Here is a 72,089-nt window from a genome sequence, read left to right as displayed (position 1 = left end):
ATTTAGTAGCAATGGTCAACAAACCTGGTCAGGGTGAGACCAATAGGATCTTATGGAATAACTATGTAAATATTTACATTTGTAGTTAATAGAAAGTTCTGACTATATATATATATATATATATATATATATATATATATATATATATATATATATATAAAGTTTAAAGAAAAAAAGATGTCAAAAAAGCAAAGGGGCGAATCCGAAAACAAAAGGATGGCAACCTTTTGATCTCTACATCTAAGAAAGGGAAGAAGAGGAAACCATGGAGAACCCTACAAACCAAGGAGAAGGACATGCAATGGCTTAGAATGAAAACACATCCCACACGTAGAGGGGAACCAAATTAGAAGAGATCCAAGCACCAGAATAAGAAAAAAAGGAGGCATACAATGAAGACGGAACGAGGGTATAAAGAGATCACATGTTTCTTAGAGATCATAATCAAACAAAGAAACCCCACCATAGACATTAGGAAATGAATTGGAAATGTTTTCATTTAACCCCAACTCATAGGGTTAGCAGAAGGTCGAGAAAAACAAAGGAAAAATAGAGAAGTTAACTAATTATTACCGCACTTAACTTCAACATTTAAATGTAATTTTTACATTCTTCCCTTTATATTTCTCATAAGTCGAGAGGCTTATATTACCAAATACTTTCAGCATCTACAAAATGTAATTTTGTCCTCGATTTTTTTCTTGTAAACATTTTTTCTTAAATTTACTGTACTTTAGGATTTTTTTTTTTTTTTTTAATTATAATTTGCTTTAAAACTACTTTAAAATTTAAATTTTTAATGATTAAAAAAAAATTAAATGTTTTTTTTAATCATTTATTTATTTTAATTAAAAATTTCAGGTTTTGATTTATAGTTTTTTTAAATTTCTTTTTCTTCATTTTTTTCATAATTTTATGTACAATAATGATAGCAATGATTTTATATACCATATTTAAAAAAATATTTCTATTTTAGTGTCCCATTGAAAATAGGTTAAATAATCTTATGCTAAGATTTCAAATGAGCTATAATTTAAACCTTAAAAAACTAAAATGCTCTTGGTAGAGCCGCTATTGATTTGTAGGGTTTTTCATAGCTATGATATTTGATATTTAATTTCATGGTTGAAAAATATTGAAATTATAAGATTTTTTTGTAATTGTAATATTTAGTTTTAATTACATAGTTGAGAAGTGTCAGAGTTTTTAGGTTTTTGTTACTCATGATATTCTATCTTTTAATGTCATGATTGAAAATTATAGTAATTTTAAGGTTTTCCATAATCATGATTTTAATTTTTAATGTCGTGGTTGAAAAATGTTTGAATTTCACTCTCAAAATATGGTGATATAACATTCATGTTTTTTTTCTTTGTCTAGGTGTTTTTTTTTCATATTTTTTGCACAAAAATAGAGGTGTTTTGGGTTAGAGTTTTTGTTAAGCTGGTAAATTTGTTTATTATAGAAAATATGCAAATAAAAAGAAATTGTACTCTCTTTGGAGTTACCTGAGACCTAGACCTATAAGGATACTCTATAAATTCCCACTCCAAGATGTTCTACCCAACTATGGGACAAATAAAATGACATAGAATGGGACCTCTTCTCCTAGTGGCTTGGTATTTAACATTTCTCTATAGCCAACTAGTTTAGGTTTCTAATTGTGTCAACCCTCAATTAGAGTTACAATTTTTGGACCCTCTACAATACTCTTGAGAATCCACATTTTGCCCCATATGCATAAGTAATGGGGGATGACATTTTAGATTTTAATCATGTCAACATTAATTCTTGCAATTTTTCTTAATACAAATAGAAAATATACAATGGACAAACACATTAAAACATATATTTTACCTTAGTAACCTAAATTAGGAAAACTAGAAATATTTTTAATTATATCTCTTCTTTAGAGTGTTACAACAATATGTATATCCCACAATATTCATAAATTATCAATCCAATCCATTTCCCCTATATTAGAATACAACTATAGTTCCTTAATTGAAATTACAAAACCATGGGAAAAAACACCATGTGTTATTAAACCACAAAACATAATCGTGTGCAAAAAATATCCAAAAATTGATGCTAAAAGGCCACCCAAATTCTTTTTCAGGGGTGTTGCTACACCCCTATGACCCCACCACTATCTTTGATGCAATGTACAATTCATGGATGTAGACATGCAAATAATAAATCACATACCCAACAAATATGGCATCCTTTCATACCATGTTGCTCAATATAACTTGTAGGAGGAATAAATTTTGTACAGAGGTTCTATGTGATGCAATTCTTGTGTTGTTACATAGATTTCTAAGTCTAGATCAATATCAAAGGGTATTGGAAAAAATGAGAAACTTTGAACCCCAACAAATGCCATTTGATTCCTCGAACTGGCTTTGGAAGGTGTTAAACCCTATTTTTCCAAACTACGAAAATACTTCATATCATGACCATTGTCAATTGAGATACCCCCTCCGACATAAAAATATTAAAAAATTAAAGAAAAAAATAATTTTAAAAATTATAAAATAAAATAAATGCATGGGGCAATGTTAAGCATCTCTTAGACTATGTGGAAAATGCAAGCTAACCACATGGGCATAGGGGGTGATGCCCAACATCATTAGCATGATATTTGGTAAGTTTTTTTTTCCTTTTTTTTTTTCTTTCGTTTTTTTTTCTTTCATTTTTTTAATTTTATATATATATATATATATATATATATATATATATATATATATATATATAGATGATTTTTTAAGGTTATGTGTTCATTTTTTCCTAAAATTTATTGTTTTTCCATTTTTCTTTTCATATATTTATTTTTAAATTTTATTATTATTATTATTATTATTATTATTATATATATATATATATATATATATATATATATATATATCCAATTTTAAGGTCACGATCAAGTGAGACACCAAATTGGCATATGATACCCTATTGTTTGTAGGGCAACTGATCCACCTCCGCACAACGATTTGACTACTAAGTCTACAAAGGCATACATACTCTACCCCTCTAGTTTTGAACTTGACATGACTTGTTGAAAAATTTACTATATTTTTTTTTTAATCACTTTAAAATTTTAGTTTTTAATAATTAAAAAAAAAAATGTAAAAGGTGTTTTTTTAATCTTTAATGTTATTTTATTTTTAATTAAAAATTTCATGTTTTGAATTAAAAATTGTTAATGTTTTGTTTTGTTTTTTATTTTTGTGATTTTGTGTACGCTAATGATAATGATGATTTTATAGGTCATAGTTTAAAGAAATTATTGCAATTTTAATGTCCCATTGAAAAGAGAATTCGTCTTATACTAAGATTTCAAATGAGCTATAATTTAAACTTTAATTTTTTATTTTTTTTTCCCTCAGTAGAACCACTTTGTGACTCAAGCATTGATTTTTATGATTTTTCATAGTTATGATATTTTGTTTTTAATGCCATGGTTGAAAAAAGTTGAAAATTTAAGCTTTTTTCATAATTGTAATATTTAGTTTTATTTCTGTAGATGAAAATTGTCAGCATTTTTAGGTTTTATCTACTCATGATATTCTATCTTTTAATGCTATGGTTGAAAATTATTGGAATTTTAAGGTTTTCCATAATCATTATTTTGATTTTTAATTACATGGATGAAAAATATTTAAGTTGGTAAATTTATTTATTGTAGAAACTATGCAAATACAAAGAAATAAGTATTGTCTTTGGAGTTACTTGAAACCTATGGCCTATATGGCTACTAGAAAATCCTATCCCCCTCTACTCTACTCTATAGATTCTCACTCCAAGATGCTCTACTCAATTACGAAATAAATACAATGACATAGAATGGAATATCTTATCCTCCTAGTGGCATGGTATTTATTATTTATCTATAGCTATCTAGGGTAGTTTTCTAACTTTTTCAACCCTCAATTAGAGTTACAATTTGTGGACCTTCTAGAGTACTCTGAGAATCCACTTTTTTTCCCATATGCATAAGTAATTGGGGATTACATTTTAGGTTTTAATCATCTACAAGTAAATGTTGCAAAAATAATTTTAATAAAAAAAAGAAAACATGCAATGGAATACACGCATTAACACATATTTCAGATTGGAAACCAAATCTAGGAAAAATAAAAAGATTTTTTTGTATATTTCTTCTTACAGGGTTATAACAATATGTACATCCCACAACATCCATAAATCGTAAATCCATTTACCTTAGATGAAAATATAACCATAGTTCCTTAATCGAAATTACAAAACATGGGAAAAACACCATGCGCTAAAAAACCACTAGAAGAAAAAATCGTGTGCAAAAAATATCCAAAACTTGATGCCAAAAAACCACCCTAATTTCTTTTCGGTGGCGTTTCTACACCACCTATGACCCCCCCCCACTATGCCTGATGCAATGTACAATTCATGGAGGTAGACATGCAAAGAATACAATACATACCCAACAAACATGGCATCCTCTCATATCATGTTGCTCAATATAATAGGTCAACTTGTGGGAGGAATAACTTGTGTACACAGGCTCTAATTGATGCAATTCTTGTTTTGTTACAAATATCTCTAAGTATAGATCAATATCAAAGGGTATTGACAAAAATGAGAAACTTTTAACCCCAAAAAGTGCCATTTGATTCCTCAAAATGGCTTTGGAAGGTTTGAAACCCCAATAAAGTAAGAAATAAAAAAATGCGTGGGGTGATGTTAAACATCTCTTAAACTATGTGGGAGTTGCAAGCTAGACACATGGGCGTAGGAGGTGATGCAATGGAACAAACACATTAACACATATTTTACCTTGGAAATCTAAAATCAGAAAAATATAAATATTTTTTTGTATATTTCTTCTTTACAGTGTTACAAGAATATGTATATCCCACAAAAACCATAAATCATCAATCCATTTACCCTAAATGAGAATACAATTGTAGTTCCTTAATTGAAATTATAAAACCATTGGAAAAAACACCATGTGCTAGAAAACCACTAAAAGAAAAAGTCATGTGCAAAAAATAGCCAAAAATTGATGCCAAAAAACCACCCAAATTTATTTTCAAGGGCGTTGCTACACCACCTATGAACTCCCCACTACGCCTAACGCAATGTACAATTCATGGAGGTAGACAAGAAAATAATACAACAGATGCCCAACAAACATGACATCCTCTCATACCATGTTACTCATTATAATAGGTCAACTTATGGGAGGAATAACTTTTGTACACAGGCTTTATGTGATGCAATTGTTGTGTTGTTACAAATATCTCTAAGTCTAGATCAATATCAAAGGGTATTGAAAAAATGAGTAACTTTTAACACCAAAATATGCCACTTGGTTCCTCAAAATGACTTTAGAAGGTTTGAAACCCCAATTTGTCAAACTAGGACCTACTGCTTAAATAACCGTACAATTTCTCTAAAAGCATTGAAATAGATGATCATAGAAGGTAAGTAAATACTAGCCTTGGAACCAAGGTCCAAATCATATCTCTTAGTTGGTGGACTACCTCCTTCTATTTGAGCTCAATTTGGGCTAAATTCTCTAAACTCCTAGTGTTTGATACCATTGATAATGTTCATTGTGAATATTAATTGCTCGATTATGAAGCATGTTGTACAATGCAACAAATGTGTCAATATTTTCTCTCTATTATACAAATAGATTCATTATGTTTACTTGTTAATTGATGCATATATGCTCATTCTCAATAAATATATAGGATACTAAAAGAAGTGTTTTTCTAATGGATTGAATGAATTCCTCATGTCTTCTCAAAACTCTTTGAAACTCATGCACAACCCTATTTTGCATGTTGATAAAACTGCATGGTGAATCTTTCAAAGAAAGGCTAAACTAACACAAGAATTTTCATTCAAAAAAACATAGAGAAAGATACGAAAGCTTTTATAAACCCAAAAGTTGAATCCTTGAATATCAACAATGAAATCACTATGTCTAGAAAACATCGTTGTTGGTTCAGAGACCAGAGTAGGGATTTAAATACTATCCTTGGAAAAAAAGTCCAAACATGTCCCCTCTTTGATAATTTTCTACCATTCTTCACTATAGTTCCAAGCCTTAATAGTCAACTACTTTTCATCAATTGTTTTGGAGAGATTGAACCAGAGAAGGAGTAACTAGCAAAATATGAAAACCAATACAAGCCAAACAATCACACTGAGATTTCTAAATAGAGGCCAATATTTTCTTAATGCTTCGCCTCTAGACTCAAACACTATTAACTTGTAGAATTTCCAAATTGAAACACAAAGAACAACATATAGTTTCCATACTTTTAACCATACCCACTCTTCCCTGGAATTCCATAAAGAGAATGAACCAAAGAGGAAGGAAATGCATAAAATACCAATACCCTATCTCTAAAAATATTATAAAAATATTATATATATATATATATATATATATATATATAGGTTAAATATTATAAATATATATATAGGTTAGGATTTCTCTGATATCCTATCGTCAAACTTTATCATGGTTAAACAAACTTTATCATGATTAAGCATTCCAATTCAAAAATAGAAAAAGACAAACTATCAAATACTAAATATATCATTCACCAAATAGCTAAACACATATAAACTAGTAAACTTTACACTCATAAATAAATCTTAACCAAATTATTATCTTACAAAACCCATATCAGACACTAGTGAAACATTTAATTATTATAAAAATAATAAAAAAAAAATATTCACATACTACATGAAGTATAATCTATTTATGATCCACCCATCCTAGTACATTATGGTACATTATAAAATTTTAACTCATGTTCTAATAAATGAAATTGAATTACTTACTTAGCGTCCATAAACCAAATTCAACCAAATTATTATGTGAAAAAAAACTCATACTTTTGTGATACCAATCAACCAAATTATTATGTGAAAAAAAACTCATACTTTTGTGATACCAAACACTAGTGAAGCATTCATTTATTACAGACAAAACAAACATTCATATATTACATGAAGTATAATCTATTTTAGATTCACCCATCTTGAATTACTTACTTAGCATTCATAAATAAAATTTAACCAAATTATTAACAAAACTCATACTTTTGATATACCAAACACTACGGAAACATTCATTTATTAAAAAAAATATTCATATATTACATGAAGTTTGATCTATTTTAAATTCACCCATCCCAATACACCACATTGTAAAATATAGTATGGTAAATTGTAAAACTTTCACTCATGTTCTAATAAATAAGATTGAATTATTTACTTAGCCAAAGAACTTGTAGAATAAGTAGGATTGATCACCCCAATTTTTAAACAAGGTACACAATTTATAGTTTGTTTAGTCGTTAATAAGTTTCTTGTTTGAGTTTCTTTGAATGTGATGATAAGATATTATCATGGAATTTTTTATTTCCTTCTTAATCCAAGCTTATATGAATATAATTTTCAGTTTAAAATATATAAATATATTATTTAATTATTTTTAATAAATTAATAAAAAAAATATATTATCATTTTATTGTATTTTATATTTTTATTTTGTATATTTTAAAATATTTTTATTTTATTAGTATAATTATATTAAAAATATTAATGTAGTTGATATAGGCCAAGATTTCATAAATATAATAAAAAATTGTTGCAACATGAAACATGTTTTATTAATGCACACATTTACTCGATTAACCATGTATAACAAGATTGTGGGTCAATTTTAACTTAAGGAAAAATTTAAATTACACATCTTATTGTAAAACATCTTATTGTAAAATGAACAATTTTGCTAAATAAAATTTGCATATATAAATGAATGCTATAAATAATAATGAGAGACTTATCATGGAGGAACTTATTAGAATTGGAATAATCTCAAATCCTTAGGAAATTGGTGGGTAGGGAACCTTCTGGCATGAATCTAATTTTTTAAATTATTAATAAACCATTTTGCTAAAAAAAAATTCTTATATATTGATGAATATTATAAATAATAATGAGGGACTTATCATGGAATAACTTATTAGAATTGGAATAATTTCAAATCCCTAGGAAATTGGTGGGCGGAGCCATGAATCTAATTTTTTAAATTTATTGAAAGTCAATGCAACCCAACAATATCTGTAATACACTATAGTTGTTGATAAGCATTAAGACTAAGCATACACTAACCATATTCCCTAGAGAATCAATCTAGACACTCGATTAATTTTTATTCTTTTTAAATTTATTATAAGTCCTAAGGCTAAACATATACCAAGCATATTCCATTGAGAATCAATCTAAACCCTAAATTAAAAAAATAAAAATAAAAAATCAATAAATCCTATCCACCTTAAATTGAAATTAAAAACCTTCAATAATAAAAAAAATTTTAAAAAAAATTATTTATTTCCACCCTCACTCATTCTGCGAAGGTGATTTCGTCCTTGTTTACAACCAATCCCATGATCAACTTGGTCGAGGAAAGTTTCAGTCCATGTGGCACAACCCCTATGTCGTCAAGCATTGCTTAGGAAAGGGGGCATACCTTTTAGCTGATCCTGATGGTAAACTCCATCAATAAATTGAATGGTAAACTCCATTAAGCCCGCTGAAGAGTCTCACCCTCACCAACTCCATAGATTGAGGATTGACTCGCTGATCAGAGAGATTGATAAAGAGTGTCTCTCTGGCTTTCTTATCTCCCAGAGCATACGAGCCTCTAAGCGCAAGCAGGCGAGACCAAAGGGAGAGTCATTTCTGACGAAACCTGATCTTAGGAGGGTTAGGAGCACTGACCACTGCTCTTCCTTGGTATTGCGATTCGGCCTGCCTTCCTGACTTCGGCCTGCCTGAAAGAAGTGGCTTGCTAAGGTATGTCGGTAGCTGGGTTTCTTCTTTCGCCACCTTCTGGTTCAGGACCTTCGGCAGAAATACGTGGATTGCTTATCTTATCTTGTTGGCTTGCCTAACCAGTGAAGTTGGTCAGTCTAGGGTCTTCATCTAGTCTAGGCGCTAGTCGATAAATACAGCCATCAGACTAGATTCATGCGGTAGCGAGGAGACTTGCCTTCCTTCTTTGTAGTGTAGGGGAGGGTATCAGGGCAAGCTATGAGCAGGGAATTGCACTTTTGGCATTGTCACGAGATATGGAGGTAGGTGGGGTGAATGGGGAATCAAAAGAGAGAGAAGGTAGATGATGGGTGGAAGCTCCAAAAAAAAAATTAAAAAAAAATTATTTATTTTTCAAATATAATTTTAAAAGTAAATTATTAAAATTTATTAATAACTTTAAAAGAAAATAGTAATTACATACTTTCTACATTAATAATATAAATATTATTCATATTAAACAAAATACAGAAATTACTCATATTATTATAATACACTGTAAGTGGAACCCTGGGATTAAATCGTATATTTTGAACATCTTACTCCACATTCGACTCGTAAACCTGGTGGGGCAACGTAGACGGTGCTTGTTGCGGAAGATATTAAATTTCCTTTTCCTTACCTTAAGTCTTCAAATCCGATCTTGACGGCCGTTGAAGCGTCCAATTTTCATCACTGGAGTCCACATCCTTTCCCATACGTAAGAATCTCCGGAATCCGCGGAAGTTTAGTGTTGCAGTAAGAAAAAATCCGCGGAAGTTTAGTGTTGCAGTAAGAAAAAACCCAATAAAACATGTTGACTTTATATTCTTTACCAGCTGTGTAGGAAGCTTCGAGATCCCCAGCTAAGTGACGACCTATTATTGTGTTTTCCAAAAAACAACGAACACATTGAACAAATACAAAGACTTAGTGCTTTCCAACGCTTTATTTTCAAAAAAAAATATCCTGCTGGTCATTGTATGCCAGCCAAATGCCAATTTGCTCAAGAGCAATTTAGAATAAAATAACAATAAATGAACAAATAAACCATAACCTAGTTACCTACTCTATTTATTTATTTTTTAAATCCCTTTCACTCAGGCCGAAACAAAAATGTCAATGATACTAGCTACGCCATTTATTTATTTTTTAAATTCCTTTCCCTCACGCCAAAACGAGAAATGCCAACGATTTGCAACGACAGTCTTGAGTGTTCGCATGATGGCATCAATAATGAATGATACCTGCTTATTGACTTAATTTTCCAATCTCAGCTGCCCCAAAATGATAAAATTTGCAATCATAATTTTAATTTCTGCTTGTCTTTTTCTTTGCGCTATATGACAAAACGCACAGATTGCCAAAATGCGACGATATTCTATCTAACAAATCAACGATACCCGCTGATTGACTCTTTTTTATTATTTTTAAAACTAATAATAAAAATTGCAGAGAAATGCCAAAAAATGCCAAAAATTGCCGCGAAATGCCAAAAATTGCAGCGAAAGTCTTCGTGTGCGCTTGCTTGTGGAAAATCACACGCTTTCACATGGGTGTAAGAGGCTTCGACATCATGCTCACGCAAGTGGGGTGCTGACGTGGCCACAGTATGACGTTTCTCGGGAACGTCATTATCATCTCTTTTTATTTTGAAGTTGGTATAACCTGTGGCCGAATCTTCGACAAAACTACATTTAATTAAATTATATTATTAGCACTGGACACCTTCTTCAAACCATTTCCAAAAACAAAGTTACGTTGCGTGTTATTATTTTACACATTGACGAGAAGAGATTATGTTGCGTGTTAATCTGGATTTGAATCCGTGGGAGACCTACATAATGGCGAGCCATAATGAAATGAAGAGTAGGTTCAAGTTTCAGTGAAGTGTGATGATGTTGGGTTCATCGTTATCTTCGCTTTCCAAAGAAATATAAGACTCGGTCCATGGATTCTATTTAAGTGTATTATAATATTAGCATAATCATGCGTTGATATACCTGCTGGCTATATAATAAAATATATTAAATTTTAATATAAATATTAAACTCTAATAAATAAAACATTAATATTATTATATAAAAATGTTATGTGATTTATAGTTTAGATTAATGTAAACAACCATTTTGATATTTTAAATATATAATTTTATATTTATATTTTTTAGATTCATAACTCACTATGACAAGAGGGAGATTAATATTGAACTCACAGATATTTGTGGGGATTGGTCATTTAAGCAATCTGATTTTAGTTGATTTTAGTTGATGCTCAAGATAATGATTCAGTATATATGTAAATGGTGTGATAGCTATTAATTATTTAGGTAAATAAGTGGCATTGAAGCTCCTCAATCGTCCAAGGGTATGAAATCACACACCTAGTAATTAAAGGAGAGTATTTGATTCTAATCCACTTAACACGTGGTGAAATAAATAATATTTAATATATTCATATTATTAATATAAGTAATATATAATTAAAAAATAAAAAACTTGAAATATTTTATTTTAAATTAATAATAAATTTTAATAATTTAATTTTAAAATTATATTTAAAATAAATTATTTTTCTTATAAAATAAAAATATTTAAAATATAAAATACAATAAAATTATAATACATTAATTTATTAAAAATATTATAATTAATATAATTCATTTATATTATTATAATTTATTAAAAATATTATAATCAATATGATTCATTTATATAATCTAAAGTTAAAATTATATTATATCAACTTTATTAAGAATGAAGTTAAATATTTCACGACAATATCTTATTGTCACATTCAAAAAACTTTAAACAAGAAACTTATCAATAGGATAAACAAGTTGCGAAGTATGCACCTTGTTTAAAAATTGGGGTTATGAAATTTTTTTGTTAAATAATTTAATTTCAATTATGAGAGCATGACTTCAAAGTTTATAATGTATTATAATTGCTAAGTGTAAGTGTATGGGATGAGATTTTAAATTATAATTTTTTTATAATATGTGAATGGTTGATTGGATGTTGTTGTTTTTTTTAAATGTTTGGTATCGGTCTTGTTAGATAGTAGTTTGGTTAAGGTTTATATATGGACATAAATTTGACTAGTTTATATGTGTGTTTTATTATTGGATGAGTAATGTATTTGGTATTGGGTAGTTCGTCAACCTCTATTTTTAGAATTGGAATGTTTATACTCTAATAATGACCAAGTATGGAGATAGAGTATCAGATATATCTTAGTCTTTTTCTTTCATATTATTGCTCTCTATTCATTGGGGTTTGTCTCAATATTGGTACTTTATACGTTTCTTTCCTCTTTGGGTCATTCTCTCCATCGACTTCTTTGTGTTTCAACTTTTCAATTATATAAGTTGATAATGTTTGTCTCTAGAGGCCAAATATTAAGAAAATCTTCGCCACTATTTAGAAATATCAGTGTGATTGCTGACTGGTTTTGGTATTTTGTTAGCTACTCCTCTTGGTTCAATCACTCCAAAAAAAATTAATGACAATTCGGTGACTTTAAAGGCTTGGAACTATAGTGAAAATTAGTAGAAATTATCACAGAGAAGACATGTTTGGACCTTGGTTCCAAGGCTAGTATTTACTCCCCTTCTTTGGTCTCTGAATCAAGAGACGCTATAGAGTGTGAGTTGAAAGTATATTGAGAAAGTGATATAGAGAATGAGTGTGAGGATGCTTGAGAAATGTTGAGTTTCAAAGTAAATGAAGTTGAGTAAGTTCTAATAGAAGCTGAGAGAGCTTATTGAATCAAAGGCGATTTCCTTAGACATAGTGCTAATATCATATTTCTGAGTTGTAGAGGTAGGCCAAAGTTCTAAGTTGGAAAATCCCATGAAAGATAGAACTCCTGGTTATAGCAGGTGGGTGTTTGCACCTATTAGAAGTTGGTGCCTCTAGGCAAGCTGGTAATTTTTTATTTGAGGGGGTTGGGGCCTCTTGTGAGTAGGTGCTCACAAATAATTAATGTAATCGGAGTTCGTCTTTTTGATTCACATCATCATATAAAACAATATTTGGTGGTTGTTATCACTCATAATTTTTCCTTGGTTGTGGAAGGAAACTCACTTAGGAAGCCTTCAGGCCACTTTGAGATTGAAATTTGGCCCTTTAATTCAGAGAGGGATTTATCCTTAAACTGCTACTCAAGGTCACTTTAGCAGCATGTCATTAAGCTTATTGGCCAAATTTTAGTGGTAGTACATGGAATTGCATTGTCAAATAAAAAAGAAGGATCATTGGGCATGGAGTCTTTGACAGAAAAAAATGATAGCCACATGGTACATAAACAACTCTAACAAACACTAGATAGGCTATGACTTCTTAGAAAAACTATCATCAATACATGGAGGAATATCATAGAAAATAAACCTTCATAATAAAGTACTATTACTTTTTTATATTAAAAAGAATCTTATTAGTCTTTGTGGGTCCTACCTACTCCTAATATTGAGATGGGTAAAGGATTATAATGAATGATGGAGGTCGGTCAGACGACTAATAAGTTAACATCTGCCCTATGATATTGAATTAGGAGCTAGCCCTCTTATAATTACTTACATTTAATCCTTACAATGACTTACAATTCCTGGCATTTAGTCCTTAGAAGAATTAACTATGTCCCCGTTTAGGGGGATTGAAAAAACTTTGAAATAAACAGGTTCTTCCCACAACACCTGTGCAGTCATCCTCACACTTTGGTCTCTTGATGAGAGTTGAGACCTATTGGAAAACCCTAGCTTGAAGAGGGAAGTGCACAACCTCAATATAACCAAGGAAGAAGATAGAAAAGAACAATCAAAATGAAGAGCTCGAGGGCCATCTTAGTTTCTTGTTCCACACCTACTTATAAAAGCAAGCTTTTGACCTTGCTCTACTCACCCTTAATTACTTTGGGGGTCGGAGGAGGAGCAAAATCCCTTTAAAGACCAGCGGAAGGGCGAGGAGCGAAGCACATGCGGTGTTGGCAATAATAGGGGGCCTTTCCAAAATAGAAAAGTCATCCTTACAGATCTTGGTTTTGAGGCAGCCAAGCAAAAAGTTGACTTTAAGAAAGCTTTGGAGGGCCTACAAAAATCTATTACTACAGTAAGAAATAGTGCAAGTAGCAATGCCATTAGCTATAGAGTAAGGCTCCTTCTTGCCATATGAGCATAAGTTCCAGAACACACACTGATTGTGTATGTAACCCCTTGTTGGAAATTTTATAGGCTTTTTTACTTTCTTAGCCCATAGAAAGTAAGTTCCATCTTAAGCTGCTCCATGGTATATAACCTTTAGATACTCTCTTAGTCCACGCATGTATCTTTCTTATGACTGACTTTATTGAGTAAAGTAGCCCAACCAATTAGCTAAGCGAGTTAGACCATTATTAACTAAACCAAGCAGTTGATTAAGTGGAAAACACAAATACGCATTTGAATAACTTGAATATGAGCACTCACTAAGAATTCTAATCCATTTCACTTTATCCAAACACTAAAGACTTACTGGTCAAGATGTGTAGCTAAATGAGAAATTAAACACAATAAGATGAACAAACAGGGAATCAATCACACATAAATCTTCGAAACTGCATATGTAACACTACAAAGAGCCAATATATTAATATCAAGGTCCACACAAAGTTCTCCTTTATCACAAAATTTCCATCTTTTGTCTTTCACCACACTAAGACTATGAGATCACAAACTTCACGAGCGCTGCAAAATCTGAGTACTAACACTATGGTCAAGTGAACACTTTCTCTCACATTTAATTTGTAAGTGTTTTTTCTTTTTAATCGTTAAATCAACGCTAACAAATTATCTATCAGTGCGCCCAAAGATGTTTAAAACTTAGAATACCAAATTACATTAAGTTGCCCATGGAACTTGAATTGTGATAACAACCAACTCCAACGGGGATGTTGTCACCTTGAGAGGTAGAAAGAACCCTTGAAGACTAGATGCCTAGTCTATTGAGTTTCTCCCAAACTCTAACACCAACAACCTGTACGTGTTCTTTACTGAAATTAAACCGTAACTATAAACTGAAACTAAAATTGTACATGCTGCAAACTGAAATTTGAAACTACTAAAAATTGAAACTCAAAGCTGTTAAAAAACATGCTTAGAGTGTTGAGCTTATTGGCACTCAAACCTACCCTAAACTGCTGAAAGAATGTTGGATCAAATAATACAAAAATGTCAATAAAACTAGTCAAGTAACTGCGCAAATAATGTAACTCCTTCATTATGCTTAAACATAGTCAAAACTACAGAATTTGATGACAATGAAAAGTGATTGTATACTTCCTCTTTATAATGAAAGCACCGCTGAAAACAAAATTTGAAGAAACCTTCCATATAGACAACTACGGGATCATAAAAGTCATGTTCTGTTTGATGAATCTCAATGTATTTTGTGACTAGAATATTGTGCTTAGACTGTTCATATGTGCTCTCTTTATCACAGATCCACTGCTCCAGTTGAAAATGATAAAACTCATGTTCAAAAGCAAAACTTTCTTCAATGATGACAACCGAAGTAAACACTACCTCATCTTGCTTTCACTAAAAAAGGTTTTGAAAAGGATGACTTTGATATTGGAAATCCTGGGACTTTATTTGAATCTCTAAGGCTTCGAGATCTTTTTCAAGTTTCTTAGCAAATGCTTCTAAGAAATTAATTTTATCCTCGAAACTACATTTGCATGACTTTAAATAAATAGGTAAGAATTTCGAGAAATCTTCGTCAATTTGATTATCATCAAACATATCCCAATATTCTTTAAAATCTTCTATAGAAATAGGGTCTGCCACATACCGTGTCTTTATGATTGATAAGACAACTAGAGTGGTACTTTAAGTTCTGAATCCTTTGAATATCAAAGTCGCCATGAATACTTTGATCACTAGATCTTGAAGTTTTCCTTGGTTGTGGAAGAAAACTCATTGATAACTAAATGATTTACAATTGAATGTATAACTACATAAGATAAAAAAGAGAAAATGTAAATTACTGATTCACCCTCTCTCTTAGTAATTTCTAGTTCCCAAATATATTGTCAACACCCAAACAACCTCTACACATAGCTTAGTACATCCATATTTATATCCATGAATAGACACTTACGTCAGTTTGTCTCAATTGGTTTAACCAATAACTTAGTACATCCATATTTATATCCATGAATAGAAACTTACATCAATTTGTCTCAATTGATTTGACCAAATTAACTTGGTCAGATGACTCAGTAGAAGAGTCGACTTACAACACATTCTTTAATGAGTCGAATTACCAATAACATTCTTACTTTACACAACCTTAGGTACCTTCTTCTACATTTTCAAACAAGTCTTTTAATAGAGGTGCATTAGTAATAGCACTAGGTGAAGGTTAAATGAAAATTGAAATATTTAGAGTGAAACCGTTGGAAGAAGAAGTGTTGTCCTCTAATATTCTTTTTAAAGGTTAAATGAAAATTGAAATATGATGATCACTTAGAGTGGAACAATTGGAAGAAAAAGTGTTTTCCTCTAGTATTCTTTTTAGCGGGTTTCAAGATATAGGTGCAATGTAATCATTCATGAGTTTGTGTCAACATTATAATTTACGAAAAGGTATCGCTCTTCTTTATCTAAATTGGGGGAGGTTTTAACTATTTGGCTTTTTACATTCCTAAAATGCAAGGTAAGAATTGTTCGACCTTTCATATTTACTAAAATGCATGCCAATATCATATAAATGCTCGTGGAGGTGAACCCTGTATGTATCATGTTGTACCTCTGAGATAGTAGTAGGTCAGCTACCAATGCGAGAGCATCTAAAATAGTTGTTTTGGGGTTTTTGGTTTTAGTTTTGGAAGACCAATGAATGAAGACAGATGTAGAATTGAAATACTTAATCCTTTGGGTTATATTAATACTTCAACTAAGGGCTGCTATAAAGCTTTACACAGTGATATAGATAAAAAATAGTGGTGAGAAGAAAACAACAAATAATATGATTATCACAGTTTCCAGACTGTAAAACAGAATAATCATAAGTAAGAAAACCTTTTAAACTATGTTCCAAAGGTTCAAAGCAGTATACTTAAGCTTACACAAGATGTTGATGATTTATTGATTAGAGGGGATTAGCTAAACAGACAGTTCATTAATCCATTCTCTTAATAGATGATCACTTCAGGAGCTTATAGGAATAAATTGAGACACAATTCTTCCTACCTAGATATCTTTATAAATCATAAGCATATGAAGAAAAACATAATGATTGATAACTGGAAAAATTTATAGAATAACACAAACTGTGTAAAACCATATTCAGAATCCTCTGCTTTGTATTAAGCTTCCAGAAAGACTGAGTACATCAAGTGTGTAGAAAAGCTTCCTTCAAAGGTGGCTTCCAGGTTCAAAGTAGAATTAGCGATCAAGACTTAACAAGCAATGAACAATAAATCTTGAACTTCGAACCCTTAACATCTCGAGATGAGAGTTTTTTTATACAATAATGAGTTTAAGGAAATATCCTAAAACTGATTAAGATTTATTCTAGGAAATGAAAGATCTTCATACAAGAAGATAGGGGCAGCTATTGAACTGCTTCTTACTGTCCTTCTTATTCAGGTTGTGCTGGCTTTGTTTGTCTGATGTTTTGCCCTTTAAGCTGCTAAATTTTTTGAATCCTTTGCGCTGGTTGATTCCTTCATTTTGATCTTTTATCTGAAACTCTTTAAACTCTGTGAATATCCTTTAACCCTGCAAAGTAACCTTTATTGTTTCTTTTTACTTTTTACTGTGCATTTCAGGTTTTTACTGTGTTTTTCAACAGTAAATCCTTTTAGATTTTATGTCACATGGTAAAGTAATCTGATATAATATTTGTATCTGTCTTCCAACTGTACATAGGATTTTTCTTTTGTAAGCCTAGAACAAGAGTCTTTACCTGCAAAACACAAAAACTGTTAAGAAAAACATAGGTGATAGAAGGTCTTCAATGGCTTTATAGAGGTTGAAGGGATATTGGAAGGAGTCCAGAGCGTATCGGAAGGTAAAATGATGGTTTTATGATCGCAGAGGCTTATGGCGGCTTCGTTGTGTAAAACAGACCAAACATAGAAAAATGGTGTTTTCTGCTTTCAAACGAAAAAACAATTCATTTTTTGAATTATGGCGCAATATGAACAGTGACTATTTTATCGTTATGCGGGAGTCAGTTTTGGTTTTCATCGCACCACTTATAAGGCGTGGGCGGTTTTAGGATGGGGTCACCCGAAATAACTTGAGCCTAACATGTAGCAATGGAGGACGGTGGAATACTATTTTCCAGGTGGGTAATGCTCGTATAGAGAGCAAACCTGAAATTGCCAAGGGCCGTTGGATTTCAATGGTTGTGATCGGATGGTGGAGGAGTGAAAGCGCAGTACGGAGGGGCCAAACGATTAAATATGGCGGTATGGGCTTAATTATGAGTTAAAAACTGAGATTTAGTGGTTAAAATGGAGGTTTAGTTATTTCTTTGTTTAAATCATAAAAACGATTTAACAAAGGAATCCTTCGCAAAACACGATAATGCGAACTTGAAAATTTATGAATTCGGGCAGATAAATGTCGTCGGGTCTGGGTTCATCGCATATTGCAATCGGGGCTAAGCAAAGGAAGATCCATCACAAAGGAATGTGATAGGGGCCAGACGCGATGCGGAAATATATCATGGTTAATACTGCGTCGGGTCCGGGTTCCCGTCGCAATCGGAGATCGCAAATGGCAGAGGGTAATGCTTTAGCGGGACTTGCGATGAGGGGCAGATGCGATATGGATATGAATTATAATGTATGTTGCGTCGGGTCCGTCGCAATCGGAGATCGCAACGGCGGAGGGTAATGCTCGGACAGAGACTTGCGATGAGGCAGATGCGATATGAATATGGATTATAATATATATTTGGTCGGGTTCGGGCCCATCGTTGATCGCATATCGCAATCAGAGAAAGTGGATGCACGTTGAAAGGTTGCGATCTGCCAATATTGCGATGCGATATGAAAATACATAGTTTTATTATAAAACTAAGGTTTTGGGTTATTTTATAAAGGAGTTAATAATATATGGGAAAAGGACCTTTTTAGGGGTTTAATACTATAGTTAGTGTTAATATGGAAATATAGGTGGAAAAGGGGAATATGCGTGAAAATGGGAAATATAGGCGGAAAAGGGAAATAGTACTAAGTATTATGCTTTTACGAGTTATTTGCTTTTCATATGTGCATCAATACTTAGGGAAAACATATTTTTGTGGGTTTTTTGGGTAAAAAGGGATTTTACATGGTAATTTCACTTTTCCTAGGCAAAAAGGGTTTTGACCTTAGGAAAAGGGGTTTTTATGGAAAATGAATGAATATAGATTATATGAAAGTGGAAAGGGGAAATTAGTGAATATATGGATGAATGGAGATGAATGGGAAGTTAATTAATTGATCTTGTAGACCTTCATTTTCTTTGTGTAATTGCCTCATAGACATAGAAACACGATAAATGTATATTTTGTCCAATCAATAATCAAACCTCTGCAATCTTTCTCTACTTACCATTTTCTTATCCTATTATTTTTTCTTCACTTAATAGGTGCATTTAAGCTAGCAAACCCTTTTCTTTTATTTTTATTTTACAAAAACAAACTATCGAAATCTATCCTTATAACCTCCAAGAGCTCAGATTAAACTGATGAGCACCTTATTATTTTCTACCTAACTATTGATCTGCCAAGATTAAACATTTTGGCCAAATCTTTATTCTCTAACTATAACATCAAATTTAAAGCATGAAGTAATCAAGATTAAACAGTTTGACTGTCATGGGTTGTGGCGTTTAAAACAAGCTACACACAACCATTATTTTACAGGAAAAATAGTAGTGGCATTTAGACTTGTTCATTTTCAAAGTTTATTTGTTTTTTTCCTTCTAATCTAACATTTTCTTTTTGTCTTTATTTTTTAGGACATCTAACCTTAACATTTTCTTTGATATAAACATCATCATCAAATTTTTTTATTTTTTTATTTATTATTTTTATTCAATATTGTTATGTCCATATCCTAACTTCACATTTTTCCAACATATTTTAATGTATTTTTTGACTAATTTATTCTATCTTATCAAAACCTAAAAATGTTACAACATATCCCATAAATTTCTTAAGCAATAAAATAAGATATTTTTGTCTCATGGGTAAGGTGAACCTTGTCTGTATCCCATAAATTTCTTAACCAATAAGATAAGTTTTTTTTTTTTTCCCGCGGATAAATTGAAATTCTGAGGGTTCTGTTCTCTGTAATTTTTTATTTTCTATACATGTAGACTAGCCTCATCAATAGTAATTGTTTCCGAAAGTTGGATGAAAATTGAAAATGGTTCATTGATAAAAGAGTGTATTTTTTTTAATAGCTAGAGGTTGGGTCAAAATTCATAATTGGTTATCATGGAGCAATAGGAGGTAGTGGTACTCTTCTTCAGAACTAGGAAGAAGAAAAGGTAGGTATTTATAGAGGATTTGGAACATTGGATAACAGACAGTAGACTGCGTGAAACGGAGAAGAATGAAGGACGTGGAGCTGGAGAATTGCATCGCTGGATAAAAATGCAAAAAGGCGTCCATTGCAGTAACAACCATTTATGTCCCTATAAATGCACCGCCTGGTGCATTATCATATCATAAGAAACTTTAAGATTAGCGACATAGTAGATTTTGAAACCTTGCCCGGAGAAAAAACCTCAGTTATTTTAAATTTTGGATAAGCGAAAATAATTCGTTCCATGGAATAAAGTTGACCACAGTAATATAAAAAACGTGCATCTAGTCGAGCTGAATACATTCAGGGATTAATACATGTCTTGACTGTCCAATAAGAAATCGCCACTTTAACGCAGTCACGTCTCGACTTACATCAACAGAATAATAAAAATAAAGTTCTTAACATTAATAAAAGCCAGAAATATCTAACAGGGGTCAAATAGCAATAGGTGGTGGAGAGTCTGATTATTATATATAGTGTTTGGAGCTGAAAAGCTTTGACACTTTCATCTTCAGAAGAGGGAGACGCTTTCATCTTCATTTTTATAAAAATCATCTAGTAATCTACTCAGCTCTTCTTGTGATCTACGCAGCCCTTTTCGTAATCCATGCAAATCTTTCTGGTTCACAGACTTGAAAAACCTGTCATCGGGAAATTTTCATCAGCAATTGTAGTTTTACATGTCTTCTCAATAATAAGTACTGAGAAAAAATAATTTACCGTCATTTCTTGATATTAGGTCATCAATTGTAGTTTTACATGTCTTCTCAATAATAAGCACTGAGAAAAAATAATTTACCGTCATTTCTTGATATTAGGTCATTAACTTCACCATATAATTGGTGGTTGGGCTACCATATTGCATTTGTATAGGACAGAACAAGGAAATTTCGACATCTATTTGGTATACTCACATGGCAAATTCGGAAGGGTCGATTTGAGCACAGCACATGATGGAGCTATTCACTATCCACTTTGTTGCTTTTCTCATCTTTTCATACGTCGTCCCTTCACACAAAATAGGTAGTTCATTAAGCTGCTTAATGCTTTGGGCCACTCTATTCATTTCTTCCAACAGGAAGAGGCATTCATTTCGGTTGGCAGAAACACTGTCAAATCTCTCCAAGATCTCTGAAACCACAAGAAGACCTATAGCAGCCAAGTGTTCCTCCCGCGAAATTCCCTCTAGGAGACTCTGAATGACCATCTCCAAAATATCTTCTTCCCGATGTATAGAAATGATATCGTTCTGAGTACCCACAAAATAACGCAAGGAAGAAATTAGATCAACTATTTCACATAGAACATTGTCGTGATCCTAGAATGTCATTTTATTAGTGATTGTAATACTCACAACCACAGTTCTCCCTTCGGAGAGGAATTTCTTTAACCTGAAGCCTATAGAATTCGGCCAGTAGTGTCGAGCCGCCTTCGCTCTTGGTGATTTTTTCTCCTCCTAAAACAAATATGAAAAAAAGATTCTGTTAATATAAAATAATATAACAAAAAATCATCATGCTAATATAAAACAAAGATATTTCAGAGATTTCAAGACAGGAATCCACCTCGTTGAATTCCAAAAACTGATGTAGTTGCACCAGTTCCAAAAGTTCAGATGTGTAATCACTAAGGCTATTGAGATCCACATCTACATTTTCTTCGTGAACCACAACAGATGTTTGCATATTGTTAGTAGAAACTAAAGTGCTGGAATCATGATGTGTCTGTTCTCTTTCTTCTTTGGAAACTTTGATCAATCGCTTTATCAATAGCTTTGCTCTAACTCCCCTGTCATCTCTGAATATCCACTCCATAATTTCCCCTCTGCAAGCTGCAACCATTTTTCCATCGTCGCCCATGAAGGTCATCCATCCGTTCCCATTGCCTTCGTCCATAAATTGAAAAAGATGCAACAGTCTTTTCATTTCACATAATTGGCTGTCACTGTTGTCCAGTCCCTCAATCTCTTCTTTCAAATAGAGAAGACGCATCCAAAATCTCATGGCTTCATGTTCTGAAAGATTTAGCAAAGACATCCCCTCCATACCAGCTTGTAGCACCTCTGGTTTTTCCAAGGAATAATAGTCCTTGTAGATGGTGTTCGTGATCTTTAGCATTTTCCTGATTTTATGGCCATGTCTTGGAATGTAAATCATGTGAATGCTATCCCTCAGCTCTATCAGTGCATTCCTGATGGAATATGTAAGTTCCCTATTCCCGTTATATAAACATATAATTTTTCCCTCGTGCATCTTATTTTTCACCTTTTCAAGTGGACATAAAGCAAAACTAGAAGTGAGAATCACTTGCAAGATATCTAAGCAATATTTAATCTACATTGTCACTCATATATATACATTTTTTTTCACCTTTCCAAACTCAATCATAAAAGCGAAGGCGTCGTTTAATCTATATTTTCATATTATAATATATAACAACGAATAAACAAAGAAAAATTACTCACCTCACCAAAAACATTTTCCAAATGGTTGAAAAGCAACTCTAAATTGGATATCCTTTTTAATTGATCCCATTCTGCTTTTCTTAAGTTTTCAAATACTTTCTCTGTAAAAGGATAAGCTTTTAGCCCCCTCATGTTAAATATAAAGCGCATAAATGGCTTGCAAGTTGAAATCCTTCCATTAGGTTCTATTATCCAAATTATACTTGGATGCCAAATGTCATCTTTATCATCCTTTTTCCATCCACATTGTTCGACTAGAAAGTACTGTGCTGCTCTGGTCATTGTCAATGGGTTTGTGAGGACTAACCAAGGAACCTGTCTTGAAGACAAATCAAATCCATCCAATGCGTTCAGTCTTGCACTTGGCTGCACAGTTGGGAGTGGAAGTGATATAATTTCAAGACCATGTATGTTCTCTGCATGATACATTTCAGCCAAAGACCAGAGGCCAATATCATCACATAAGTCTGCACACCCCATTTCTAATAGAATCGTTTTTCCTTCTAATTTGTCAACTCTAAAAGGTTGAAGGTTTTCAGTTGTATCCTACATTTGCGAAGTCAACAAAACAAACTGCAACAGTTAGTAATTTGAAATTACATAATCAGATCTTACACTTATATATCTAAATCTATATTAATTAAAAATGATTAACAAAACTTCAGAACTTAATACCTGGTTTGATACATAACTCCTTTGAAAGATGGTTTCCTCTTCTCTTGTTCCAAACAATTCTCTTAACAATTCTATGTTACTCTTTTGAGGTGTTTCTAACAGTTCTTTCAGCTTGAAATATTTGTGACACCTACCCAATACAAATTTCTCCACATCACAGTTGGACAAGACTTTCCAACAAGGGCGGCATGTTTCACCTTTCCCGTCTTCCACCATCTCCATCTGAAAATAGATGGGCTCCTCTGCATTATATTTTTCTAACCATACTTTTTGAACATTTATATCTAGTGTTTCTAACCAAGATTCCCGAACATCTACATCCAATGTTAATAACAATTTAACAAGCATCAATCCAAATTCCCGGATTTCACGACTATAGCCCAAAATTCTGTCCTTGACCTTCTTGGGAAACTTATTAAAATGTTTACCAATATAAATCATTTCAAAACTTAAATCTCTTTTAATGTCATCAATAGTCTCCTCCATTAATGGACAAAGGAAATCGTCATCTGGATCGCTATTAAATATGACAAGTGAGACCGCGCTTAAAGGAAGATTAGATATTCTGAATGGCTTTCCACGCTTATCAATGAGAAGGTTATCCAATTCTGACAGCAGCTTCTGGAATATATTCGCCTTCTCCTCCTTAGACAAATCCTGAAGACATATCTATAGTCATTGGTAAAGGAAAATAATATGGCCTATACTTATTGTGGAAGTCAGCATAATGCATGAAATAACATAAATAAACGGTTAGTATGCTAACAGAGTTACGATAATGCATCAAATAAAATTTAATTGTTCGATCTGATAAATATGGAGAGATGGACGTCATATGTTCACCTGTCCTGTATACACTGCAACGGACCATGACTGATTTCCTTGTCTTTGAAGTTCTTCCCGTCTCCGCACCAACATGCTACTTTCTTGGATGTTTAGAATCTGTAGTTTTTCCATCATTACCAGGTTGTCTAGCGATTTCCCCTCCAGCATGTGACAATAACATAGATATAGATGTTGCAATGAAGGGAGGCAATGGAAATGTTCGGGAAGCTTTTGCAACCCTTCACACCCACTTAAGTATAGATTTTGTAATGAGGTGAGGCGATGGAAATCTGGAGGAAGCTCCTCTAACATCTTACACCCGCTCAAGTCTAGAATTTTTAGTGATGAGAGACAATGAAAGCCATGAGATAATTGTTGAAGTGTGCTGCAATTTGATAAATTTAGCTTTACCAAATGCTTCAGTTGACAGAAACCTTCTGGAAGCTTCTCTAAACTGCTGCATTCACTGAGGTTCAACTCTTCCATATATGTTAATTTGCCAAATAGAGACGGAAGTTCTGTCAATGTTGAGCACCCTGACATATCCATTGAGAAGGCCAACGACTTCAACCGCCCAATGCTTTCTGGAATACTTCTTATGTTAGCACACTTGTTGAAAGACAGGTTAACAAGTGATGCCAAGTATCCAATACCATGAGGGAGTTTTGATAGCTTTTCGCAAGAGGATAAATCCAATGATACCAATGACGAAAGCTTTTCAAAATTGCTAGGAAGCTCTTCCAGATTTGTGCAGCCTTGCAGATTGAGTTCTTGCAAAGAATTTAACGATCCAAAACTGCTAGGAAGCTCTTTCAGATTTGTGCAGTCTTGCAGACAGAGTTTTTGCAAAGAATTTAACAATCCAAAACTGCTAGGAAGCTCTTTTAGATTTGTGCAACCTTGCAAATTGAGTTCTTGCAAAGAATCTAATAATTCAAAATCTTTAGGCAGGTGAATTAAATTTGAACAATGATTTACTCTCAATATTCTTAACTTAAGGCTTGAAATAGAGAGGGGCAGTTCTTCTATAGATTCACAACATGAAAGAGTTAATTCTTGCAAGCCATTCAGTTGATCACCTAGTTCTTTAGACAGCCTTTTCAACTTTGCAAATCTCGTCAATGTCAATATTCGCAACCTGTTAAGCTGCTCCAAATCCCTCGAATAGATTTCACAGGCATGGGAAAGCCTTCCATCAAACTCCACGTATCTAAGATCGGATGGCATCTGCAAATTATGCTATGTATAAGTGATAATAATAAAACACCACATTTTATCGTGATTGAAAGGGTGGAAAATAGAAGGCGCAGACTTGCCTCAGACAGTTTCAGATCCTTGGGTTGATAGCTCAAATATTTCAAGTCTGTGACCTCCTTCACATCAAACGGAAGACAAGGAACTGCTCCTTGGAAAAAAATCAATTTTTCCAATGGTCGTTTACATGTCCCTTTCACTTGTATTAAATTTCCAAGGTGAAGGATTCTCAACGACTTACACATTAAGTCTAATTTTTCTGAAGATATAGACAATCGATCCTTATTTCCGCTCAACCAAAGGCCCTTTATGTTTTGAATGTCCTGCATTAAACATAATTGAGTAAATATAGAGGTATAGACATTATATGAAACAAAATGTATCTTTTTTTTTTTTTAAATTCATATATTTGGTACCTACCTTGTCTGCTTTGCGATTTAGGAACTTCTTAATTTCATATGCACTGGTGAATTTGAGCCTAGTTTCCTTCGCCTTGTGGCGACCAAGTCCCAAAATGACATCGTGCACACTTACAAGGCCATTTGTGTCTTTCTTTACAAGTGCACATTTTTCTAGAGTATCCAGTTCAGACATTCCCACAATATCTTCCACAATTTCCCAATTCTTTCCTTTGAAAAATAAGCAAATATCAAGAAATGGATCTTTGCATTCTTCACGAAGATTGTCATAAGCAAAAACATAGCGCTGTATATTCTCCAACTGTTTACCCTTCAATTTTATATTTTCTTCTTTCACTATTTGAAAAGCTTTCATCTGGTTATCTGCCACTACTATGAATGCCGCCACTACTTTTAAAAGTTTTGGAATACCACCGCAGAAGTTTACTATCTCATCCAACTCGCTTTCATTCAATGGACTGGAATCTCTTTGTCTCTTTTTGTCATCCCTCTTGTCCATTTCTTTCTTTAAAAGAGTCATGGCTTCAGTACGGGGAAGGTGTTTCATAGAATAGACTTCCCTCCTTTTAACTGTGCACGGGTTACAGTCATTTTGATCACGTGTAGTAAGAAGGAACCTGACCTTCATTGCTTTATTGATGTCCTCTGGCAAAAGCTGGCTGAGCTCCCTTTCCCCCAAAACGTTATCAATATAGATGAAAGCTTTCACTTTCTGTAACATTTTACCCAGCTCTAGCTGCCCATCCTTGTAATTTCTAATTTCTTTAATGTCCTTAAGGTCTTCCTTTGGCGTCAAGTCCCTCAATATCTTGTTTTGTAATGTTGTTATGTTTCCAGGGGTATTTATATCGTCGAAGAGTTCAACCTTTGAGCACTGACATCCTTTAATATCAAGTGACGAATAAACAGCATTTGCAAGAGTAGTCTTACCGATTCCTCCCAAACCGTGCAATATAACTGCAACAGCATTCTCATTACTGGTCCATTCCAAAAGATCAATAACTTCTCTGACTGGCTCTTCAATTCTAACTGTTTCAATTATAATAGACATCACATCTATAGTTAGATAAATTAATGATACGATAACAGGATTAATAAAGGCTTCAGAGGAGACATAAATTAACTAATTCGACAACATATTCACCTGCATCTTGAGGATAAAGATCGGATAGAGTTGCCTTCTTAGGCCGTGTGCCATCGTATATTTCTATGTCTAATTGCAGATGCATTTGATTGTACGTCACCCTTAACTCTTCTGCAAGGTCAACCAGCTTTGTGTTGTTTATCTCCGTGGAGAAGAAACTGCAATTAAACAATGGACTTCCATTAAAGCAACTGTATGTTATACTAGACATGGCACTGAACAAAAGGTCCGGGCTTAGTATAGGCATATAAACCAGCACAATCTTATTTAATAATGTAGTTGATATATATTTATTTATGGGTGTTATTTTTATATGTCTATGGGGTTGGGTTATCCAAGTAGAAAATATTATTAATTATATTAGCTAATGGGGTTGTGCTATTTAAGATAGTGGAGTGGATTTATTGAACATGTTGATAAAAGTTGATCAAGATTGACGAGATTAACCATGATTTAACTTACATTAACTTACATTAATGTTAATGTTGTATCAATGCTAAAAAATGGTTACGGTTGACATGATTGACTATTATTAACCCTATTCCACCCTAGAGAATTTGATTGATTATTATGATTAACTATAGACTATTATTGACCCTATTCCACCCTAGAGAATTTGATTGATTATTATGATTAACTACAGTCCGTTGCAGTCTTATTGAGGATTGTGGAATATATTCAAATATGTTTAAACATGATTAGCAATAATTAATCATAGTTAACCATAACTTTTGGTAGTTAACCATAATTTAATATGATGGATCATAATTAAGTACAGATACCTTGATTCACTCGGCTGTGTGTGGTAATAAACATGGGCCTGTGTGTGGGTACTAAACATGGGCGATGCATTCCTTCAGGATCGACTGAACAAAAGACTGGCGTTTATTATATGCACATATTAATAAACAAACAAGATTAGAGTGCGGATAACTAACCTGTGAAAATATGAACAACTCATTTGAGAACAGCACTTCATGGACCCTTCCACTATCATTTCTGTTGCTTTTCTAATTTCATCGCGCATTCCTTCCGACTGAGGATGTTCTTTTATCCGCTGAACACATTTGGCCAAAAATACCATTTGCTTCAAAAGACGGAGACACTCGTCTCGGTTCTTAGAAACTTCTTCAAATCTTTCAAGGATATTTGCCACCACCAGCAGCCCTGTAGCAGCCATGTGTGCTGACCCCATGCCATGGAGGACATTTCGAACAATTGCCTTGACGTCGCCGGGAGCAATAGCTTTCTGCATACCATAAAATAAAAGAAAAAAAGGAAGAAATTAAATTTAGCCGAAGACTTGAATTTCAATTATTGATTTAGAAGATTTAGCAGCAGACCTGAATTTCAAATATCAGAAAACAATTGATTAATGGTTATAAAATTATGGAGAAGGCTTAATACGCACAAAGAAATCCGCTGTCTCGGATAGAAAATTCTTTAGCTTAAGTAAGCGTTTTGAATCAATGGGAAAATATTGCTTAGCTCTGTTCGGCTTCTGCTTTTTGACCTAAAACAAAAAGGAAATGAAAAATCGTTCTGTTAGAATCCTGTAAGTACAATATACTATATAATCCACACTTATGATTGATATGAAAGAATCTAGCCATCCACCTCGACGAGTCGCAAAAGCTCACTTATGTGATTGATAAGTTCATGAAAATCGTAATTGGCCATATTTTCTCCCTCAACTGCATCCAGATCATTAACTATGTTGTTAGTAGCATCATTCACTGTTTGAACGACATTAACTATGTTGTTAGTAGCATCATTCACTGTTTGAGGGACTCTAACAGCATCGCATCCTGGGTCATCTTGATTTATAATAGCAGGAATGGAAGAAGAGGAAGAGGGCTCTTCTTCAGCAGCATCAGAAGTGGAAATCAGAAAACGGTTTTCGGGGATTTGGTTGCGATCCTTTGTAATAAGACTTTCTGCAGTAACTCTTTGGGTATCACCGCCAGGAAAAGGAGACAACGCAGGCTTCCTTTTCTCTTCGGCATTACCAGGAACATTGGCAGAAGAAGACCCGATAACATTGGGAGATGCTCGATGTAATCCTTCTGTGCTGGGGGCATCGGTATCACCATCGTCCGTAGCGGGGATAGACTTTGAGCAAAAACAGGTGCTGTTTTTGAAAAAACATGAAATGCACGAGGAAAAGCAGCTCGAAGAGCTGGGCTTCTTTCTCATTGTTGAAGGCTGGGATCTCTGTGAGAAAGGAAATAGAAAACTTGAGATTGTCAACTGTAGCCAAAAGATTGGAAAAAACACTCCAGTACTCGCGAATCACTCACTGTCACAACTAGCTGCGTGATAAACTTGGTATCAGACGTCGAAAACTATCACAACTACATAGAGCCATAAACTTCATGAACTTGACATCGGACATGGGAAAATATTATATAGGGAGCAGCCATAAAATTTATTGCTTTAAGTTTGTAACAGCTTTCAACATCACGTTCAAGGAGTGATCTGCGAAATAAAATAGGGAAGCGTTTAGCCAGCGGATGTAATGAATATTAAAAATGGAGTTGTTTCGTGTGATTTTTTTGGAGTTTTTGGTGGATTTTTAGTTTGGTAAAACAAATTGTTTAATTTTTTTATTTTATATATAGATTTCATTTATCAAATTTGTGATTTCAATAAATCTATGTGTGATTATAATGAATTTCTATATAATTTTAAATAAATTATATCGAAAAATAAACATCAACTTTATTAATAAATACAATGAAAACTTTACACATCAATATAAATATCATAAAAACTTTTCCATCAATATAAATAACTAGTAATTTTTAAAAATAAACTTTTCCATCAATATAAATAACTAGTAATAATAATTTTTAAAAATAATAATAAATAAATAGATAATGAATTTTTTGACTAATAATATATACTTAGTGTTAAAGAGTATATAGTATAGAAACTAAAAACAACCTTGAATCGTTTGTATAAACAACCTTGAATCGCATTTTATATATATAGAACCAATATACCAGTGCATATTATATTAAATGCGCATGGGTAACACAAAATTCCTATGAGTCAGTACTATAAGGGTTTTTGCCAAATTCTGTTTAAATATATTAAAATTTATTATTTTAGATAGGGATGGTTTGGAATTTAAAATTTATCTAAATTGTCATGTAAAAATTTGATGGACTTTATTTGTTGTTATATTTTTTAATTTATTTTTAATTCTTAACTTAAAATATTTCTAAATGGTTATATGGATTTTTTTATAATGATAAGAGATAAGTTTGAAGATAATTATTTTTATGAAAATAAAGTATAATAAATTATTAGTCGAATCTCATAACATTAAAATATTGTTATGAAATATATGTCAATAACGTAGAACTAAATAATGTTATTATTAAAATCTTTCTCTATATTATTTTTCCTTATAAGAATCTAGGTGTTGTAACCATGTAGATCATCTAACTGGATTTATGTTTAGACAAGTTATTAGAATTTATGATAAAAAAATTTAATTTCTTAAATGTCATGTTTCAAATATTTTTTACCTATTAAAATACTTTAAAATGGACAAAGGACTTCTCTACAACATCAAATTTCAACCCTGTATAGACATATTACAAAAAATTATTTGTATACATAAATTTTTATTTACTTTATTGAAAAAATAGTAAATATAGATTCTATAAAATTATATTATTTAAATTATAATTTTAATATATAAAATAATTTAAATTTTTTTTTTAATATTTTCGAAGAGATAACTTTTTATTGGTTTATTAGCCAAACCTAAATTGAAGACGTTAAGGAAAATTGACTTTGTCATTTCCATTAGAAAAGTACTTTTAGTATAAAGAACTTAAACAGTTAAAACTAGAAAACTTATACAGACATATTATTATTAAATATTTAGATATATTTTTTTTGTTTTTATTTATTTTTTTGAAAAATTAAAAATACAAATTTTGATTAAAAAAAATAAATAAATTTTATTTTTGATATATAAATTAATTTAAACTAAAAATGAATATTGGATAATTAAAATTTGGAATTTCACTTTGTAAATTAATCCATCACCAAACTTCCAAAAAAAATTGAACATTGAGAAAAATTAAAAGTATATAATATACGCGCTTATTGCTCTTTCACATGCTAGAGGTTGCGTCATCCATGTTACCGCGCCTCATGGCGCATTTCCCATGGTCAACGTAAATATATTAAAATGGTATTCTCTAAGGAGATGACCATTTTATGGGACGGTGATTTTTTATTTTTTTTATGAGAACATTTTCAACAAATTTTACTGTAAGAGTGCTTCAATTTTTTTATATGATGAGGATAGGTTCAGCATTATAAACTTCCTAAAATAGCTGTAACCAGATTTTCAAAAAAAATCTTTTCAATTTTTCAGTAGTTCCATTATTTTTGAGGCGAAAAGGTGGCTTATTGCGTAGAGGTTGCATCATCCGTATTACGGCCTCCCACCCCTTGCACGGTTTAACGTAAATATATTAAAATTAATCATTTTGGATATTTTATTTTCACCACCAACCCACGATATTAAATTTAGAGAACAGGCGCGCTTATTGCTCTCTAACGTAGTAGAGGTCGCATCATCCGTGTTGGTGTCAGCACGCTCTTACCGATATTTCAACGTTAATTTTAAATATATTAAAAATAATCATGTTGGATTTATTATTTTCACGTGCTTCAAAATATAGAACATTGACGGTTGACGGGCACAGTGCCCACGGTATATTAAGAATACAGAACATACAAAGCTTATTGCGTTCCCACATGGTAGAGGTTGCATTATGCGTGTTAGCGCGCCCTCTGACGGATTGTCGAAGGTCAAGGGAGATATATTAGAACTTAATCATCCTATATATATTAAAATTTAATCATTTTGTACTATATTATTTTTACCTGCCCAAGATGCCCGGAATGATGGGCAAACATTGTACACCCCGCTGTATGTGATAATAAAAAATGAATGTAGATGGTAGCGGTTGCATCATCCGAGACAGCGCATAACATGATACATATTCTCTGGTCAATGTAAATATAAAACTAATCATATTGGACATAATATTTGTTATTTCCTACGATGTTTGGCACGATGAACTGTCTAGGTTAGTGGAGTCTAACAAATATAGGTTTTAACTTTTTCGTGTGAAGAAGGGACAATAAAAATTAAAATTAAATATTCATAATATATAAATGAATATTAGTGTTTTGAAAAAGAAATATATTCAAATATTCAAAATTATATGATTAATTAAAAAATTATTTATATTAGATTATAATTAGATTACAATGAGATTATGTTTTTTGGGTTTGAAATATGTTTTAAAAATTTTATTTGGTTAAGAGTTATTTTTTTCAAATAGGTTAATAATTTAAGCTTTAGATGTATTTGGCTTTAATGAAAAACTATCCCATTAAAAACACCAAAGTGACATAGTTTTCCTTAAATAATAATACAAATAATCCCTCTAAGACAATTATGATCAGCCCTCTCTTAGTCAAGTTATATGGTAGTATTTTGGAAAAGAAGTTAAGCATATGGCTTGAAAGTGAAGGTAAGCGGGCTAAAGGCCAAGCAGGTTTCAGAAGGCATCACTCAACAACAGACCACCTCGTTACACTTAGGATCATTGCAGAGGAATGTCGTAATGATAAATCCAATTTATTTTGTTGCTTTGTGGACTTTAGAAAGGTTTTCGATATGGTTCCTAGATACAACCTTTGGAATAGATTAGAAGAGCTAAAGGTTCCTCTCGAGTTGAGAGTTGTAGCTATAAGGTTATACGAGAATGTAATTGCCAAGCTAAAGAGCAATAAGGGGTGGTCGAAAGATATTAAGTGTAACATCGGAGTTAAACAAGGTTGCCCCCTCTCCCTACCCTATTTGGCATTTACATCGATAAGCTCGAAGGCTATTTAGAGGAAGCAAGATGTGATGGCATGATCTTAGCTAGGATAGCGTCATCCTTCTTCTCTATGCTGACGATATTGTTCTTTTGGCAAGGTGCCCATCTGATCTTGATAAGCAACTCAGACTTCTTAAGGATTTCTGCTCGACCATGGGTATGACTGTCATCCTTCTTCTCTATGCTCATGATATTGTTCTTTTGGCAAGGTGCCCATCTGACCTTGATAAGCAACTCAGGCTTCTTAAGGATTTCTGCTCTACCATGGGTATGACTGTTAACACTGACAAAACAAAAGTTATGATTATCAAATCCAAGAAGGACACTTACGCTAATTTTATGTATGACAATAATATCTTGGAGGAAGTGTATTCTTACAAGTACCTAGGAATTGATATTCATCACAAGCTCAACTAGAACCATAGTGTTGAGAAAAGGATTAATGGGGGGTGGAAAGCTTATTTTGGTCTTGAAAATAATTGTAAAATAGAAAACCTCATAATGTGGGATAAAAAGAAGTTCCTCTTTGAAACTTTAGTCACTCATGTTATCTTATATGGCTGTGAGGTTTGGGGTTGCAGCATGTCCAGATAATCATGGAGAAAGATTGAGCAAATCCAGAAGCGTTTTATAACTTATAACCTAAAAATTAAAAGTAATACACCCTATCCTATTCTCCTTATAGAAGCAGGTATTTCCCCTATTGAGAGCTTAGCTATGATTAGGTTTCTGTTGTACAAGCACAAACTCAATAACATAGATGATCATAGACTTCCTAAGCTAGCTTTAAATTCCAACCAAAACCACCTAAGGTTCAATCGGGGGTGGCATAAAGACACAAGGACCTGGTTAAACTATTGGGAGATCAACGAGAATGATGCATTGCAAAACATAAATAACATTAAAGATATTGTTACTTCTAAGTTCAAAGAAAAAATGTGGTGTGAGAAAGATTTAGCGGCTAAAAGAAAATTAAGTTACTATAAGAAGGTCATCAACCCCACCCTAGAAGATCAAAAGTGTCTCTCTATTTTAACTAGCTCAAAGAAGAAAATTAATATAGCAAAGATTAGAACGAATTCTCATGAGCTATATAGTGAAACAGGTCGTTGGGCAGTTACTAAAACACCATGGATGGAAAGGATCTACCATATATGTGAGAATAGGAACATCGGGGATGAAAACCACTTCCTCTTAGAGTGCCCCGCGTACAACCACATTAGATCTCAATTTCACAATCTTTGTTACAATACTGACCTTCCTAGCCTTTTACAATGTCAAAATTATATTGAGCTCGGGAGGCTTCTCTCCAAGCTTTTTGAGCATAGGAATAAAATCTTAAATCAAAACAAATAATTTGTTTCTGTTGGAAACCTAATCCTCAATGGGTTAGTGTGGAAGCCGAATGGACAAAAGGAGTCCAAGAGACCTTGGGATGTGAAACCCAACGGTCACAACATGTACTATAAATGTAAATCATTTGTTAATAAAAATTGTATTGTCATGTTTTATCATTCATATTTCTCTTGCTGCCCATGTGTGTTTAACATGGTATCAGAGTAGGCGTATTCCTGCCCTGCATAATTAATCTGAGCCATTTGTTTTATGGCCTTTATGTGCAGATCATTTTTGCCATCAATTCTGCATTTTAAGAATATTTTCTCATGAATATTTTCTCAGCTAAATTTTAGCTGCAACCTGTTATTTCTCCAGCGCCATTTTTGGCTTTCCTCTACTTTGTAACTCCCGATTCTGCCTATGTTCTACCTTGCATACAAAAATCTGCTCTCCATTCAAAAGAGTTGTCCATATAATACACTGGCCATTTAAAAGCGCTGCCCATATAAACGTTGTGGTGTCAGTTGCCTGACATTTTCTCTCAAGCCCACCTGTACGCTTGACTGCTACGCTACTCGATACCTGCGTTCAACCATTGACTGCACCCGTTCATTATTGTCCTCCCTGCGCTCATTGTTGGCATGTTTTTGGGTGTAACGTCTATCTGTTTTACAGAAGAAGAGCGTTTGGTGTCAGACCGTTTGATGAACGCCCAGATCCCACTGTTTTGATGAACGCCCAGCTCCCACGTAGCTCCCACGTATTATTTGCATTATACCGCTTGGTATTTCCTACCCATACCACCATATATTCATTGCTCAGTGACTGTTCCAAACCAAGTTTCGTTTGTCCCTTTGTCGTCTCTTCAATCTCTGACGCTGCTACTAACTAAATCTGTTGATTAAATCGTCCACTAAATCTGGAGCAAAGAGTTTGGGACTCTCCGCAGCTTTATTGGCCGTATTTGTGAGCCCGGTCTTGGTATCAGAGGGAACCCTAACGTGCGAACAAACGAGAGAATTGCTGGATATGCAACCCCATCCTGAAGGAGGGTTTTTCAAAGAGACATCGAGAGACACCTCTGTGGCCCTTTCTAAATCTATTCTTCCGCCTCAGTACAAAGTCGATAGACCCATAAGCACTGCGATTTTATTTTTGCTACCATCTGGAGCCGCAGATCCCTGCATTTTCCTGAAAATGTCATCAATAATTTTTGCAACTTCCTCCATATCAACAATATGATTTTTCAGACCGCCTCCATTACATTTGTACCCTTGCTGATCAGGAGGAGAAAGCAATGCCATTATCCTTTCTATAAGAACCTGTTTCTTCCCGTGCCTTGCTAATCTGACGTGACTGAAGACATCCTTTAGCTCTACCATCTGGAAGTGTGTCCCATTTGCATCGTATTCCTTGCGCCGAAACGTGGCATTTCTACCTGGGAGAGCCTCTCACGGTCTTGGTATCAGTTGAAAGCCATTCCAGTATGCGCATTGAATGGTGAACTGCAGGCTTTGAACAATGGTCGAAAATGTGCATGTTTTCTGTTCGTTGTTTTAGTTTTCCAAACTGGTCGTTCTCGCAGCTGGCAGAACAGAAAATCCAAATTGCATCGAATCAGATTCTGCAATAAAGGCAAGGACTATTGTGTTATCTTTAAGCGGAGTTCATGTTTGTTTTCCTCATTTTGTAGATTCTTTAATTTTATTCGGCATCAAGCACGGGATTACTGAATACACAATACAAATTAACTCCTCTATGGACATTATGTACTCGTGCCAATTCCAAATAATTTGAAGAGAATCCATTCATGTTGTTTCTGCACTTCGCAAGTTGTTTTTAGAAAATTGAGCCGTTTGTAGCATGAGTTTGGCCAAAATAACTTCCATGAGAAGGTTCTTACTCCAAGGGAACTGTGGGGAGCAATTTTCAATGCTCGTAAAAATGGCAGTGAGAAAATGAACTATTTCTTGAGCTTATGCTGACCGGGCAGGTAAATCTCAGCCCCTGCCTTTTATTCTGATGACAGTAACCATAATATTATATCAGCAATATTGTTGTCTCCGAATTGCTGCAGCGGCGTGCCCATTGTGATATCGTATAATAAGACATGAGAGAAATATTGAGTTCAGAGGTCGAATATCAACTTATTAAAGATGCCATTGTTCGCTGAAGTCTCCAAGGACGAGTTCTTTGATGAAAATAAAGAGTTTTCCCTTTCTAATATTGCTGACTGAGTTTATCTCTTGGAGGGGCGAATTAATATTGTCTAGCTAGCCAAAATATCTCCAGTTGGTGTGCGCCTGGACTTATAAAAGCAACATTTTTTAGCTCATGAAGGGTTTTTCTGAAATGATCGAAGTGTGACATCAGTTCTGGGCGTGTTTTCCTTATACCAAAGGCATATATATCCTCTATTTAATAGTTTGTGTTCCTCTCTTCATCCCTGGACTGATATATATTATATTTGTCTGATTTATATGGCTGAATAGATTCGTGTGGCCTCAACCTTGAGAGCTAAGTCATTATCTGTGTACCAAGGTAGCGTATTTCTGTAATATAGCGCTGGGGATTATTATTTGCAGTTGTTGCTGCCCCAGTTGTGGCATTGAATTTAAAACTCATTATGGTTTTTGTGTTCAGTATTGAAGTTCCCATAGAGTATTAAAGTATATAGAAGTTATCCTCTTATTCCAAAAGTTGTATGATTTTACCATTCAGCCAAAACTTGGTGCAAATCGAAATAGGAGCAACTTCTAATATCTTTGAAAAAAAAGGTTAAAATAAGTGTATTTAACAGAGTTTGATTTGTTGATAAAATGGGAAGACTTTATGGAGTATTAGAGTTACTGAATACACTAATACATTCTAGTGTCGAAAACATAGTCAACATCAACAAAGACACTCTCTGTGACATTCAGAGCTGCCTGCGTAATGCACAGGAAAAGATCGATTTTTTGCAGCTTGAATCACAACTACAGCAAGAAGAGCTACATCAAAATAGACATCATTATGAACCTGTTTTTGTTCAAAACATTGAGACAACCACCCATCAGCAGCAAGTCAATAATGTTACAGTTCATTCAAATAAAGCAGCAGTTGTACATGCAGATGCAGAAACTCAGTCTGCACTTCCCAAGCCCATCATCAGACCTTGGGAACAGCTTGTCCACAACAAGCATAGAACTGGTCTTGGATATGGCAAGGACTTGTCCTTTCATATTCCAAGCTACTCAAAGCCCATTCAATTTCAGAGTGTTGGATTCCTTCATGATAGTTCACATCTACCTGTTCCAGCTTCTGCCCCTCTTCCACAGCAACAATAACAACAACAGATTATGAAATGCCAACATTGTGACTGATTTGGCCATTTGAAAGGTCATTGTTTTGTTCTTCATCCATGTAAGCATTGTCATAAAACCACCCATTCTTCATACAAATGCGTCAGAAACAAACGTCCTGCAAGAACAAAGATTCATCTTGGATGGATCACTTCTTGGCAATGGGCATCAACAACCAAGAAGATATTCCAAACACATGTCAGAACTTGTTCCAGAGTATTGAACAATCTTGCAGTTGAGTTTTCTCCATCATCTCACCTTGTATCTAACAGGGGGGAAATGATGGTCATCTACAAGCTTCAAAGCCACATCAAGCGAGCCTGAGCCACAACCTGCCACACCAGTTTCAGAGTTGTAGCCAAAGACAAAGATGCCCCTGAGCATGCCTTCAGTTGGCAATCTGGGACACTTCCTCTAGTAGAAGACTTCAGCTTCTTGCTAATTTCAGAAGAATTCCAGGAGCAAAATTGAGAACACTTCCTCTAGCAGAAGACTCCAGCTTCTTGCCAGTTTTGGAAGAGTTCCAGAAATTGCATTAAGCATTCTAGAGTTGTTGGTCATCCTTAAACCATCACAGGTTGAGACTTCCCTTTTCAGGTTGAAGTTCTCCCTTTTATGCGGGGTGATACCTCCCTTTCATGGTTGAAGGTTTCCCTCTTTAAAACAATAGGAGCACTTCCTCTAGCATAAGACTTAAGTTTCTTGTCAGTTTTGGAAGAGTTCCGGGAACTGCACTAAGTGTTTTAGTGTTGGTGGTCATCTTTAAACCACCGCCCTTTATACCAACATTTCATAGAGCACATTCAGCCTAGCGCTGCCATGCATTTTTGCACATTTTGTATTACAGCTCTCTTCTTGGACTCATACATAACCCTTCGGATTAAGGGGGGAATGTTGGACACCTAATCCTCAATGGGTTAGCGTGGAAGCCGAATGGACAAAAGGAGTCTAAAAGACCTTGAGATGTGAAACCCAACGGTCACAACATGTACTATAAATGTAAATCATTTGTTAATAAAAATTATATTGTCATGTTTTATCATTCATATTTCTCTTACTGCGCATGTGTGTTTAACATTTTCTTTAGGTCTGATAAACCAATGTTTGGTCTCAATAGACATTAACCACCACCACCATCTTCATCTATTTTTAATTTATAACTAAATTCTCAAAACTAAACTTCTTAAAAATAACTTTTTTTTATATATTACCATTAAAATTACACCTTATAAACATATCATTTTCATTTGCTATCGTGCTCACCAAACGCCTCGATTTTGAGGTTCCAAAGTGCGTATTTCGTATTTGAAAACGTATTTGACAACTGGTTTTAGATGCAAAAGTAGAAAACTACGTCAAGTTCATATTAAAAACCATAACTTTCACGTGTGTGCAAAATGTAGACAGCGAACGAATGACTTTTAAGTTCAAATTAAAAGTCATAATTTTGATGCCTGTGTATGTGTATAAACAGTCAAAGGTTTAAAAAAAAATGGTAGACAGCGGACCATATAATTGGCTGGAAGTTTTCAGTGTTGCAGGTAGTGCATTAGGTTTTTTAATTCTGTCCATTACCTTGTTGTAATATTTTTTAATTGGCCGGAAGTTTTCCTCCTGCAAGACTTCTATTTTCCAAATGAAAAAAATTTGTTTGTCTCAAAATAGATTTATTCTATTATTTCATAAACTTGTACTTGGAACTTAAATGTACTAACCATAAAAGAGCAAACTCTATAAAAAAAAATTATACTTAAAACGGAACTTTATAAGTTCCTTAGAAAAATAATAATTAATCAGCTTTCAATATTTACAGCTTTGATGTCTCCCTAGCAGATCGGCTGGCAAGCTTTTAGCGAGAGCAGCTACTTTCATCCAATTAGTAGAATTTTCATCCAATTAGTAGAAATGTCAATAACTTTGTGCATGTCTCTGTAAAATGAAGTTGATTAGTTTAATCGCGATAAAATTTCATGTCACCGTAAATTGAGGATAGTGATGTCAACACATTCTAGTTGGAATATTTTATAAATATAATAAAATTGTAATATGAAAAATGTTTTATTAATGTACATTTACTTGATTAATTAGGTATAAAATAGTTATGAGTAGATTTTTTAAGATATGAAAAAAATGAATTATAAATGAATGTTATAAATAATAATGAAAAAATTATCATGAAGAAATGTATTAGAATTAGAATAATCTCAAATCTTTACTATATATTTGGGTTGGGAGCTACTTGGTAAGAATATAATTTTTTTAATTTATTAAAAGTAATGGATTATTTTGCTAAATAAAATTTGCTTATATATAAATGAATGTTATAAATAATAATAAAGAAATGAATATTATAAATAATAGTGAGTAATTTATAATGAAAAAACTTATTAAAATTGGAATATTTTCAAATCCCAAAAAGTTGATAAATTAAAATAGCATAAATATAATTTATTAAAATTTATTAAAAATTAATACAATCTAAAAAAACTTTTTAATACATTAACACTAAACATATACGGGATATATTCTTTAGAAATCAATACACTCAATTAAAAAAACAACCATCTTCGTCCACATTAAATTAAAATAAAAAGTTCCGCAAAAATAACAAGAAAAAAAACAACAATCTTCGTCCACATTAAATTAAAATAAAACTCCGCAAAAATAGATACACAATGTAGATGTTGCATCATCCATTCCAGCGCGTACTATCTGGGGTTTTGCTAAGTCAATATAAATATATTAAATTTTACTATTTTTAACATATTATATTCAAGTTGCCACAATGCGCGGACCATTCTGGGTTTTGCCACAATGCTGGGCATGATGAACTCTTTGGGATAATTAAAAAATGAATGCACATGGCAGAGGTTTCATCGATTGACAAGAGGGATCTCACGGGTCAATGTAAATATATTAAAATTAACGATTCTGAGCACGTTATATTGACACTACATTTTGAGTTTTGTGCAATAATACAAATTGAATGCACATGTAATATAATAAATTTAAGATTTAAGTTGTTGCCCTAGTAACGCCTCCAAGATTTGGGGAGTCCATACCCGATGTTCCCGCGTTTAAGAAAGATTAGGTGCGGGTAGAGTTGGGATTCCACAGGCAAATGTTTGTTATGGGTTATTTTGTCTATTAAATAAGTTAAGTTTGTTGTTGGTTATGATTTGTATTGAATTTTATACTAGTTTAGATTTATCTAATTTTAGATCTATCATGTGTCAAAAGAGATCAAATCTGTGGAGGTGTTAGTTTTTTATTTTGAGTGTATAATATGAGGAAAAAAAATTTATGAAAGGAGATTTTGGGGGTAAGGCCTGTGGGTTATGGCCCACAAAACCTATCGAAAGTGTTCTTATAATGTTTAAGCTTCAAACACCCACGCAACACATAAAATTGGGTCCATTCATTCTATCAGAATACATAGGAATACACGGGGAAACACACCCCGAACATATAAGTCAGACCTCAAAAACTATCCGCCTACATCTATAATTATCGTTGGATCCACTCATCCTTCGCTTTTGAGCTGCGCTCCTCCTCCGATCTTCGATCGTCGATCGGCGCTTATCGTTATCGACATATCGACATTCCATTACATCGTCCGCTAGCCCTTCAACTCTGCGATATGCGATTAGATCTTGACTATCCACTCTATCCTCTGATCCAACAGTTGACGTTACACCTAATCAACGAAACTAATTGTTGATCTTATGTTGTCGATTAACTTGCGACAGATCTGACAGTTCACAAAGATTTCGGGTAGACAACGAGCACGAGGATTAACAGCCTGAAAAGCGGTTTCCTCTCTCCTCACTGCACGTGTCCTCTGCTAAGTGGAATTGGGTGCCAACTCGAATTACCACTTACCACTTGCGACCTCGCCCGGAATACCACCTTTACATATAAATCCACCGATGTGATATCAATTCCTTTGTCTCTGTAATATGATCCTCTCCATTGGTCATATCGATCCAACGACTCCTGTGCATTCTCGTCTATTTCCTCCTTAATTTAATCTCGCTCGCCTTCGATGGATTTTTACATTAAAACACAACTCTGCCACCAACTCCGTCTATACACGACATCACAATTAACTCGATATCTTTGGATCACCATCGATCCTTCAGTAATCGACAGTCGATCAAAACCTGCAACACTGAACATTCAGACTATCTATACGATAACACACAAGCGCACACAATATCAACACAAAGCACACTTTTATATTATACACAACATAGTTACATTCTAAGGCATTTCAGCCTTAGGCACAAGTTTCCTCTCGACTACATTTGGATTACTCTCGGCTTACAAATCTTTCTCTATCACTCTTTGTCTATCTCTCCCCTATCTGTCTCATGATATATATATATATATATAGAACACCCAGGTTCATCGTTTATAGGAATATTGGATCAGATCACTGAAAGGATCCGATCAATCCTCTCTTTGATTTCCTCAACAACCCTTAATTCTCTCTATATGCATACACATGAATACATATGGCAAATTACATTGAATTAAGTCCATCTAATTAGCTCTGTTTTAAACAGATTTTCCTGATTTTGCTCCTATGGTCCACGTCCTCTCGTTCTCTGCTTTGGATTCCTCTTTTGATTAAGGGTGCCGGATGCTCCTGCATCACTTTGCATCGGGATATGATCACTCTTGACACAAGATAGATACGGAGTTAAAAAGATGTAGGTTAGTTCTAGCTGAGGGCAACAATGTCATATTTTTAGATTATCATTATTATATACATGTTTGAGATAAACTTCATACTTTGAAATTTAAATTATGTTTTCTTTTCTTTACATGACCATGTCATTCTCTTCTTTAATTTAGTCTATGTTGTTTGCCTTGAATGGTTTGCATGTCTATTTGTGGATGTTTTGAGTGGTTTGTGTGTGTCTGTGTTTTGATGCTTTGAGTGGGTTGTGTGTTTATATATTTAGATTTAGATTATAATGTTTGTGAATGTTACACTGGTTGTGTTATATTTTCATATGTATATGTAATTTTCTATTAGTAGTTAGTTGGTGATGAAGAAGGACAATCCAGTCAATAGTTTGTAGGAGGATTGATACTACACATCTATTTCATTTAATTTTATGTATCACAACTTTGAATTCTTAATAGTGTCCCTCCAGGTATTATTAAATATATATCTTGAAGAGTAGTTTTAATTTTAAATTTGGTTAGTTACCTCAGTCTCAGATGATAGATATTGTTAATAACTTTAATGATGAAATAAAAATTTTGAATGCAAAGTGACAATGTAATAGGGTTAATTGACAAAAAATAATGTTAATTTTAAATTTGGTCAGTTACTTCAGTCTGAGATGATAGATATTGTTAATAACTTTAATGATGAAATAAAAATTTTGAATGCAAAGTGACAATGTGATAGTGTTAATATTGTCAATTACAAATAATCTTGATTGTACCAGTCTCAAACTATTTTTTTCTACTATTTTTATTGTCACTCCTATTAGCTTTGCCATATTTTCATATCAATTAAATGAAAATGTCACTTGAATTCTTAAACCATTCAAATCTTTAGCTCAATCTATTGTAGTAAACATGTTACCTTCTCACTTTTGCTCTCCAATATTAATAGGTTGAATTACTATAGCACAAAAATCAATGGACATTATAAATACTTGTCTTGTGGTTACACTAAAATCAATTGCAGTGTTTATCCAATCGCTTTAAAATTTCAATCACAGTGTTAATCCAATCACTTTAAAATTAGTGTATGATCATACATCCAATTACATCATTTCACAAATCAACATCTACACTGAAATCAATGTATCTAATGTAAAAAATCAAATAGGGCGAGAAAAGAAACATCTACACTAAAATCAATGCAAAAAATCAAATAGGAAATTAGAAAACAATATCTACACTAAAATCAATGCATCTAATATAAGAAATCAAATAACATTAGAAATCAACATCTACACTAAAATAAATGCACTTAGTGTAAGAAATCAAATATAATCAGAAATCAACATCTACATTGAAATCGATACATGTAGTGCAAGTAACCAAGTAGAAATAAAAATCAACATCTAATCAATGCATAGTGCAAGCAATCAAGTAGAATTAGAAAACATCTACACTGAAATCATTGTATATAGTGCAAGCAATCAAATAGGATTAGAAATCAACATCTACACTAAAATCAATGCATCTAGTGCAAGCAATCGAGTATCATTAGAAATCAACATCTACATTGAAACCAGTGCATCCACTGCAAGCAAACAATAAGATTACAAATCACCATCTACAATGAAATCAATGCATCTAGTGTAAGCAATCAAATAGGATTATAAATAACCATATACACTAAAACCAATGCATCTAATGCAAGAAAACAAATAGAATTCAAAAACATCTAGATTGAAATCAATAGATCTAGTGCAAGCAGTCAAATATGATTACAAATCAATATCTATATTGACATCAACATCTACACACTCTTTCTCAATATCTATCTATCTATCTCTCCCTCTTCCTCTCCCTCTCTATCTCTCTCTCTCTTCCCCTTCTCTCCCTTTCTCCCCCCTTCTTTCTCTCTTCCCTCTTACTCTCCCTCTCTCCATCTCCCTTATCACTCCCCCTCTCTCTCCACCTTTTTATCTCCATGTCATTTTTCTTACCTCACTCTCTTTCTCACTTCCTCTCTCTCACGTCCTCTCTCTTCCTTCCTTTCTCACCCTTTCTCTCCCACCTCGCTTTGTCTATCCCCCTCATATCTCTCTCTTTCTTCGCCCTCTAACTCTATCACTATCTCCATCCCTCTTTCCTTCTCTCGCCCCCTTATCTCACTCTCTCCTTCTTTGTTTCTTTATCTCACCCCGAAACATACACACACTCTTTCTATCTCTCCCTTGTGAGTCTCTCTCTCTCCACTTTTACCTCTCTATGTATTTCTTCTTCCCTCCCTCTCTCTCTCCTTCCAACTCCATCTCTCTATCCCTTCCTCTCTCCTTTCTCTCAAATCCTCTATCTCGTACTTCCTCTCTCTCTTTCTCTCATTCCCTCTATCTCTCCACCTCTATCACTGTATGTATTTATTCTTCCCTCCCATATATCTCTGGAATTAATATATATATCATGATATATTAATACATATAATAATATACCAAATTTAATATTATATTAAATTTTAATATTTTATTAACTCAAAGTTATCAAGTTTAATAATAATATATTAACATTAATATTATATTTAATAGTAATATTGACATGAATATTAATTTTTCAATATTAATATTAGATTTAATTATGTTTTTTTACATGATATAATAAAAAAAATTATAATAAAACTACGTCAAATGAATATTTTCAAATATCACAACTTTGACATGGAAATATTTATGTCTATAGAGATTTTAATATTCATAGGATATGGTTTTCCTTTTAAAGATTAATTTTTACAAATATTTAATTAAAAGAAATATTAAAATATTTTGGAACAAGAATTGGATTTTTTGTGAATTAACTTTTTTATTTTTACTTTACAAATAATTAATTAAAAGATATATTAAAAGATTATGGAGCAAGACTTTGGATGCTTTGTGTTGAATTAAGCTTTTTACTTTGATTTAGGAAATTGTATTGGCTTTAGGAAAGGGTAAAGATGATTAAAATTTTCCCTAATTTTGAATTTTAATATGGTAAATTTTTTTGTTGAAAGTAAATTTATGATCTATTCAAATTCAAAGTATATGATAAAAAAACTATTTTTTTTATGTTTTTATTATTTATTGGACAGACAAACATAAACGTTATTTAGAATTTTAATATTTTTATTTTTGTATCGACCAACATTAACTAAAATTTAATTTAAAGCACCAGCATACTTACACATCTGGGTTTAAATTGACAAATACCTCACAACATATTTTTTTTTCAATAGATACCCACTCCCGCTCAAGCTTAAGCTTGAGGCCTTTGACTTACGCTCCACAGTTCACTATTCTGACTTTCTTAAGCTCCAACTCTCTAATGTAATTAATTACATAAGTAATATATTTTTCATTTTGTAAGTAATATGTAAGTTATGGATATAGTTTTTCACTTCATCTCGGATTGGTTAGGCCTTATTCCCATTTGGAAGGATGCTAATGACATTGGTCTGCCGGCTGAACTCTCTTCTACTTGGAATGCGGTCAAAGCTTCCTTACAGGCAAGCGGGATTATTCGCGGGGGACTAAATGACCACCTAATTTGGTCCATGTCAAATGCTTCTGCGCCAGCCAGAGTTAAAGACATCTACTCCGATATCATCTGCTCAAAGGCTTCGAGCTCTGCCTTAATTTTCCCGATGGCTTTATGGAAAACAGGATGCCCTCCTAGAATGATCTTTTTTGCATGGCTGGTATTCAACAACAGAAATCTGACATGGGATAATCTGAGGAAGAGAAATTACTCTGAGGAAGAGAAATTGGCATGGTCCTAGCAAGTGTTCAATGTGAGAGTCAGAAGAGGAGACTAATCTTCACATGTTTTTTCATTGCAACTCCTCACAAGAAATCTGGTATGAGCTTGCCATTTTATTTGATTTTCCTCTTAATGTCTTTGTTTCTGTTCATGCAGCCTTTCAATGGTGGAGTACTCAATGCGAGTCAAGGCGCCCTCTTCTTGTTATCATGATCTGGTGTGCTTGGAAGTGGCGGAACCATAAAATCTTCAGAGATTCCAAGGTTCCCTATAAGTCCATTTTGCACTATATCAGCTCAATTTTTGACTCTGTTTCAAGCAAACAGGCCTAAATCTTCGGGCTTAGCCAGTCTTTGCTCTTTTCTTATGATTATAATGATAAGCATATGTATCCATGAGTACTGTCCCTTTTCATCTAGATTCATCTGCTCTTTTTTCTCTACAGTCTACATATTATGTTGTGCTATATGTCATCCATCCTATATGCTTCTTCTCAATGATGTCTTGATATGGAGCTGCTCAAGTCATCCTTTTGTATCCAATCATGGTTTTTTATATTGACTTAATATAATCTATGATGCTTTTTCTTCTGAAAAAAAGTAATAAGTAAGTAAGTAATGAAAAACGTAATTTTCATTTTATAATTGATTTTAGGTTGTTTTGTTTTTTTTTTTTAAAGATATAGGTTTGTTATTTTTTTTTTAAATTATTATTTAAATAATAATGGTGAATTAATTATTAAGATGGTTTATTTGATCAATGAAAGCCTATGTTTAGATATGTAGTACTTTTTCGTTCTCGTAGATTATTGTTTTTATTTTATTCCACAGATATACATGTTTTCAATTTTATTTGTGATTTATTATTTCTGAAATAATAAGGAACCCTTGTTATTTTGTGATAACCTGTTATGCCTACTTATAAAGTAAATTCTTCTTTGAAACACATGAATTCCGTCTGATGTTCTTACTTTCTTTAGATTTTGTTTTAGTTTTTATAATAATCTAAATTACATATTGTTGTTGCAAATTGGGTCTAATTATACTTATAATTTTTTTATTTTAATATTATAATATTAGATAAGTTAGTTGTCCATTAAGTCATATTACACCAGAGAAATCTGTTATTTAGATCAGTAATAAATATTTTAGGGTAAGTTTTAAGTTAAATTTTTTATAATAATTTATTTTTGTTTCATTTTTATTCGGTAGTTTAAGTTGTTTTTCACTGAAAATGTTTAATATATATTAGATTTTTAATTTAGTTTTGGTAGTGATATACCTCTTAAAAATTTTTTTTAAGGTAGTGGTGATTTAGGTTTAAATATTTTTTTTAATGCAATTTCAATTTAAAATTCAAGATTTAATAAGTTATTTGTGTGTTGTGATATTTTTTTTGAAATAATAAACATGTAAAAGAATTTAACAAAATTAATTTTTTAATCAAATTTTTATTGGTAAAAAGTTAATTTATTATAAAATTATCACTCTTCAGAAACAAAATTTTAAATATAATATTTCTTGACGGGAAGCAGAAAAACCAATAACATAAATGAGTAAATGAGTAGTGCCGGTATGAAACGCTAGCCCCAGAACTAGGGTGTCACACCCCCAGGCCTGCGGTAGTCTTCCAACCGCTCTTGGCGAGGTGCGGCACCACCGAACACTTTCTTTTCACCAATACTAATGTTCATGGACTACGCCTAATTCACTTTCTCTTACTTAGTTTGTGTTTCGCAACCAAGTAGTATTAAGCTTAACCTTTATACTAATGAACACCCACACTCATTCATTATCATCAGCAATTATAAAAGAGAACAACAATTGCACAGTATAAAGGGAGGGGCAACTCCCTGAACAATGAGTCTGCCCAACAATATATATTAATCATTCTTTCTTCAATAATACAAGCTTCACAAGTATCCTTGGCAAAATCCAAGTTTATACTTAGCCAATTTTACAATAGAGGCAAAACAGCCTTTTACAACCTTTGTACACACCTTGCATGGTGGGAGGGTGCTCACCCGAGTCACCAAGACTCCCTCCTCAACTCTCACACAAAACTGCACCTCCGCACGATCACCCGGGCACACCTTGCCCAACGACTTCACCCACTCACCAAGTGCGTTTCCAAAAGTGTGACTCCACCAAGAGAGTGCATGAGCTATGCACTTGCCTCTCTTATTTCTGCGCACCAAACACTCCTTAACCTTGAGCGAAGATTGAACAAGTGATGTCGAATGAATGATGGTTTGAATGCTCCAAATGCTACACATATATACGCATGGTTGAGTGTGGGTGGGCTGCCCAGCCGACCGCCCCACACTTGCCATACACACCCCTTTGAACGCTTGTGTTAAGTCGGCCTCGCTCTCCATCGTAGGTCGGCCAAACTCCATCGCAAAGCGCCCCACCGTGGGTATAAACCAACGCCCAACACTTGTCGTTCACCATTGTTGTCGCAAGTGTTCGTCGCATAACCGGGTCGCACGTCGTGCAGGCCAGCTCGTCCGCGCCCGCGCCCTACCCGCGTGTAGCCTAACTCGCGCGCGCGCCCGCGCCTTCGCCCGCGCGCTCGCCCGTCGTGCGGCCCGACTCGCCCGCGCGCCCGCCCGTGCACGCCAACTCGCCCGCGCGCCCGCCATCTCGCCCGCGCGCCCGTGCCCGTGCCCGGTCCGCCCGGCGCCCAACCGAGTCACTAACCAAGGACCTTACATCCTCCTCCACCTGAAATCATTGTCGTCCTCGACAACATACCATCTCGGTAGCCATCCACCAAGATCATCATTATCCATGATGTCAACTCTTCTACATACGGCAAACATCCCTGCAACATATGTAGAACTCCATCTCCATCATGTCTCACCTTAGTGAACCACTGCCACCAAGCTTCCCATACCAAGGTATACACCTCAACGGTATGTCATGTACCAGATATCATCTCGATCCATGATCATCGACCCCTTTGTCACAATCTCCACTACAACATCCCGTGTCGACCTTATCATGTGTCATCATGTGAACCTCTATCATGATAATCCAACAAGAGCTAACACATGCCCATTATGTACCAACATCTCATCCCAATAGAAACATCATCTTGTATACTGGATCCCCTCATGACTCAAGCTAGTTGGGTAGCTAATCCAACCATAGGCCCAAACCATAAGAATGCACATTCTTCCATCACCACCAGTCGTTTCTCAAAACAACCTGCCACATTCTTGACTCATCAAGAATCTATCTCCATAAGTATAATCCATGTTCAGGTCCATGGAAACTCCATCCATCTCATCTGCAACATGTCATGATGCTTGATGCCAAGCCACCCGTGCACCATCAGTCATACCTTCTCATCATGTTTCAAGGACTCACTGCCATGAACAGCTAACAATGAGCCCCATATTCTCATTCATCTAAGAAGATGTAGAGGGAGTAGAGCCTGAAGGCTCTCCCTCACTAATCAACTCGATCCATCTATCAGGATCCTCAATCTCCATCCTCTGTAGATAAGCAACCCGGTCTTCCTTCTAGACATCTGGCCTCACATACACCTCCTCATCATCATCATCATCCTCAACCAACTCTAGCCTTCTTGACAAATCCAAGATGCTATCTGAAAGTGTCCTGATGACCAATGATTGTTCGGTAAGCTTTGCCTCAACATTAGACAACTGCTTACTCATGTCTCCCATTCTCTTCTCATCCTCCATTTGCATCACTCCCAACTTACAATCAGGCCTTCTCACTCCAATGGTTGGCACACCAATGGGTACATCTTCCCTTCCATCATAAATGTAGAGCTTCTTCAAATGTGGAACAATCATGGCATCAAATTGTTTCATGAATTCCATCCCCAATACAGCCTCATAGTCATCAATCTGCACTATAGTGAAATCAACCTTCCCGGTACAAATTTCAGCCCAATCCTTCTCGCAGTATCTTCGCCCATGAAGTTGTGAGAAGCCCCACTATCCACCATAGTGAGTACATCAACACCTCCAACCTTCATCCAAACATACTCCAATTCGTTCCTCTCAAGATCCCTCCTAGAGACCACTTCCGTAGTAGTAGAATCACCGAGTATCTACATCATCCCCACAGAAGCACCTTCATTCTTTGCATCAGATTGTGCAATAGCAGCCACCTTTAGTCTAGAAGGACAATTCTTCACCGTGTGTGGTCCAGCACATATCCAACACTTCAAGGCTTTCTTCGCCTTCGAATTATCATCCGATTTCGAAGAATCATCCTTCTTCTTCTCTTTTGGTTTATCGGACTTCTTCTTCTTATCATCAGAAGTCTCATCATAATGCTCCACCAACCTATCAACGACAGCAAAAGCTTCCTCAAGTGTCCTAATATTCTGCCTCTTCACTTCATTGCGTGCCCAAGGCTTCAACCCAATAATGAAGTTGAACACCTTGTCCCTCTCCGCCATGTCAGGAAGTTCCAGAGCTGCACTTGCAAACTCTCGCTGATATGCTTGTAGGCTCTCGGTCTGCTTTATGTACTTAATCTTTGTCCTTGCTTCCCATGTCTCATCCTGAGGACTGAAATGGGTCTGCAAATCCTTCTTCAGGTCATCCCACGAAGTAATGTCATCAGCACTGCCATTGGAAATCTGGTCCATCCTCCTTCGCCACCACATCTTAGCATTCTTTGTTAAGAACTGAGCAGCTACCTTGACCTTTGTCTCATCATCAGATAGACCCAACCGTTCCAAGTATTGCTCCATGTCCCATAGAAAGTTGTCAAGAGTTTTTGCATTCCTTGTGCCATCATAAGATTCCAGTTCCTTGACCTTCACATGAGGCACTCCTCCACCTGAGTTATGCCTTACGACCTTCTTCAACACTGCGATCTCATCCCTAGCTTCGTCAAGAGATTTCTTCAAGTTCACGATCTCTGCAAGACCTTGATTCCTTGCTTCTTCAACCTCCTTGACCCTTACTTCAAGTTGTGTACACATAAGATCAGTGTACTCATGTTGTGTTCGGAGTTCATCAAACTCTTCCTTCATCTTCTTGTTGGCCTCTTGTTCCTTAGCGAACAAGTCCATCTTCTTGTCCTAGGAAGTTTCCATAACCTCCATCCTCAACAACATCCTTTCCATAAGTTCTAGAGTAGCATCTTGTCCATGACTAGACCCAGCCTGAGATTCAGCCGCCATTTCTAACAACTTCTTCTTCTTTTGCAATCTAGTTTCGACCATCCAACAGCTTCACCAAGTAGCCTGCAACCTGAACCAACCCTTGTTCCACTTGTGTGAAATGGCTTCCTTCACCTGCAAGTACCTGCTTCACCGTCACGAGCAACCCTGCTCACCAGCTTCCTGCAAGACTCCTCCAAGTCTTCAGACTAGCTCTGATACCAACTTCACTTCGATGAAGTTGTGTAGCAGCTTCAACCTTCAATGCCAAATCAGCTACTTTGATACCAACTGTCACACCCCCAGGCCTGCAGTAGTCTTCCAACGGCTCTAGGAGAGGTGTGGCACCACCAAACACTTTCTTTTCACCAATACTAATGTTCATGGACTACGCTTAATTCACTTTCTCTTACTTAGTTTATGTTTCGCAACCAAGTATTATTAAGCATAACCTTTATACTAATGAACACCATACTCATTCATTATCATCAGCAATTATAAAAGAGAACAACAATTGCACAGTATAAAGGGAGGGGAAACTCCCTGAACAATGAGTCTGCCCAACAATATATATTAATCAGTCTTTCTTCAATAATACAAGCTTCACAAGTATCCTTGGCAAAATCCAAGTTTATACGTAGCCAATTTTACAATATAGGCAAAACAGCCTTTCACAACCTTTGTGCACACCTTGCACGGTGGGAGGGTGCTCACCCGAGTCATCAAGACTCCCTCCTCAAGTCTCACTCAAAACTGCACCTCTGCATCATGACCCGGGCACACCTTGCCCAACGACTTCACCCACTCACCAAGTGTGTTTCTAAAAGTGCGACTCCACCAAGAGAGCGCATGAGCTATGCGCTTGCCTCTCTTATTTTTGCACACCAAACACTCCTTAACCTTGAGTGAAGATCGAACAAGTGATGTCGAATGAATGATGGTTTGAACGCTCCAAACGCTACACATATATATGCATGGTTGAGTGTGGGTGGGTTGCCCAGCCGACCGCCCCACACTTGCCATACACACCCCTTTGAACGCTTGTGTTAAGTCGGCCTCGCTCTCCGTCGTAGGTCGGCCAAACTCCATTGCAAAGTGCCCCACCGTGGGTATAAACCAACGCCCAACACTTGTCGTTCACCATTGTTGTCGCAAGTGTTCGTCGCATAACCGGGTTGCACGTCGTGCAGGCCAGCTCGTCCGCGCCTGCGCCCTGCCCGCGTGCAGCCTAACTCGCGCGCCCTCCCGCACGCTCACCCGTCGTGTGGCCTGACTCGCCAGCCCGTGCACGCCAACTCGCCCGCGCACCCGTGCCCGTGCCCGGTCCGCTCGGCGCCCAACCGAGTCACTAACCAAGGACCTTACATAGGGAGTCCTAGGTAGGCATCCTTGTCTCGATTTTGACCTAACGATGGTTTCTCCGAGTATTCCCGCAATCAATTAAGTTCAGGTGGAGCATGTAGATTATGTACAAATTCTAATCGATTGATTGAAATTGAAAAATCCTCTCATATTATCGTTTTTTTTACTTTCTGTCTTTTTATTTACTTATTCTGTTTTTAACAATAACTTCTTTTATTTCTAAATTATATTTAATATTAATAAATTTAACATATATAATTACAATTTTATTATACCAATGAAAGTTGTACATTCAACTATAAAAGTTGTTCTTGAAATTCAAGAAAAATCTCCCATTTACATTCTCCTCACTGCCAAATATGTGTAGCTGCAAGACAGAAATAAAACAAGTGAAGCTACGACGCAGCGAGTCCCTGCGTCAAGTTGAGCCTGCCTGAAAATTCGGAGCCTGAAAATTCGGAATAAACGGATATGTGTTTATTTCTGATGGCCAGCCCTGCTCAGACTTACAGAGGTGGAGTTAGAAGACTGATTCCCTGCGATCATTGACGAGAGGATTTTGAACGGGTATAACTGAAATTGCTTCTGCTAGTGCGGGTGATGCTTGCTTCAACTTAGTTTCAACTGAATCCGCTACTGAAACAAAGACTTCATATAATAATGGCAATAAGGTGATGCCTCTCCTGCATCTGCCTGTGTCTTTGCTACCGTTGCCTTCGCAGGTTATGTATTTGGATCTTGAACAACATCTGCGCGTTTGATTCATTAATGCTTGAACGATTATTAAGTAGTCACGAACTGGAACTCAAGGATTATTAAGTAGTCACGAACTGGAACTCAAGTATCTAAAGAAACTGTCTATCAGCTAAAGCGAGGATAAGTATAGATAAGAACGATTGAATAGCATAGCAGATAAGAGGATGGGAGTTAAGAATATAGGAGTGAAGAAGGGCGGGTCTGTAGACCCCACTGGATCTGTTGCTGGTTCTCTAGTAGCTGCACTGGATCTGTTGCTGGTTCTCTAGTAGCTGTTCGATCCAGACCCATAACCTGAAAGCTAGAAAGCCAGCCAGCTATATATCATAAGGGATAGGTAGCATAAGTACCATAAACTGTCTTTTAACTGTAACTGTTTGAGCATTTTGTTCATTTTTGTGAACTATTGTATTTGTGTTTTGTATGTTGCGGAATATTTAAGAGAAGCATTGCATTTTATTAATGAAATCGAGGTGTGTAGTATATATTGTAGAGTCACTAAGAGCCATCCTTTTGTGAATCAGCAAGTTTGGTCATTGCATACTTTCTGTGAATCTAGGAGATTGGTCCCCCATCGCCAGGGCTTCACGAAATAATTCATGCTACTGCTGCCGTTAATGCCTCACCAGAGCTACTTGTGGAGGGATCAACAATCGGAGAGCTAATAGCAGGTGGCCTAGAGACTCCCCCATTAGTACATGAATCCAACTGCCTGGAAGAAACGCTGCCAGAAGTGGAGGCCAATCAGATTGTGTCATTTAATCAAGGGGAGGAAACATGCGGGTTTTGCAGTTTGGACGAACATGAACCTTTCACGCTCTGGGACTATTGGGCTCAGTAATTATAGTATAATTGTGATGTTAGATGTGGTGTTATCCTTTCAGTTTTGCAGAATATGAAAATTATTTAACATGCCTGATCGCGAATTACCACGAATAGAAACAAATTTCATGTTAATTTGGGTTATATTTTACTACGTTCTTTCATCTGTTGCTGCCTTCTTTTCCACTGAGAAACTAACAAAAACTGTAATCTCGTTGCTGCCTCTGATTTCAGTGTTTTTCTACGGTTACCCTGTGTTGCATAATGCTTATGTACGTTTAAATGTTGACAGAAGCTCGGTTTCTTTACTCAGCTTATGCTGTAATCATTAGGACGTTGACAGCCGTTCGGTTTTTTTTCCTTTCCTGCAGGTTCAAATCACTGTGCATCCGAAAGTGAAGCGCTTGAAAATTTTAATGAATAAAACAAATTTCTAAACAATGAGAATGACATTGTTAATTATGTGAATAATTAGGAAAATTAACTAAAACTTAATATTAATATAAACTAACGTCTAAACTACAACTGAAATAAAGCAAAATTGAAATATTACATTTAAACCACACTAAGCCATTCATACGGCAATGAAACAAAGCAACAAAGCAGTATTTTTTAATTAATTCGATTTATTACCAGAAACAAGATCATTTTCGATAAAAGGTTCAACATCGATTCGGGGGACCGGGGGCAACAATTTCACGAGGAAGAGGCAGGCGCTTCGAAGGAACCATTTGGTATGCCACGTTTCCGTGCGTACAACATACGTGTTAATAGCCAGACGACTCAATTACAGGAACCTGAACCGGGGGCAACAATTTCACGAGGAAGAGGCAGGCACTTCGAAGGAACCATTTGGTATGCCACGTTTCCGTGGGTACAACATACGTGTTAATAGCTAGAGGACTCAATTACAGGAACCTGACACTTATGCTTTCAGATGGTCATCCACGAACATTGCCATTCCATCTTACGACTTTCACAGTATTGGAAGGAACTGAGACTGAAGCGCACGAAACGTAATTGCCCATTACGAATATTGATTGCCTGTCGATATTTTGTTGCGGTTGAGAGTAATGGAGGAAACGTATTGTAACTGCAGACAAGGTGGGCAACGCATTTATAAGAGTCACATTGATCTCTGGTTACAGCGCGTGAAGGTTCATCCGTATCACAGAAAGCGGAGAGAAAAGACACCAAAGAAACAACATACGTGTTAATAGCCAGAGGATTCAATTACAGGAACCTGACACTTATGCTTTCAGATGGTCATCCACAACGAGTATCGCTGGAAGCACAGAGCGAAGCACGCCGGAAGCACAGAGCGAAGCACAGAAACTGCGATCGATACTGAGGTTTGTGAGAGATAGGTCTGAGATTGAATCGTTAAGCAGCGGCAGCCATGGCGTGTAGGAAAGATGGTGTCTGTTGCACATTTATAGCGAGAGGTTTTACCGCTTCTCAGACAATAGGGGTACACTCAGGTGGTTGCAGGGCTTACACGAGTGTCTAGATCTTGGTTCGTCAATTTCTAAGGGTGAAAGACGTGAGAGCAGAAGGTAGCGGAAAAAACACAGAAATAAATCGCTGGAACAGGCATCTCCGCAACCGCGCTCTGCCCCCAATATTGCACGCAGTCATGGACGAGACAATCTGGCGACAGCTCCCCGAGGAGGCTTCGGAACTACTTCTCCATGCCGTCCATAGCTTTCTTCAACAGAAGCGCCATTTCCGGCGGGATGTCTACAGTACATTCCGCTCTGGGAGTCGATGTTTTAACAGGGTTACTTACTGTTAACAAAGTTACATGCTGGATGGTCTCTGTTGGCTCCCCTACCTTAACATCTAGCAAGCGGCCACATCAAACAGAAACATCTAGCAAGAGGCCACAATTGCACAGCTGCTGTGCATGTAGCACAGCCCCTAAATTGATTGCTCTCTCTAAGCACCGTCAGCAAAGACAAAGACTAGGAATGCAGAAGTTGCAGTTATAGGTCCAGACTAAGTAGTTGATCTGGGTGATTCGCTTGATTAACCAGAACCAGTAGAACCAGCAGCATAGGCAAAGGCATAAGTAATGAAATTTCAGGTATTTATCCTAGCCCACCTCTTCTATTTCACTTAATGCGTAAGCGCTCGTGGACTGTAGCTATTGTCGTTTCTATGCTATTGTAGATATTTAATTTCAAGCTAAAATACATAATTGCAGTCTTTCCACTAATATGAAGTTCCTATTGATTAATGATCTGTCCAAAATTCTGTTAATGCAATGAAAACAGACTTACATATCCCATTCATACATTGAAATTTCGTTCCTGTTTATGCTGTCTCAGGTACGCAAGAGGTACACGAGCATGGTGGAGCTCCATGGAAGAGGTACGCAGATGGGAATCCGCAGTAGAATTTCCTGTCGTCCTACAACCAGAAGCTCTCTGGGAAGTAAATGCAAGAAACATGGGAAGCAGATGCAAGGTGTTGATATTGGGGACTCTGCTGAGCGGGTACCACCCGCCCTCCTGACACCTGCCGGCATCCACGGACACCTGCAGCTTAACACCAAAGCTTAGGAAACCTTAGCATACCCATACCCCTGCAAATAATACGAATTAATGGGAATTAATGTTAACATTAAACCCAGACCGTTGACAGTTAGGGAGAATGCAGTGCGCATAAAATTAATTTAAGGTATGATCGGGCCTCTTCCGCCTCGGGAAGAGGCCAAATAAGATGGCAAGGCGTCAGGTGCAAATGGAACTTAGGTTATCTAAGGACATCGGCGGAAAGGCGATTTGGAAACCTTATGTTAAACAGCTAATAACACCGCAGAATTAATGCTAACTCCACCCTGATCGATTACTATAGTCCCTGCCTAATGCCAGATGGCAGGGACTAATAACGCTACCTGCCTTTAAATGCACTTTTATACTATAATATTAACGTAGATAATTGTAAGAGGAAAGAGTAATGAAAAATTTCGGGGTAGATACCACTTTTCATAAATGTTATCAATACTAACGTAGATAAAGATCATAGTTAACTAAAAAAATAGTTATTAATAAAAGTAATTAATAAATTATAAATTAACTATATTAATATTAAATTATTTTAATGAAAATATTAAATTATAAGTTGATAATATTATTTTATTAATATTAAATTATTTTAATGTAAATATTAATTTAAAATAAGTTAAGGAATTATTGTTTTAATATTAAACAATGTAGTTTATTTAGTACGCTAAATGAAGTATTGTGACCATTTTCTCTTGAGAAGAAGATTGGGTTGTAAATAGAAAATCCAACCATCCAACTCTTAGTAGATATTAGGTAATCTTTGTTGATATTATCTCATAGTTTGCTCTGGAATCTATTAATTTTGTAATATAAGGAAGGAAAAAAATCATATTTCATATTAATAATATTTAAAATTTTGAAATCAATACAGAGATTGATAAATCTATTCTTTGAATATTTTTTTTGGTCAATTTGTTCAAAAACGAGTATAGATTTTTAAAAATCAGTAGTGTAATTCTTTAATTTGTATAGATCTAGTGCTTCATGGTTTTTCAACACATTGAATCCATTTATGCATTAAAAGTGCATTTTAAATAACAATCAGGTTCTAACTACAAATTGTATTGTCATATTTAGGCCAAAACGCCATTTCATGTATTTGTTTGTTAGGTCCCTATAATATTAGTGTATTCCCTTATTATTATTGTCATTGTAGCCCCTTATTGTTATTGTTGTGCCTATATTGTCCCCATATTGTTATTATTGTGTGCCCCATAGAAGCCCATTATTGTTATTGTTGTGCCCTTACATTATCATTGTTATGTTGGCTCTGACTATGTTGTGATTCCTTAGACTCCTATATATATAAATTAGGTATTGCCATTTGTATCATTGAAGAATTGTCCATTTGTGTAATGTAAAGGAGGTTTCCCCCTCGAAGAGACTAATTTTGAAGTCATTGATCTATCTCATTTTTTTATTTTGTGAGCTGATTGCATAACAATTGGTATCAGAGCTTTGAATTCTAGGGTTTTGCTACTTCAAACAGGCCATCCTGACATATTCGCTATAACATTTTTCTACAAATCTTCAAAAGTTTAAATTAAAACCCATTTGATCTGAAATCGTGATGAACCGCAGGACCGAATTTATGATCTTGTCTGGCTATATTTTTAGAAATATGAACTGAGGAAGTTAGATTTTTTGTAGGCTCCTGAATTCAATCTCAAATAGGTCACCTTGGGAAAATTATTATAACTTTTTCTCTAAGCATTAGATTGAAATTCCGTAAGAAGTTACAAAAAGGGGATAGACTGTAGTTTTATTTATATTGTTTTCAGGTCCGAAGGTTGAAACAGTGACACATGACACTTCGTACAAGTTATGTCTACTAGATTGGTCAATAATTAGGTTATTGTGGAAGATTCAACATAACTCTTTCTTGGAGAATCCAATCTAAATCAAACTTATGGGGTTGGAAAGAGGACGCAGAGGGATATCATAGGACAAAATTTCAGACCTTGGAGATCCAAAATTATAGATATACAACATATTCAATATCGAGCTCCTACAAAAAAAAAAGGTTTGTAGTCATTTTAAAAAAATTACATAAGTTTGGTTTGAAAAAATTGTTTGAAGTGATTCAAAGGGCATAGTGAAACATATTTTTCATTAATTAATGCCCCGAAGAAAAAAAATGGAAAGACATAGTAATCAACCTGAAAGCTCTAGCATGACTCATGAAGAAGATGACGAAATGCAACATGATATATCAAAATTATGAGATCAAGTGCAACAAATTTCACTCTCACAAAAAGTAACAAAATCTAAGATGGATGGTTTAAAGAAAGGTGTGGAAGCTAAGATGAATGGTGTGGAATCTAAGATGGATGGTGTGGAATCTAAGATTTGAATATTTGAAGAAAGACATGGAAGCTTTGAAAGGAATTTTGGCAAAGTTGCTACAAGAAATGCTTCCTAATGGCGAAAAGGTAGTAGAGGTAACTCATGATGAGAACAAAAGAAATGTTAGTCATGATTTCATAGACTCTAACATTGGATTGAAGACCCACCATGTTTCAAATATCGATTTGAGGAAGTTTTATGGCAAGGGTCTCGTAACAAGGATACTATAGATGGAGCAATATTTCGATCTCCATAATGTGAAAAACACACAAAAGGTACACATTGCGACTTTATATTTGGAACCCAATCAATTTGCATAGTATCGACTGCTTTTCTCTCATAAACAAATTTTCACTTGGGCAATTTTTACGGAAGAAATAATAGCACATTATGAGGATACAAAAAGCAACACCTTTTTAAGTGATCCCAAAAATCTTTTCCATGTGATGCATTAAAAAATTACATATTAAGCTTGCATTTAACCATGAAATTACAAGTGCATAAAACAAGAGGAAGAGAAGAATAGCAAGTCACGCATAGAAGACACAAGATTGATATCAGAGTTCGTCTAGGAGGGACTACATCTTTGGGCCCTGCTCGAATTAGTGGGGAGGCCATGTTTTCATTAGATGGCAAAATAATGAAAGTACATCAAAAGTCAAAATGACGACCTTATACCTCCAAAATTGAAGAATCCCAAAAATTACAGATCTTTGATGGAGAAATGGACAACAACGTTGAGTTTGTGGCGTTGAGAAATTCTGAAACTATATAAAATTTGTCGAAAACTGACAAAGTGAAAATCTGGCCCCCTGGAGAAATTGCTCAAATCATGGTTTCGGCCTCCTCTCTGCATTGCTCAGGGTTCCACCTGCATAGGAATGCATGATCGCTCCTACCTCCTCCCTGATGCTCAAATGAATGAAGATTTATATCGCGGTGGGGTGGTAGACTTTACAAAGCTGCCACCCATGGCATTGCGGTTAAGCGGAAGACTAGAGGCGTGGAGGTCGGGGGATCAAATCCCGACCTCTCCAAATCCTTCCATGGTTTGTTTTGCGCATTTAAACAAAGTTTGGTTAGGCACATTGGAGCTGTTACACATTCAAAATATGGGCGCGATTTTTGGGAGCCGTTACATGGTGGCAGTCTATGTATGGCGCAGTTATATTTTGGGTTGTGATACATGGGGGCACCGTGTGGGCGGGGCTAGCCCTCCCACCGGCCATGGGTTCAACTCCCACTGGCCTCATTTTAATGCGATATATAAATATGGTAAAGGGGTTGGGGTGTGGGCTAGGTCCACCGGAGGTGGCCTGCCCACCCTGTTTCATGTGTAACATTGTGTGGTGGTTGGATGGGGGTAGGCGAGGATCATGACCCGTCGGCCAATTTTTTACTTATTATTTATTATTTATTTATTTATTTATTTTTTATGTATATATATATATATATATATATATATATATATATATATATATATATATAAACAACCCCTTCTTTTTGAAAATTTAGAAAATTGACCAAAGGAGTCAATTTAAGTAGGCCAAAAATTTCCCGAAATGTAGCCCAGGTTTGTCGGAGTCTGGTGGCCAGGTTTGGTGCAAATTGCTGCCTCTTTAAGCTTGCTCAGTCACCCAAGTCAACACTGAACTTTGACTACTCCTAACTTTCGCATACGGACTCAGTTTGACAGTCCGTTTGCACCACCGCAATCATGATGACGAGATCTTGAACATGAACCTAGTTCAAGAAACTTTTGAGCACTTTGATTTTTGAGCCTTTGCACAGAAGTCTCCTGTACTTTGACCTGTATGATCCACTTGGACCATTCCTCCCCACTAAAGAGCTTTTGGACCCCAAAATCATTTACTATTAGCACACTATTTGTGTCCTTTTCAATCCACACTTTCAATCACCTGCACATGAAACTGGTACATCTCTTGCAATCATGCACACCACACATGACTCAACAACCCTTCCTTTGCCAAGAGTTTATAGCACACACTCCTTGGCCAAGGATTACATAAAAAGTAATCAATACCTCAACTACTAATAAGGAAATGCCAAAATATCATCGTTGTGTTTTGAAGGGATGGGAAACACACCATCACTTTTACATTTACTTGCAACGTATGATTTACAATGGTGGCCATAACAAGCTACTACCCATAAAAAAACCAACTTAATAAAGAAAACCACCGTGAATGGGGTGGATTCATTTGTTGAACATGTTCACCTTTCGGCTCCTCTAGTGATGTTTCCAGAGCATGGAGCATCAGACACATGGTCTGTTGGTGTCCCTCTTTGTTGTAATGACTACAACGATTCTTTGTCCTCCAAACTTTCAGGGCTGCCTTTGGGTGCTTTTCCATGGTGTTCCTTTGATAAGTGTTCATGGAGCCCTCACTATCACTAGACTGTGAGGAAGCAGTTTCATTGTTTGTCGTTGGCTAGTTACTAGTTGTATTGGAGCTTTCTCCCATTCCCTTTCTGGTGTATCCAAGTCTTGCATGACGCGATAGTTCCTGGAATTCGATGGGGTTTACGATGCCTTGGCCTTTGATGTTGAGGCCCTTTCCTTGATATCCCATCTTCTTCAATAGTTTGGATCCAATCCCTGTAGTATGTTTTTCAAAAGCAACAAATTCATCATTATGAAAATCATATGAAATTGGAGAATTGCTTTTTACCTCTAGATAGCTATGCTGTCGCTTTTCTAAGGCCTCACCCTTGGCTTGCAACTGGCATAGTAATATTTGTTTTTCTTCCCTTGCCTCCTGTAGAAGCCTCCTTAGCTCAGCATTCTTTGCTTAGATGCGATGTTTGATCTCCTCAAGTTCTTGGACTCCTGCTACCGAGAGTGCCCTTTTCGTTATGTCTGTTGAAATCCTTGATTCATTATTGGAATCAGACCCCATATCTATGGGTCGTCCTGTCGCGATCCCAAGGGCTACAACCATTGTTTCACCGTCTGAATCGGACCCAAAGTCAATGGGCTTACCTTGTGCAAATCCCACAGTTGTGACCTTCTCATCTTCCTCTGACTCAGAATCTTGGTTTTTCTGCATGGTGCTGGTGTCCTTTTGCTTCCCCTTTTTGTCATTCCTTTCAGGTCTCAGCTCAGGGTGTAGCTTCCAACAGATTTCTTTGTCATGCCCCTCTTTCTCACAATGTGTACAAGAGGGCTTTGCTCCCCTTTTCTTGGTACTTATTTGGTGTTTATAATAGGGTTAGGGCTTGACCAGGTCACCTTCAGTTCTTCATGCATGTGAGTAACTGCATTGTACCTTCCCTCATCTTCTCATTCTCTAAGATGTAGGGCATGTTAGTTTGTTGTTGGCATGTTTTATATTTTGAGATATACTATTATAATTTACTACTTTTCAAATCTAATAAAACAACCAAGCAGATTTGATATATTTGTCTTCCATGTATTTTCTGTTAGCAGCATGTGCTTGTAGATTAACATATTTGAAGATTGTTATTTTGATAGGGTTTTAGTTTTAAATTTAACCTAGGTTCTAGTTATCATTTTATGGTGGAGGAATCTATGCAGGCTGCACTTCTTTTGAAGTTTCCATTGAGATTTGTTTATCACTAGTGAAGTATGACAAAGGGGTCTACCATGAACTCCTTCTGTAGTTGGACTACATAGATCCGATGGCATCTATTCGGATCTTTGTCCAATCTCTGATGAATACCTCGATATGTGATTTGGGTCCATGGGCATATATGAATGATGTTGTGCTCTTACTCATTTTATAGATCTTACTGTTATGTAACTAGTTGAGGGCGTAAGAAGATGAAACTTGAAGAAGATACACCCCATTTTCAGGAAGGTTGTGGTTTTATGATCCATTTTCAGCCTACATCTCATATTTGGTCACTCCCTCTCTCTGATCAAAAGCATCTTCCATGTATTTTCTGTTAGCAACATGTGCTTGTAGATTAACATATTTGAGGATTGCTATTTACCAAGTGTATTCACCAACAGTTATAGAAAAATAGAAAAAACTATATATTTTCATGAAACTAAAATGTAAGAACTGAAACTGTAACTGAAATTGAAACTGTTAGAATTGTGAAAAATGAAAATAGAACTGTAAGAAAAATGTGTTGTAATTGATATAACTAACATGGATATATTGGCAATTGTTCTATGATGTTTTGTCCTCAAGGTTGGCGAATAGTTTGAAAGCATAACATGCAAATTTAGCAGTGGTTCAACTTCTTTTATAGTTTTTGGCACTTTAATTTAATTGGTGGTAAGGATCGTCATGGATTGCAATGGCTTCATTTTGAATGTGTGTTCTCGATTTAATTTGATGTGATCCAATGTTTGGGAATTTGTTATTTGTTGATCCATGTGCTTTGATTTGTTTTAATGAGAAATAAAATGGGTTGGGTGTCATTTATTGAAGTTATTGGGTTTGGTGTCATTTATTGAACAAAATGGATTTAAATGTTATTGGGTTGGGTGTCAGTTATTGAACACAGGGAGTTTAAATGTTGAACAATAAAACAATTATGGTTGACATACATTTAGTTATGATGAGTGGGGGTTGAAGTGACTGCTACTTTGTACTTCTGGAATAGACCATTTTGGAAGGATTTATGGTTTTATCTGCTTTCTAGTTGGGTCAATATGGTTTGCACTCTTAAGTATTAAGATAATATTTATGGACAGTTGTGGGCCCAGTCAATGTTTTGGGAAATTTTGGACATAAATTAATACTTCTTTGCACTTAATGTTATTTATCTTTGTTTAAATATTGGTTTCCGAAGTCTCAATTTTTGGTGGTTTTGTAGGACCAATACTATATCAATTACAGGTCCCTGCACAACATTAGACATCTCTCCCCTAGATGTAAGCTTTCACTTTCTGTAACATTTTACCGAGTTCTAGCTTCTCGTCCTTGTAATTTCTAATTTCTTTAATGTCCTTAAGGTCTTCCTTTGGCGTCAAGTCCCTCAATATCTTGTTTTGTAATGTTGTTATGTTTCCAGGTGTATTTGTATCATCGAAGAGTTCAACCTTTAAGAACTGACATCCTTTAATGTCAAGTGATGAATAAACAACATTTGCAAGAGTGGTCTTACCAATTCCTCCCAAACCATGCAATATAACTGCAACAACATTCTCATTACTGGTCCATTCCAAAAGATCAATAACTTCTTTGATTGGCTCTTCAATTCTGATTTTTTTAATAATAATAGACATCACATCTATAGTTAGATAAATTAATGGTATGATAACATGATTAATAAAGGTTCATAGGAGACATAAATTAACTAATTTGACAACATATTCATCTGCATCTTGAGGATAAATATCATAAAGAGTTTCCTTCTTAGGCCGTGTGCCATCGTATATTTCTATGTCTAGTTGCAGATGCATTTGATTGTACGTGACCCTTAACTCTTCGGCAAGGTCAAATAGCTTTATGTTGTTTATCTCTGTGGAGAAGAAACTGCAATTAAACATTGGACTTCCATTAATGAAACTGTGTTATACTAAACATAGCACTGAACAAGAGGTCTAAGCTTAGTATAGCATATTAACTAGCACAATCTTATTTACTAATGTAGTTGATATACACTTATTGGTGTTATTTTTATATGCGGATTGGTTTGGGTTATATAAGTGGAAAATATTATTAATTATATTAGCGAATGGGGTCGTGCTAGTTACGGTAGTGGGGTGGATTCATTGACCATGGTTGATAAGAGTTTGATCAAGATTGACAAGATTGACCATCATTAAGCTTACATTAATGTTAATGCTAATGTTGCATTAATGCTACAAAAATGGTTATGTTAATGGCTGACATGACCATTATTAACCATATTCAACCATAGATAATTTGACCATTATAATTGACCATATTCAACTATAATCTTATTGACAATTGTTGACTATATTCGAGTATGTTTAAACATGACTAACAATAGTTAATCATCATTAACCACAATTTTTTGGTAGTTAACCATAATTTAATGTGATGGACCATAATTAGCTATAAATACCTTGATTCACTAGTCTGTGTGTGGGGTAATAAACATGGGCCTGTGTGTGGGTACTAAACATGGGCGATGCATTCCTTCAGGATCGATTGAACAAAAGACTGGTGTTTAGTCTATGCACATATTAATAAACAAACAAGATAACTAACCTGGAAAAATATGAACAACTCATTTGAGAACAACACTTCATGGACCCTTCCATTAACTCCAATTGAGGATGTTCTTTTATCCGCTAAACACATTTGGCCAAAAATATCATTTTCTTAAAAGGACGGAGACACTCGTCTCGGTTCTTAGAAACTTCTTCAAATATCTCGAGGATATTTGCCACCACCACCAGCCCTGTAGCAGCAATGTGTGCTAACCCCATGCCATGGAGGATATTTCGAACAATTGCCCTGACGTCGCCGGGAGAAATAGCTTTCTTCATACCATAAAATAAAAGCAAAACGAAAGAATTTAAATTTAGCAGGAGACTTTAATTTCACATATTGATTTAGAAGATTTAGCAGGAGACCTAAATTTCAAATATCAGAAAATAATTGATTAATTGTTATGAAATTATGGAAGAGGCTTAATACGAACAAAGAAATCCACTGTCTCAGATAGAAAATTCCTTAGCTTATTTAAGCCTTTTGGATCAATGGGAAAATATTGTTTAGCTCTGTTCGGCTTCTGCTTCTTGACCTAAAACAAAAATGAAATGAAAAATCGTTTTGTTAGCATTCTGTAAGCACAATGTACTATATAATCCACACCTATGATGAATATGAAAGAATATAGCCATCCACCTCGACGAGTCACAAAAGCTCACTTATGTGATTGATAAGTTTATGGAAATCATAATTGACCATATTTTCTCCCTCAACTGCATCCAAATCATTAACTATGTTGTTAGTAGCATCATTCACTATTTGACCGACTCTAACAACATCAGATCATGGTTCATCTTGCTTTATAATAGCAGAAATGGAAGAAGAGGGCGCGTCTTTAGCAGCACCAGAAGTGAAAATCAGAAAACAAGTTTCGGGGATTTGGTTGTGATCCTTTGTAATAAGATCTTCTGTAGTAACTCTTTGGGTATCACCACTGTCATTGGCAAGAAAAGAAGACAAGGCATCTGAAGTAGCCTTATGACGAGGCTTCATTTTCACTTTTGCATTACTAGGAACATTGGGAGAAGAAGACACGATAACATTAGGAGATGCTCCATGTAATCCTTCTGTGCTGGGGGCATTGGTATCACCGTCGGTGGGAGCGGGGATAGACTTTGAGCAAAAACAGGTTTTTTTTTTGAAAAATCATGAAATGCACGAGGAAAAGCAGCTAGAATAGTTGGCTTCTTTCTCATTGTTGAAGGTTGAGATCTCTCTATGAGAAAGGATATAGGAAAATTGGAGATTGTAAACTATAGCCAAACAATTAGAACAACATTCTAGTACTCCTGAATAAATCGCTATCATGGAGAAGAATCGCAACTCGCTGCATGATAAACTTGAAAGTATAGATTTTGTTGAAAAAATTGAAAGTATATATTTTGATGAATTTTTATTATTTAAATTATATTTTTAATATATAAATGAATTTAAATTAGAGATGAATATTGGAAAATTAAAATTTACAATTTTACTTTCTAAATTAATCCATCACCAAACTTTTAGAGAAATGTAATATTGAGAAAAATGAAAAGTATATAACATATACAAAGAAAATACCTAGCATTTCTCTTTGAAATGTAGTAGGAGCTTGTGAGCTCTTCTATGAACCCTCTGCAAAAACCCTAGTGAATGGCATCGTCGGAGTGGTGCCCATCTCCTCCCCCTCCCATCCTCCCTCCTCCAGAAGATGAGGCAACAACTTTCCAGGCGTTGGTTTCTTCTTTGCCACAATGCCCAAATTTTTTTGGTAATCAATCTAAATTTGTGAAAAGAAATAATGAAGTTCGAGATAACACTCTGTTGGTTGGAGCTAGGCATGCCATGTTGGCTTACTCGGAACAAGATCAATAGGGAAGTTCACGGGCATGTGGTCCTCTACAAGAATGATTGAGGCTTGGATCGAGAGCTCCTGGAAAGAAAAGATGAAAGGTAAGATTGTTATCTTCGCAATTGGGAATGGTTTTTTTGAATTTTTATTTGAACTTCGTGAAGACAAAGACATTATATTCTGAAATGGACCTTGTTTTCTTCGGTCTCGAGTAATTGATTTAAATAAATGGACTCCTGACTTTAACACGAATGAAGACGTTCCTACAACCATACTGGCCTAGGTTAAACTCGCTCACCTCCGTTTGTCATGTTGGAGTGATGACTGCATTAGGGTGATTGCTAATGGGGTTGGAAAATTTATTGATAAAGCTGAATTGAGGGGGTCTTAATTTTCCTACTCAAATAGATGTGTGGAAGTGGACCTGGAGAAAGGGCTTCGAGCTGAAGTCAAATTAACCCTAGGAGAATGGAAACATAGGCAAATTCTGGACTATAAACAAATCCCTTTATAAACAAATTCACTCAGGATTGTTCGAAGAAACCCCCAGTCTCTAGTTTTGAACATCCTACGCTCACTGAAAAGCAATGATAGAGCTAGAAAAGAAAAGGAAATAAGGGTTAGTGGCAAGAGTCAAAACTCTAGAAAACAAAGATAGGAACATGGAAACAACATTATCAAACCCATTTATTGTGTTGGACAAGGAAAAAGAACCAAAGGAAAATGAAAAAGTTCAGGGAGAAGATTTGGAGAAATAGCACAACGAGGACAAAGATGAAGAAGTGGAGGAAGGGGAGATGAAGGAAAACACTCCCCCATGGAATGACTCAGTGGTTTTGATGCATGGTAAGGAATTGTCGCCTAACCTGAAGACTCCCCTCCAACAAAAAATTCCTTCAAGCATGGAAAAGGAGATAACAGGGGTAGTTACAAGACACATGACCCATAACATTTTTTACGCTGATGAAGGAAATAGCCAGGAAACAGAGACTTCGCGAAAGAAAGGGAGACCAAAAAACAAAACCCTAAGGTAGAAGGAAGCAGAGAAAAATAACAAAATTAGAAAATCCACCAATAATATGAGAGGTATTAAAAAACAAAGGGATCAAAAACAAAGATGGAAAGGATGGTGAGTCGTTGCAAACCACCGCTTTAAAATGATAATTTTATCTTGGAACATTAGGGGTTTGGGAACCCCATTAAATCCTTGGCAATAAAAGACATGGTAAAACAAGAATCCCCTTGGATTCATTTTCTGCAAGAGACAAAAATGGAGGAACAAGAGGTTTGTAATTTAGCTAAAAACTTATGGAGGGATAGTGTGGTAGTTTCCCAACATGTGAGGGGTGCTTCTGGAGGACTCTACATCTTTTTGTCTCCTTCCCACTTCTCTTTACTAGAAAGCGTGAAGAATTAGTATTGGATATTGGCAATACTAGAAGATAAGGCAAACATTGAATGGATCTCGATGATAAATGTGTATGCTCCCGTATTATATGGGAATAAGGTTGAGTTTTGGGACTCTATATATGAGCTAAGGTCGAGAGGAAGGTGTTGTAACTGCATAATAGGGGAAGACTTTAATACGGTGCTTAGTACCTCAGAAAAAAGAGGAGGATCCTTGGTTCGAGACCCTTTCAAGGATTGCATGGAAGATATGATCTTAGATTGGGATTTGATAGATGTCCTCCCGAAGGTAGGTAAATACACCTAGATGAATAGAAGAGCGGGAGAGGCTCATATAGTAGCGATATTGGATAGATTTTTTATTCACAGTGGTTGGCTCCTTAAAGGACTTGAATGCACATATGTTATCATTCCAAATGGAACCTCAAATCATCACCCAATATCTTTGTGTATAGATAAATAAGTAAATTATGAGTTGATCCCATTTTGATTTAATCTAGCTTGGGTCCTTATCAGAGAAGTGTGGAAAATCTTGGTTCAGGGCTCTCCGTCTTACATCTGAGAATCCAAGATCCATAATGTCAAAAAATTCCTCAAAAAATGGTTGAAAGAAACATACAAACTCCTGGGAGAAGAAAGAAGAGAACACGAGGCTCAGTTGGAAACACATTATAAACTGATAGAACATGTACCTATAGAAGATTGGTATATCAGAAAGGAAAGATATTTGACAAAGGAAATCTTTACAGCAAGCAGAAAAGAGGAAGCTCTATGGCAGCAAAAATCAAGGAGTCTTTGGCTAAAAGAATGGGACCTAAACACTTCATTCTTTCATAAGCAGGTGAAATTAAGGGAAGTAAGGAATACGATAAAGGAGATAGTTTCAGAAGGAAGAACAAAAATTTCGAATTTCGAAGAAATAAAACAAGAGGCTTACCAACACTTTATAAATATTTACTCTAAAAAGAAGGTTCCCATGAATCAGGTGAATTATTTCCTCAGTTTGCTTCCTACAACAATCTCCTACTTTGAAAATATTGATATGGTGAAGCCAATTGTAGAGGACGAGATTCTCTCGGCAATTAGATCCCTTAATCCAGAAAAGTCTTGAGGATCAGATGGATTTCCCATTTGCTTCTATTGTGCCTTTTGGCCCCTGATCAAAGTTGACTTGTTAAAAATGCTAAATCACTCCAGTGAGAAGAAAAAGTTGGGGCGAGGCACAAACTTAACATTGTTGGCTCTAATTCCATAATAGTCGAATCCAATGAATTTTTTTAGATCTCGAACCATCTCTCTATGTAATGCTTCTTATAATTTTTTGACCAAAATGATTTTTAACATATTGAAACCTCTTCTTCCCTCTCTTATCTTAGAGAATCAAGGTGGATTTATGAAACACAAGAACATATTGGACAATATAATTATGGTGCAAGAAGTATTTCACTCAAGCAAGTAAGCAGGGCATGAAGGAATGGTTATCATGTTGGACATGACGAATGACTTTGACTGGGTAAATAATTCCTTTCTCTTCTTTGTTTTATCTAAGTTTGGATTTGGCCAAGATTTCATTCAATGGATAAAGGCCCGCGTTGGCAACCCCTAGATCACCCCCCTGGGTAACGGTTGCCCTTCCTCTTTTTTCTCGGCCTCTAGGGGCTTGATGCATGGATGCCCTCTTTATCCTCTCATATACATAATTATGGCTGAAAGCTTCAGTGGAAAAATTGAAAAGGCAAGGGTAAATGGGCATCTGTCAAGATTAAGAATACCCAGGATTGTCAAGGATATAAACCACTTGCAGTTTGCAGATAACACTCTTCTCCTTGGTGGGGCATCCAAAATCATTGTAACCTCTTGGAATGCTACCTGAGACTATCTGGAGGTTTGGTTGGGAAGAAAAAATAAATAATCCTTGGATGGAACGGTTCTGAAACAACTCTGGAATAAATCTTTATACTTGATTTCCATCTGGAAATAAATTGGATATTATTTCCATATCTCGGCCTGCGAATTTCTTTAGGTACCACCTATGGTGAATACTAGGAAGGGGTTCTTCAAAAATCCCACAAAGTAATACATTCATGGGGAGGAAGGTGGTTAAAAATAGCTAGGAAAATAACTCTTATAAAGTATTTCCTTTCTTCTCTTCCCATATTTATTAGATCTAGATTGTTGGCCCCCAAAAGCATAATGAATAATATCAGTTGCATGATAATAAAAAAATTATGGCAAGGAGGAAAAGACAACGATAAAATATTTCATCTCGTAACTGTAATATACTCAGACTTCCAAAAATATGGGGAGTATTAGCTATCAAAGATCCCAATATATATTAATCTGGCTTTGGGAGCTAAGTTGGTCTAGTGATTGCTGACAGACTACAAAGAATGGTGGAAGCAGGCCTTTCTAAGGAAAAACTTCCACAAGAACTGTCATCTTAGGTTGTAGGAAGAAAGATGGGAATGGAAGGGATCCGAAATATGGAAGCTTTGTTGGGCTTCCAATTTGTCATAATTTTGTTGATGAAACCATCCATTTTCACATGATTCCATTCACCCATTGTCATCATTTTTAACCATATTTCTTCATAAACACACCAAATTCCCTCATACATGTTTACATGGTTTGTTATTATTATTTCCATTATTTTTAATGAATTAAGAAGAATTTTGGATGGTTCTACTAATGACAATTTAGCAAGTTCAAGTTGCTGCAGATTTATCAAGTTTCCATAGCTACCTCCATGGTTGAGGTAGTAGCACCACTCTAGAATGAAATCTGACACTTGGATTTGGTTTCTAGAAGCTCCAATATGGATTTGTATTGGTAAAATTCCACCCATATTGCACATGTGGACCTCGAGGCAAGGATCAAGGGAAATTGCAGCAATTTTGACTAGTCAACTTCAAACGAGTTTTCTCAGCCAATGAAAGCAAATCTCGGTAAACAAAAACATGGCTTTTGTTCAGAAAAGGCCCAATTAAGTTCTCTAAAAATAGTTTTCCCAAATTTATTACCATTTGGGATATATTTTAGGTTATTTGGAGCCCTATTTTGTAGGTTGTGTGAGCAAATAGTGCACCCATGTCTCAATAAACGCCCATTCACGCAAATAGAGGTTAGAATGGATTGTCCTTCATCAAATTCATGGCAACTGGGTGTCCATTCAATTATGATCTTTAGCCATATGAATCTCCATGAAGTTACATTGTAACCAAAATATAAACACTCCATTGAATCAAAGGAGGTGTGTAAGTTTTGAATGCAACTGTGACATGTTAAAACTCTGTTTTCATCATTTTAATTGAAGAAATGATTTTGAGGATCTAAATGCGTAGTTGATTGGCTGTGTAGCGCTTTGAAACCT

The 72,089-nt window shown here is 35.1% G+C and overlaps 1 protein-coding gene across 1 annotated transcript; it reads right to left on the bottom strand.

The window, feature by feature from the left end:
• Window positions 1-20,727: 20,727 nt before the first annotated feature.
• On the bottom strand, window positions 20,728-35,255 carry LOC149202029 (uncharacterized). Its single transcript, XM_089401447.1, has 16 exons — window positions 35,181-35,255; window positions 34,921-35,064; window positions 28,841-29,335; window positions 28,635-28,736; window positions 28,162-28,472; window positions 27,224-27,381; window positions 26,081-27,108; window positions 25,723-25,983; window positions 25,375-25,633; window positions 24,425-25,233; window positions 23,582-24,238; window positions 22,907-23,452; window positions 22,008-22,706; window positions 21,797-21,898; window positions 21,357-21,691; window positions 20,728-21,083 (listed from the first exon to the last, which is right to left on the bottom strand). Exons 1-16 carry the CDS (start codon window positions 35,253-35,255, stop codon window positions 20,954-20,956), a joined length of 6,111 nt encoding a protein of 2,036 aa, XP_089257573.1. The 3' UTR covers window positions 20,728-20,953.
• Window positions 35,256-72,089: the final 36,834 nt, after the last annotated feature.

The sequence above is a fragment of the Pinus tabuliformis genome, chromosome 2_1 (assembly GCF_031772625.1).
Source record: "Pinus tabuliformis cultivar Carrire ecotype Pingquan chromosome 2_1, CPIR1, whole genome shotgun sequence".
NCBI classification, from domain to species: domain Eukaryota; kingdom Viridiplantae; phylum Streptophyta; class Pinopsida; order Pinales; family Pinaceae; genus Pinus; species Pinus tabuliformis.
Note: the sequence above shows the minus strand (reverse complement) of the source record. Positions and strands in the feature narration are given on the sequence as shown.

Coding starts and splice junctions, on each gene's coding strand:
- LOC149202029 (XM_089401447.1), bottom strand. CDS start 35,255: ATGCAAATAATACGTGGGAGCTACGTGGGAGCTGGGCGTTCATCAAAA. Junction 35,065..35,180: donor ATCTGGGCGTTCATCAAACG/GTCTGACACCAA, acceptor GGTTGAACGCAG/GTATCGAGTAGCGTAGCAGT. Junction 25,634..25,722: donor AGGATCTGAAACTGTCTGAG/GCAAGTCTGCGC, acceptor CATAATTTGCAG/ATGCCATCCGATCTTAGATA.